Source organism: Hydractinia symbiolongicarpus, chromosome 3 (genome assembly GCF_029227915.1).
Source record: "Hydractinia symbiolongicarpus strain clone_291-10 chromosome 3, HSymV2.1, whole genome shotgun sequence".
NCBI lineage: Eukaryota > Metazoa > Cnidaria > Hydrozoa > Anthoathecata > Hydractiniidae > Hydractinia > Hydractinia symbiolongicarpus.
The window spans coordinates 14,835,501-14,907,589 of record NC_079877.1 but is presented as its reverse complement, the minus strand read 5'-3'; the positions used below and the strand labels follow the sequence as shown (position 1 = coordinate 14,907,589).

General features: G+C 33.1%; 2 protein-coding genes across 2 annotated transcripts; both read left to right on the top strand.

Moving 5' to 3' along the window:
• The first annotated feature begins 52,550 nt into the window (after positions 1–52,550).
• On the top strand, positions 52,551–62,681 carry LOC130635918 (uncharacterized). Its single transcript, XM_057445442.1, has 2 exons — positions 52,551–53,526; positions 61,757–62,681. Exons 1-2 carry the CDS (start codon positions 52,566–52,568, stop codon positions 62,392–62,394), a joined length of 1,599 nt encoding a protein of 532 aa, XP_057301425.1. The 5' UTR covers positions 52,551–52,565; the 3' UTR covers positions 62,395–62,681.
• Positions 62,682–68,618: 5,937 nt separating this feature from the next.
• LOC130636861 (shematrin-like protein 2) lies at positions 68,619–69,946 on the top strand. The gene is made up of 2 exons (XM_057446710.1): positions 68,619–68,736; positions 68,838–69,946. The coding sequence occupies exons 1-2, from the start codon at positions 68,619–68,621 to the stop codon at positions 69,944–69,946; spliced, it is 1,227 nt and encodes a 408-aa protein (XP_057302693.1).
• Positions 69,947–72,089: the final 2,143 nt, after the last annotated feature.

The window sequence follows — 72,089 nt, the reverse complement described above, 5'->3', positions numbered from 1 at the left end:
AAGTCCTTTGTTACATAACAATTATGACTCATTCACTTTCCAGCGTCCATGATTTATGTTTTGAAGTGTCTTTTAGCTTGCATCAAGATGAAGTTGCTTTTGATTGTATCAATTGTGTTGTGTTTGTTTGGCTCTGGTACAGGTACCACATACAAGTGGATTGGTGGTTGGAAAATTGGCTATGGGTGTCATTATCAACAATGTTGGAGTTATTGCGGAATGGCCTGGGTAGGTCAATCACCTGATATTTATTTACAAAAGTGCTTGGCGGATAAATTATGGAGTATACTTCTTTCCGTTTAGCTTTCCGGTGAATGGTGTTATATCAGAGCATACAAAGAGGGAATACATCGACCTGCTTGCTCATCTGATAAAGATTGTACGCAGTACATGATCTACAGTCACCCTCAATGTGCTTCGGCGTGTGCTTTATTCTGAAAAGTGAACAGGAAGTAGAGCATCGTTTCTGTCAACATTTTGTACTTTGAAAAGATAGAAGTGAAAGTGTTTTTCTATTTAGATTCATTTCGTCATAGTTCTGTTGTTTCGGCTGCCAATACCCTATACTCCATACACTCAGTCACTTATATTTCCATTTTCTTTTTTCCAGTCTTCTTTTGACTTGATATTAGCAACATCCGTGGTTAATTTACATTATCGTATGCTGATTATAGACAGCGCAAAAGGCTATCATATGGTTGAGTTTTTCTGGCATTTGATTTTTCTTCTTATCAAATTGGTTGTGCAAAACTATTGTTTTCTTAAAAAACAAGAACTAAACAGGAAATTTAATCAAAAATTTCTTCTGTATTAAATATATATTTTTTGAACGTAACATAACATAGCTTAGCGACCTCAAATGCCAGAGAAGCAAAAAAGGCAATTTTTACTTATTGCGCAAGTGTATTACAGCGAAAACCTATTTGGAATACCGGTTTGTTAATAAATTTGTTATGAGACTAAGCCGTTTCACGTTGTTTTTTATAAAAATGGTAAGAAGTATACTTATTCCTAAGAAATATATTTCTTAGATTTTACTTCACCTTTTGCATCTTGTACTGGTATGTTAGAAATATATTTTTAATCGGACAATTCAAAATTTCTGACCTGCCTATGCTGTGATGGAGTAAGAAAAAGACTACTCTTACTTATCTTAAAAAAGGCATGCACTTATTCGTAATATACATAAAATTCCTTTACATTACTATACGCGCTTTTACTTTCACTCCGCGTAAGGTCATACTTAAGGACAACGGATTCCGTTCTCTTGCCATTCTCCTTGTTAAGTAGTCGCCCTGTGACTTTATTCCCTGCTAAGTAAACAACCATGAACCATGACTGACATTGCACAACAACAAAATATATTAATTACAACTATTAATGTTTGGTTTATATGTTTATTAACAAACTACCATACTTCTTCTCGAAAAATATCGTCAAACTTTGTTTTGATTTTTAGGCGTCGCAGACTTATAAAGGAGAACATAAAAAACACAAAAAATATTTCTGATAATCTTCTTGGCATTAAGCGATAGCTACGACATGGCTATTGAAAATGCCGCGTGCTAAACGTACACAAAATGCGTAGTACGTACGTAATAACAACGCCAAAATATTTTTATTAATGAGCCAACTAGCAATTTTGCGGTCTTAGGATTTACACAGTCTATTTGCAGTGTAAAGACGATGCAAACATGCCATACGGTCAATGAATTTGTTGAGCTGACATTTGTTTATTTTCTATAACTTTACTATCTGCACTAATAAAGTTGTCCCTATCAGCTAGAAGAATAGCTGTCTTAAAAATTAAAATATTGTTTTTAGACAAATCCATATTTAAGTTAGACAATCTTTCGGTGGAAACAATCAACCATGATCGTGTCTATATGTACAAACGCCTACAATTCGGTTTAAATATAGCAAATATTTGATAACATTGTACATAAGTAACATTTAAAATACATTCATAATACCAGAAAAATTCTAAAGGCGTGGATTACACAGTTTTTTTTCAAATATATTTTTCAGGGCTAATTAACAAGCTCTCCTTAAACTTGACTCTATAATAGAGTAACGAACTAAAAAACATGAAAAGCGACGAAGGAAGGAAGACATCCGCAAAACAGCGCATGTTCAAGAATCGCATGGGCTGTCAGTCTGCATAGTTTTTTTCTTTCCAGTTAAGTGAGAGATTCTCAAATATTCACAAATCGAAACTTTAAAATGTCATTTAGTTTTTTCTATAATAAGTAGCATTGCAGCTAATACACGTAAAATGGGAAACTATGTTTCTTTATTTTTTAGCTGCAATTGCGAACGGGCAAGACCAATTCGAAGATATCATTACCAAAGAAAGGAAGTCATTCTTTAGGATAAATATATTTTGCATCATCGTGTCCTTCACGGTTATCTCATCAAATAATAGCTCACTAAGGATACGGTAATTCCTTTTAATCCTTTTCTTTATTTCAAAGCAAAATATCCTATAAAAAATCTCATTCAATAAAATGTTTGGTTTAACTTTAAAAATCTACAAACATATATCAGAAAGTAAAATCAAAAACAAGTACGTATTATTTCATCGTTGAACGTGTTTACACATTTTAAATTTTTCTTCTCGCGTCTCTGAAATTATATAACATATTTAGTACATACGCAGGCCAGAGAAAAAATCTTTTCAACTTTGTCTTATGAAATAATTTTTTTATCTTAATGTCTTAGGAAACATTTTTTTAACTCCCCTTCATTATGTCAAAACGTGATGACACAATAAACACTATTTTTTAATGGGGCGTTGTATGAAAAAAATGCAGCAAAGCGATATAGGCCTTGCTAAGGGCAATGTGACTACATGCTTTGGGTGAAAGAATCCTTTTTCTGAGTGGAGTTATTGCAGGTCGAAACTAAGTGTCATTTTCAGTTCAGAATTTTTTCCCTCGTATTAAATGAGAGACATTAACAACTAGGAAATTTATGTATTTTAGAACATATCTTCAAAAATATAATTTTCTCGTGATTCGAAGATATTTTAGATATACTGAGTGTGTGTCAAAAGAGGGTTACTGTATCCAGTTTGGATATGGACACTAAATTTTTAGATCAAAAGGAAAGGGTCATTCCGAATTGGTTCCTCTCGAAAATCATTATAGCCATGCCCCAGCTGTCTTGTAATGATGCTAAGTGGAGTGAAAATATGTGACAAGAATGTGTGAAATAAGGTAATAACGTAATGAGTACTCTTTAGCATTTGCAACTGCACCGAATACAATGCATATATTCTTGATTATCATGTGTTTTCATCGTGTCTATAATAAATTACCCGTATACGTCTGTATGTCTGTCACGTAAAATAGTAGCTTAGCTGCGTACCGTAATTATTCTAATTTAACGTGCCGGTAAAAATAATTATTTTAACCGCCCCGCGAAAATAATTAGAAGCGATAAATTAAAAATTTTTGAGCACGGTCAACCCGCGTTAATAATTAGAGGCAAATAAACTAATCCGCTCAAAATAAGAAACATTTTTTTGAAAATTTTCCTTACTTTTTTTTTCAAAATAATTTTTTTACAAAGCTATTTCTTCTTGTTCTTGTTTCCCTTCGTTGCACGTTCCCTTGCATCTTTGTACTCATTAAGAGCTTTCGCAACAAGGCCTGGTAATTTTTAATGCATCTCTGAATTCGTCGACTTGAATATGTACAAGGCTGGGAGCTCCATTCCTCCTTTAGGAAGGTCTTTTGAATTTATTACCACTATTCTTTATGTAAAAGTACCTAATTATCTTTAAAGGTAAAACTGAAAAAACTATCCGCGATTTAAAAATCCCTGCTGGATTTGTTTTCAAAACGCAGAGTAAAGCCTGGATGGATGATGAATTGATGAAGATCTGGATTGAAAAGCCATTTAAGTCCGTTGTGAGGAAGTGTTGGGTCAATTACGTTGCAACCGTCGTTAAAAGTTTAATAGCAGTAGCAGCAAAATACCCGTACCAACTCGCCAGCAGATGGTTGGGTGGATAAAGGAAGGATATGATTACCTTGCTCAGGACAATGAAATGGTGAAAGGATCATTTGAAGTGTGCGGTATTACTTCTTCAGATCCAGTGAAGATCCGCAATAGAGTATTTTACCAAAAATCTATGGGAAAAGCAAAGGACGAGTTTGACATGGACGAAGACGAAAATGATGATCCCTTTGCTTGATCTCAGTGTCATAATATATCGCAATATATATGTTCATTTAATCTAAACCACTGCTTGTTTTTTTTAAAAAAAATACAATCCGTGTTAAATTAGAGGAAAATAAAACACTCCAAAATTTTCGACCCGCGTTAATAATTAGAAGCGATAAATTACAAATTTTTGGCCATTTTTGTCCGTCCGCGTTAATTAGAAGCAGCGTTAAATTAGAATAATTACGGTAAGTAGCGAGACGCACGTAATGCGGTAAAAAAGGACGGGCGAACCCGTGGATTGTCCACGGGCGACCGACTAGTACTCTAAATAACGAGGAAGCAGTTAAAGGTTGTTTGCTATAGCATATTAATTTTAAGCCTTTTTTATGTCGAATTCATATTTTGTGTACAAATTCCTAATGCAAGCATTATTTGCATTTTTTGTTTTGGCCGATTCATAGGATTGGATTAAAGTTTGTAAGCACTGACTTCAAGTACATAAGAGAAACATTATATATAACAAATGTTTTATGTTTCTTATTTCGGCAAAATATTTTTCTTCTTTAAAATAATGCAGACTAATCAAATTCACTGGAAAATTTATTGATCTACAAAACTTTACACAAAAAGTTAGCATGGATAGATTGTGTTGTAATAGTTATCAAGAAACTAAAATAATGAGCGAAATAAATACAATGTTTCTATAAAAACCATTTTATTAGAACAGTGAGGCTGTGAATGGCTGGAATATAAAAAGAAATGTAAGACTGAAATTTTACTCACATTCTCTCTTTTCTAGAACAGAAAACAGAAAATGAATGTACCGTAAAATAAATTAGGAAATTCCAACCTACTTCACTAGGCTTGTTAGGTTTTTTGTATTGGGACAGAACTTGTTCTCTCCAAATATGAAAAAATCTAACAATCCCTGGAGAGGAGGTTAAAAGAATGCTTTAGATGTAAGAACATTTATTTAAGTGGGGCATTTGAAGGAAAAAGAACACTTTATAACAATGTTTAATTGCCTGCAATAGACTTAATTAAAAAAGTAATAAATTTATGTCGCTTGTTCATTAAAGTAGTTCTTTTTACAACTCTCAACAACTCCAAATTTCCGTACTGGTACATCAGCCGGATATTTCTCAGTACCATTTACAAGTCGCCATAGTACCAACAGTGATAAAAAAGAGTGAGACCATTTTAACCCTATTCAGGTTGGGTTCTGGCAGACCTGATCAATGGTTAAGGGGGGGGGGGGCAAAAATGTCCTACCTTTACCTTTTCTGATCTTGCTTATTTTGAAACATATTTGGCACAAATGTTAACTGACATAAAATAATTAAAACGGCGAAAAAATAAAGATAAATTGCTTACGTCAGCAAAATTTTAAACATCGCCTGTTTTCAATTTTTTTCAGATATAATATGCAAATATGCTCGAAAAGATCAAATTGCCCAATTTTTGCTCTTCTCAGCCTAAAATATTGGGTTTTTAGTCTTTTCTTTTTATTGCAGGTCTACCTATTTTTTATTGAGGCGCTAAAATTACTATATTCATTAGTATCTTCTTATTTTACGTTGACTATGGAAAATAGTTTCTATATAATACTTTTGTGTCTGTATATAGCATATTTGTGTCTCAATGTTAATTAGGGCAACACTTATGCAATAGGGTGCCTATTGTGCTAAAACTGTTAATTAAAACAAAAATGGGGTGCCAAACCGATAAAAAGTGATTTACCGCAAAATACGGGCGCAAATTACGTCCACACAGCGGAAAATAATATATGAGGGCGTAATAAATCTAATATATTGATCAAATATCGTAAAATGCGCTTAATATTTCAAATAATATTTCATTTTTAAATTTTGCATAAGGGAACTTAGAAATATGGGCATAACTAGCCACCTGTTGAGGGCGCAATGCACTTCATATAGATAGAAACACATCTACTATAAATATCAAGTAAAATACGACAGGCAAACAAAAGTAACAAGTAAAAAACAGAAGGGTATGGGATTTTATCCAACAGCTAGTGGAAGATACACTTTAATGTCACAAAAAAAACATTGGCAGCTGTATCTCTTTTGCTGAAATAATTGCTTTACGTTTCTTAGACAGTCAACAGTCAAAAATTGATAAGGCGTGGGAATTTCCAAGGATATTAACCAGCGTCAGTCGAAAAGGTAAAGAAAATCAAAACTCATTTAACTTTTGCCAAAATGTTATGGAGAATTAACTTTAATAGCATTAAAGAGCGATTGTATAAGCGCAAAATTTATCTCGAAAAATGCAGGACGAATTATCTCAGACTTTAGATATTTGGCCTTTAACAAGACTTTTTACAAGCCACATGTATCGCTTTATAGAATCTCGTTCAAATTGGCAGAAAGAAAGAAACGTTAGACGTATTGTTAGTGCCAGCTCTTTTTTTAGCACAGAAACCTCTTTCAACACAAACGGTTATCAAATAAAAAAGAACACCTTAAGAACCAAGGTTATTTACTCAGACGCTAGTGATAGTAGTTAATCGGGGTTATGTTGTGTAATGGTTGGGAGATATTATTGCGAGGGTAAATTTTAATGCGGAAGCAATACGTAAAAGTTCTACTTACCAAGAAATTTAGCTGTTAAACTTGTTCTGCTAGCAGTAGGTCCACGTGTATAAAAAGAAATCACTTCAATGGTTTTCCGATAATGTTAATGTTTCTCTAATAATAGAAGTAGGCAGCAGGAGACTGCGTTTACAAAAACTCTTTTTAATTGGCTATATTCCGCTATTTCGTGAGTGGGCGATGTTCTAAATCACCAAAACATTTGCAACAATAGAGGCGTACTATTAATCCCTATGTGGTAATCGTCATATTTCTGGCCATTGTTAACTCACAATGGAACGTATTTTTACAAAGTTGTAACAGATTACTTGTTATTATATCATTATTTATATAAATTTACAGATTGTAAATCCGTATTTGCTAAGTTTAAATCTTTAACTTTGTTAGTGGAATTTAGTACAAATCAACTTTTGTTATTTTCTCTGCAATGATTTTGACACAAGACAACTGCCGCACGGATGTTAAATCCTTTAACACGCGTATGAATATTACTTAACCGCCAAACAGGAGAATGTATAAAATCGCTGTGGACGTATTATTGCAGGTTTTTCATCCCAAACAGACCTCTCAATTTTTTTAATTACCTTTCGCAGGTGCAAAACGATTAGTCCGTAAAACGTTCAATAAGAAATAACCGTTTACAGTTGACGTAAATAAAGAGATAATTGCATATTACGGAGACTGTTCAAACTTAAGGCACATTAGGTCTATAGTGTTATGCCTGTTAGGATACGCAGGATTCTCTCACATTGACGAATTATTAGTCTTAAAAGTTAAGGACTTAGAAGATAAACAAGATTCGTTTGAAATTTGTGTTAAATAATCCAAAACGGATCAGCAAAGGGAAGGTCACATTATGTACAGAGGTCACACTGGTAATTCTAAATGTCTGGTAACCTGGTTACGAAAGTATTTGTGTATGACTAATTTGAAATTTCAACTGGATTCTTATTTTATTTGGCGTTTGGCGAAAACAAAGATAGGCCACAATGTGTCATTGCAAAACTTTAACTGTCATTAATATTAATTGATGTAATTTTCGTTTATGTACCTCACCACCGCAAAGAATCAGGAAAATGTGGAGAAGAACAGACGGACATCGACAACTCTAAAGTGACCAGCTTCTTTCTTGGAAAATACGGACAAATGATGCAATCCACATTTGGCTGTGGATACTGAGAAATTTTTTAATCCAGTTGCTCTACACAAGTCGGCAGTGTCAAATGTCAAAAGATTTGTGAATATGAAATATGTTTTATAAAATATGTCACGCGATGTACCACTCCCTCATCTCCGTATACCATACAAGTACAAAGATCCGTGATGAGTATGAAGTATGTTTTATAAAATATGTCATGCGATGTACCACCTACCAGTATCAATCACATACCAATCTCTTTAATATTAGTCGTCATCTGTCTGCCTGTGTGTCTGCGAAAGCTGCGTCCTGTTACGGAAACACGAAATGTGATATATAAAGGACGGGCGACCCCGTGGATTTTTTCCCAGGTTGACAACTTCTACATTATAATACCTGTAAACGTCTGTCTGTCTGTCACGCAAAATGGTAGCTTAGCTACGCAAGTAGAGAGATGCACTTAATGCAGTATAAAAAATACGGGATTTCTCCACGGGGCAAAGACTAGTATACCAAATTACTCCAATACTGTTGTTCTTTTCTGTTCTAATTTATTGTTAGGAAGCGAGAATTTTTTTATTGAACGGTTAAAGAAACAAGAAAAATAAGAAACAGAGATTAATATGATACCGTGTTACCACTGAAATTTAAATTTTACACTTTTTACCCCTGTTCGACTTCGATAAATAAGCAAATTAAATGCGCGCGAAAAATTTCTGACTCAGGCTTTAATTCACAGCGCCGGACACTTCTTTCAAAAAATTTTGTTGTGGTGACCAGAATCGAGTGGGTGTAGATTTCTTGAGCAGTTGAAATCAAAGTATCATAATACCTGGAAAATCAAATCAAAGCCAAAATGCACTTTCTCTGGCCTGTATGCGAACTTATTGAATGGCTTTATAGTGAAACGGAGAGCTTAAGGAACTCAAAACCAGCTGTCTGGGTTATGGCCACTTTTTGTGGATGTCGTGAAATATCAAAAATAAACCTTTTTGACGCTCAAAATGGATACCAATTATCGCACGTGCAAGGTAAACTCTAAGTTTCTTTGGCATATATTATTTCAGTGGGCGCATAGGTGTAGCAGCCTATTAATAGCTCAATTCCTCTTTCCCCAGACCCTCTTTTGTGGTTTCAAGCTGCAAACTTTAGAGAAAATCCAGCTGACGGTCCGACTCATTCTTGTGAGGACTTCAAGGCATAAACATGACATATTTTCATTGGTAACCCATTTAAGAATTGTTTTTAATGCAGTTGGGCAAAAATTTGAAGTTTTCCTAGGCTGCCCTTAAAACTATTTGTTTTCTGTAACTTAACTGTCTTTAAAGATCATTTCACCAACTTTGCAAATTTTTGCTTAAAAATTTTATTGATGTTGGATAAACTTGGCTCTGGTGAACCGATTTTTCAAGTTGCTGAAACAAACATGCAAAATAAAGTCCCAGATTGTTTTATTTTTGTTGCATAGCAAATGTTTAAATATACTTTCAGGAAAAAAATTCACATCTGGTGTATAGTTTTTTCTTTTTATTTACAGTGAAATACACAAAAAGGATGATGAAAATACACGAGTGAACATACAGAAAAGTGTTATCATAATTGGGTTCGATGTTTTTCTTTTCACTTTTGATGGACTTAACTTGATACTTGACGAGCATAAACATTCAGTTCTACATTATGTGATGCAGCTTACAGTTTACTTTGGCTGAAACGATGTATATATTAAGTAGACTTTTGAAGCATAATATATAAAAAAAAATCATGCCTGCAGTTTTTCAGTTGTTTAAACACTTTTCTTGTGACGTAGTTGTTTTGATTTCATTTTGAGAACATGATCACTCTTTTGTGTAGATAAAAAAGCAGGACTCGCACAGGGTAATATTTGTTATTAATGAAAATTAAAGATTTTTAAAGTAGCATAAGTTTTTGAGAAATTGGTATGAAAGTTTAACTATATTCTATTAATTCTTCTTAAAAAATTTCACTAATTTTGAGCGAATATTTCTCATTTGGATCATAGATAATAGATAAAACACTGGTTCGGAAGATCAAGAATAACGTATTCAATTATGTTATTATTACGCATATTTGAATTTAAAGGGACATGATAATGCACAACTCATTTGCCGCGCATAAAACTTCAGTTAAAAACACATGAATTTGTTAAAAGTTTTGTTGTTTTATTTTGAAAAATATCTAATCTATACAGTTTTAAAATAAATCTAAAAACCGTTAATAAAATAATATTTTACATAAAACATTAAAAATTAGTTAAGAACAAAAATATTTACGTATAAATAATGGTCTTCAAATAAATGTTTTACAGGTAGAAAGTTAGTGTTTAGTTAGAATAGGAAGCCACCATAAGAACGAAAGTTTCGATATAAAAAGGTAAAGTAATAAATTGTTTAAAACAATTCTGCAAAACTTAGCACACAAGATGCCAGGTGTAAATTGCAGTGTATTCGGGTGCAGTATGTGTAGAAGAACAAAAGGCATTGGTATTTTTAGAATTCCTGCAGAACATGTTTAGAAAGAGTGGCGTCAGCGGTGGCTGTCTGAAATAACCAAAACTAGAGTAGTAGATGAGAACTTTAAAAAACAAATAGCTAATAATAACGTTTATGCATGTGAAAAATATTTTCATAAAGAAGACATTAAAATATGTAGGTATCCTTTCTATACTGCATTAGGTTTTTTTAGATTTTTAGGCTAAAATGTTCTTAATTTGCTCTTAACAATTCTAAATAAATCTTTAAAAAAATGTCTCTTATAGTTTTTGGGGTAAAGATGAAGAAGAAGAAATTCAAACATGGTGGCATCCCAACATTAAACATGCTGGTAAGAAGTTTCAGTAAACAAGTTACCCCAAGACCACCAAGAAAGACTTTGAGTACTCCTACAACTATTAACCCCTATTACAAAAACCTCAAAGATTTAAACACACGCATTAAAAACTTAAATCCTTTAATGGTTGGGAGACATTTATAGCTGACAATACTACTACATTTAAAAGGTTTACACAACCCTGGAGTGAGCCATATATTTACCTTATTCTTAGTCTATTATAAATGATATATTATCATTTTATAAAGGTTTCTCAACGGATCTTTTTATTTCTTTACGTAATGCCTTTTTACTGCTTGTTTTTGCTACTCGGTCTTTTTGAACGATATCTCTGGCATAAGAAAATGACCGTACTCTTGTATACAACTAAATTATCGAAAACAGTGAGTTTTTTTCAACTTGTGTAGAAATAGGAATCTCTGCAGTAGAAACCACTTCTTTAAAAGAGACCTTAATATGACACAAATTTGGCAATTCTGATATGATTGATTTGATGTTAATTTTTCTTACTAACATCTTTAGTCGGAAGTATTTTTCACAAATTATTAATGTTTTTTGAATGGGAAGAGAAATTTGCCATAGTTAACCTCGATTTAAATGAGAAATCAAATTATTGATTTCTTCCCCCTTACTTCCATAAGTGCTATTGCTTGTTGTTATTCCAGACTCTTCCAATTTTTTGAACTTTTCAAATTTCTGTGAAGTTTGTGTAAAATATATCCCCCAATATACTGGAGTCCTCCTATTTCCTTTTCTGATATATTAATATTTTTGTCAGCAGTAGCACATGTAGTTTCATTAATCGTAGACCATTATAAGTCACCAAGCTTCATGAGAACTATTTTGAAGTATTTACTGTTTATCGATGGAGGTATAAAATTTATAGCATGTGTATAGCATGTGTAACAATATTTGTATAGTATGAAGAATAGAATTTTTCTGATGATTTGTTATGGCTACTTTTATGTTGGCGAAAGTGATGTACTATTTTTTGTGAGATAGCTCTGTCAAAACCATACTCTTCATATGCTTGAAATTCTTTTGAAATAAGTTCTAAAAAAACATTTTTACTAGTTACTACATTTTCCAATGCCTTTCTTAAAAGTTTAATTATAAATTCTTCGTCAACTAGTTCTTCCTTTTGTTCATCTTCCTTCTTAGCCTCAAGCTCATTATTATTGTGCTTCTTAATGCAATAAAGTTTTAATCCACCTTTACTTTTGCACACTTTGTCACATGCTTTACAGGGAAAGTTGCCAAGTTCGATCTTAAATAATAACAATGTGGTCATATTAACATTTTCTGTGACATACAAAAAGCTTTCCCTCTCCCCCGTCCCCCCTCCAGCAGCCTAGCTGTCCTACATTTTCAATCAAAACAGCACAAACAAAACAAAACATTACTTACGTCTTCGCATAGATCGTTTGGAGTTCATCATCTTCGTTTAAAATTTCAATAATAACTTCAAAGTCATCCTCAAAAGTATCTAAGGAAACCAAAACACTATCATTTCCTCCTACATTAGAAGCCATTTTGAAATGATTGTGCATTATCAAGGTCACGTGACGTACTTCTAAACACCGTTTGGGAATCCTTTGAAGTTTGCCGATCTTCCGAACCAGTGTTTTTTCTATTAACTATGTTTGGATGGATTTCTTTGATGTGGTCTGTTGTTTATATTATCTGCCTACAGAAATGTGCAAAAAAACCTAAAAACTTTTTAACCTTTGTAAACATTGACAAGTCATAATGTTATAGATTATATAGAAATGTTTGATGGCTTAGTTTGAGATTTGTCTATACGTAGTCACCAAACTTCTTCGAAAAAGATGTTACTGGAAATAAAATAATGTTGTTGTTGTTGCATAGATCATGTTGAAATCGCAATTTCCCTATTGTATATAACCGGTTAATTTTTTAGTGCTTTAGCATCCCGTCCCAATGCCAGCACAGATTTATAAAATTTTAAATATATTGGTCCGTGTTGACACAACCATTCATGTCAACCCATATTTGTGAAACATTTAATCTGTGGTTCAGAAATGTGCTTGTGTTTTGTGATGCAACAAAAAATTATCACTCGGTTCTAGGGCGAAAAGAGAACATATACAACGCAATATTGGAACCACAAGAATACAAGAAATTTACAGCTACAGATTTCGATTTCAAAATATAAATATTTTTCTATTTCCGTAAAGTCACTCAGGAAAAATTATTCTCCCAATGGTATGCTTAAAACAACAACGTTTTTAATTTTGTGAAAGTGCACCATCCAGATTCACCTTGCTTTTATAAAAAACTATCACAGTTCTTAACTTTTTTCATTTAAAGCCTTAAAATATTTTTAAATTGTTCAAAATTTTCCTTTCATTTCGCCATTTATATAGGAGATTCTTGGTATTTACGAAGTCTTAAATGTTTTTAGCATGTTCTACTGTTTTTTACCTCCAAAGCCATATGTTCCTATATGGTTTGTTCTTATAAAAAAAGTGTCAGCAGTCTAGATGTTAGAACATTTAGTTGCTTAATCAGGTCGGTTGTATTAGTTAACGTTTTTGTAATTGATTTCTTTCGTACGTTGTTGTGCTAGACTTAAGCCATTAATATTTTCAATTGCAGAAGCTGAATAGTATCAACTTCCAAAGAATAATAGGGAGATTTTCAAACACATACTAAACACTCGCATAGTATGGTGTTCCAACTTCGGGTAGTAGTAAAAGTAGTTTTTTAATAAATCGTCACTTAAAATTTAACTTGTAAAAGGGGTGCACATGCATTTGCTTTTCGCACATTCTGGTCTGGAAAACACTATATACCTACCTGACCTGAAAGCCTTCTTGAAACACTTTATATAGTTAATCAAGAGCTAAAATAGTCTTAAAGAATTTTTACCCGTCTAGCTGGCATATTTAACGTTATCTGCTTAGTCTAACAAGTTAAAACGTGCCATAACAGATTTACCATTGAAATAACTAAATTTTATCATAGAAAAAACATCACATTTTCTTCTATAAAAATCCTGTTGTAAAAATACACTTTAAAATTTATAAAATCTAAGATTTTTTTCTTTTGCTTGAATTTAAAATAAGAAACCTGTTTCAAATCAATTAAAAAATTAGGGAGTGTCTCGTCCGATGAAAATGAAAGATTGCGAGACATTAAATAACGTTGATGTAACCAATGTGATATAAATTGTCTTGAATATTTTTTACTATAAATTTTATGAAAAGCGTTGGATGTAAGGTATGTACTAATTGAATTTAATAATAGATTGTAAATGGTTTGGAAAAGCCCGAAGAGTATATATCTCGTGTTGTATTGGCTACTTAAATATGTGACTACCTCTAATTAAGCCTTTCTATATGTTTGCCTAAATGGGATTTAGAAGCAGAACAGAATAGCCAGTTTTTCGTAAAATTAAATCTTAACGTTTTTTAATAAAGAAACAGTTTTTGCTCTTATAATGGAAATAGGTTTGCGCTACAAGAACTATAAAAAAAGTTGTTTTTAAAAGATTCCAGTGAAGATCTATTTGCGGAGAGGAGGGGAGCCCCTTTTTCATTATATATCCAAACGTTCATTATATAGGCAAAGTTAAAATTAGCTACCGTGGACAGTACATAGGATTTCCACGCGTTTTATCCCTATCAAAAACATTGAAAATTGTTCAATTTTTTAAGTACAATTATCTACTCATTGGCTGGCATATTTTAGTAAAATTCTGATTAAGGAAGACAGCGTGTTTTTAGCGGTGATGGCGATGAAGTTTTTGTTGTTTTTTAAAGATAGTGATAAGCGTAACCAGCTAGAAACGGAATAAGAATTTTCAGAAAAGAAATGGAGGTCATATATATAGTATATTACTGTTTTTTAAATTTTATGAACCTCTTTCTTAGCCTAACTTACACCTAAGGCTAGTTAGAAAATCAGTAGCAGCTAAACTAACATGTTTGGTCTCAAAGAAGTTTCTTATTCTATCGCATCATAAAAAAATTCTTTGACACAAATCTTCGAGCTAGCTAGCTGCGAAAAATATTGTGCACTGAGTAAAATTATTCTACTCCAAATAGGAATGTCCATCACATAGCTCATAGCTCATCAACTTCAGTAAATAACCTAGCAATTTATGCAGCAGAACACAGCTACTTATTCCACTTCCTTTCCCCATCATGATCAATGTTTATATAAACCTTGACATTGACGCCAAAGACCATTTTTCATGATTAATGACACAGAGGAAACAGAGAGCCTTATTTTTGTGACTGATTGTAGGTAACTAGCTATATATCTTGTTCCCAAGAAATTAAGACACATCACTGACACCAGGGAAGTAGAAACTACCTACGGATTGCCATATCGGTGCTGCATGCTATGTTTGTTTGACACATGCTCACAATATGTGTGTTATCCTTTTGGTAATAGATCATGGCACTAACTAGGTTCACGTATATATATATATATATATATATGTAAATTGTCTCGCTTATCCAATATTCAGCATTTGGCTAACGGATTCTAAACAAATTGTAAACACATAGGTTATTGAGTCCCGGACATACTGCTCATTTGCTAATACAGCAACTCCGGATCAAGATTCTCTGCAATCGTCAAAACGTGCTGAAAATTTTCAAACAAATATATCAGATTCATTTTTCGGGTAAATCAAAACACCTTTCAGAAAAAACATCATGATCTGGAAAGTTGATAAATTTCTACATTGCAAAATGATTTCCCTATAAGGACATAATTTCTGAAAATAACAAGGAAATTTGTTGATACCATTCTTTTAACGTTTAACATTTTTTTTGTATTTTATGATACACCAGGTTCTAAACAAAGTACATATCATCGGCCCATGGAATATTGCGTCTGGAACAGATTGTGGTATTGCTAATGCAGAAGCCGCCGGTCATAGTTCACAAAGTTAAACCTTTTTTTGCTTAGGCGAAGATAAAACTGTTTGATGGGAAAAAATGGAGCACGTGAGAACTCGATTTGTATACGATTTGAGAAGAGAGTTTCTAATAAGGTCCCTCTGGCTTGCCGTTGCCATTGTTTTGCCTGCACTTGCTGTACGATCGCCTAGCCTTTTGTAAAATAAAAATAGCAACGTACAATGACATCATGAATCTACAAAGCGTAACGAAAATATTCTAGAATAGCTTGCCAGCTATGCATTGCTTTTTAAACTGTCAAGGTAACTATTTTGTTACTGTAAACCAACATAATGCAACTGGACGCATTGTCACAACCGGAAATTTCAACCTGTGCAATTTAAAAATATATATTTAAAAGAAGTTGAAAGATTAGACATGCAAAGACAAATTGCGAAGACTGCTGTGTTAGATAGTTATCAATCCAACAACTGACAATGCATTTCTTTTAAGTAATATTTTTTGTGCATAGACAAGATACAATTAGCAGCTATATCTACATATTGTTATTTTCCAAAACACTCAGATAATTCCACATAAATTTAGGATGAAGTTAGTACGACTTATGGGACTCCTATGTTATAACTATTGCTTTATAGAGACTATTCGTTACTTTAAGCTAAAACCCCAATGTTTTTATTTTTCATTTTTATGCATTGACTTAGAATTATCCAACTTGCTTAAAAGTATTGTCTGAGATACAGAGAGTAAAGCACTTATGTTATCCTAAACATACCCGTCTTTTGCCAGGTCTGACTTCCAACGTCCATGTCGTTTGAACAACCGATCATTAACTCCACTGTTAGCCGCTGCAGATGCAACGCCTGAACGAAGACTGTGTAATCCGAAATTTCTTGGATCTAATCCTCTTTATCACATCTTAAAACATTTCTCTTGCTCTCGTGTACGAGATAGGTTTGTTTCTTCTTCTCAGGGACTGTTTATTTCAAGTGGTTACAGCTCAAAATATAAAATCTTCCGAATTCTTAGCAATTTCTGCTTAAGATTTTTAACGGGATACAAGTCGGTATTATTCTGTGCAATAAACACCGTGGAACCTTTTCTATAAACGTTGGTTTTGCTTTTGCTAATAAAAAGTGTCATGTACGTGTCAAAGAAAATGATATGAGATCGACTTAAGTTCACAATTTCATTAGATCTTATAAAGCCACTAAATCCTATCAAGAAAATCAATAGTGTTCTTAAATTCTTCAAATCGGCATTTTCACCTCACAAATAATTTAAAATCGAATTAAAGTGGTCTACTGTTATAGGATCTTTCTTCTTCACTTGTTGCTTCTTTATTCTCTTTGCCGCCTCAAGCATGTTTTTAACGATAGGAGCATTGCAAGGATCACGACATGAAATGATGTTGTAGTGAAATTTTATAGCATAGAAACAGCATGAATTAAGCTCAACAGAAATAATGCCACCAGCAATTTGTCGACTGGGAAACATTTTAATGAGTACAGTAAGACACGACAAAGTCTAAATTCAAAGGATAACATATAATCCTAATACAGTCGTTTCAATACCCAGTAGACATCTGCAATCCTGCTGATTCTACCTTCCTTAAAATAATGGGTTAAGCAACCCAAAGTTTCAATCCAGTAGCTATCTGCACTCCTGCTAATGCTACCGTCCTCTTAAACTGGGGCTTGACTGACCGTCTTTTTACACTTTTCACGACTGTGTTTCCAAAGCAGTAAGGATCTGCAATCCTGCTGACCTACATATTTTGTAACAAATAATGATGTAGAATTTTGTATCTGTCATAAAATTTCTGTCTCGGTTTTACGAAAATGCTATTCGTAGTGCAATCATTGGGTTTTTAAAAGCAGCAGAGCCAATAAGCGCATCACGTTTATTTCCCAATCTAACATAATCTCTAGTGTTTTTAAATATACGGCATTCTTTGACAAACGTCTTAAATTACGAATCTGAATTTACTATTAACGCCCAAAAATTTGCAAATTCCCTGTATGGAACAACTAGCACACCTATGGCTTTCGACGCTTCCATGTGACTTAAAGTTCTTCTCATTAATGACGTAAGCGGGACTAAGTAATTGTTTTCATTTCCCCACGCGACAGTGAACGCATCGACGATCGCTGTTCTGGGACATTAAAATCGTGAATTAAATATTGCCGTTTTGGCATTCTCGTGGTGATATCGATAGTTTGCCTATTATAAAATATTTACTTTTTTTATCTGCCAAACGATTTTCTTTCCTAGGTATCCATAATATATATGCATCGATAGAATAATCAAAACCGATTTTGAAAATACGTTCTATTTCTTGTAGCTGGGATTTTGCACTACCTGTTTTTGTGGTTATAGTAGCTGCAAAATTGCCCGATTTCCAGTTAATAATTTTCCCTTTTAATATGGATTTGAATGTTCTTTAATGTGAACAGAATTGCATATAATTTCTGCCATGTGGAACTAAAATTCTTCCCGTGAACTTTAAAATTCTAAAAAAAGAGGTGTATATTTTGATGTCCGTTCTTACGTGCGCTCCTATAGCGTAATCACTAGCGTCCGAATAAACATCTATTTGTGGAATTCTGTAGGGAATAATTTCTCTTTTGTTAAACATTTTAATATTATCACGCCAAAATACAATTTCTCCGATAGCCTGATCTTTTTCTTTCAGATTAATCGAAAATCACGAGACATTTCTGCATCAATGATTTTGTATAAGGCTCTAGTTGTTAATTGAATTCATTTTTTCACAACGAATTTTGTAGAAACAATTTTGCCACACAGCCTTGCTAAATTTCTCCCTGTTGAATACGGTAAGTTTTGAATGACCTTATTAATACAACAAGATGGAGTTAACTCGTGTTTGAGGGATAGTGAAAACATTTCTACGCAAATTTGGTTTAATACCTAATCAGATTACTTCTTTTTGTGGATTCCAGACACTTTTATCGTTGTTAACAGCAAATCCCTTTTTAAATAAAGTCTCCTGAACAAATTCCGACTGTTTCAAACATGTTTCCTGAGCTTGTAACTCCTAGACCGTCGTCCAGGTACACAGAAATACAAATCGCTCCCTCCCTCCAATATTTAACCAGACAACGCATTACTTTTGTAAAAATAAATGGCGCAGAAGTTAAGCCAAAATGTAGAACAGTGAATACGAAATGTTATGTTATCCCTTCAAATTTCCAAGAAAATCCAAGATAAGGTTAATGTTCTTCGAATATATTAATGTGGTGATAACCTTGCGTCAGATCAAACTGAAACACGAAGCAATCTCTCCTTAAGTATTCTTCCATGACTCTCCAGTTATCAAATTTTACTTTGTCTTTGTAGATATGCTTATTTGCATGTCTTAAATCCAAGATAAGACGTTTTTTACCATTACCTGGAGTAGAAACGGATAACGGGTTTACAGCATGAGAAGTAATTTAGTTTTCCGAATCCTTCCACTCTCAATCAGTTCTTTTATTGCTAATAGATCAGCACAAGAGCTGATCGAGCTGATCTATTATTTTTAAAATGCGCTTTTTTCGGGGTAAAGAAAATGGAGTTTAATAGCCATGTTTTAGGATAACTATATTCGTTCTACTGGCTTTTATGGATTCCCAAAAGGGAATTTTGTTTTTTAAATTGCCGTTTACACTTTCAAATTTATTATTGCAGTTTGATTTACACGTTTTAGACGAAATAGAGGAAATATTAACTTACTAGTCGAAAAGGCCCGTGGGAAAATCCACTAAGGCAAAAGGCCAATGAAAAATAGGTTGTTTTAGATGTTTTGCTGACGCCAGCAGTGCATATACAAACAAAAATTTTACACCAAATGTCAAATGTCAAATCTCATTAAATCCTCCACACAAATCTTACACAAAATAATAAAGAACAACATGCAAGGTGCAAAATCTAGTTGATAAAAGTTACAACAACGACACACACAACATCGACACTCACAACACCAATACTCACAAAACCGACAGTAAGGACACCGACAGTTACAACACTGACAGTCACAACACGGATAATAACAATGTCAGAAATGTCTCAAATATGTACATCTTATAAATGATTATGTTGAAAAGCCTCAGTATTTTATTCTGAAATGTCAAAAAGTTGGCCTGCAAGATTTACAAATTTTAAATATTGTCTTTCCCTTAAAAGCTCATACAAAAATATGAAAAAGCCATAGTTTGAAAAACATCAAATTAATCAGTTATTTCAGTTGCATACTCTCCTCCCCCACAAAAAATTTACACAAAATGTAAAAACCAACCAGTTAAGAAGACAAATTTTTATTCTTTTTTAGTATCATGATCCGTACTGCCCTTTACCAACAATTTTGAACCTAAATGTCAAAAAATCAATAAGCAAAGAATAAACTTGAATAAAAAAAGCTCATTATTTTGGAAACATTGTATACGGGTCGTAAACAAAAGTTTACACAAAATGTAAAACAGATTGGTTTTTGAGAAACACATCTAAATCAACAAAAATAATTTCATTCAGCAAATCGTATATGGCCAATACCCATTAATCTATCACAAAAAGGTTATAAAACACATCAAAATTTAGAAAAATCAGTCATTTCAGTGTATACAGTCCTCGCCCGTTAGATTACAAAATATAAAAAACAAAAATAGTTTCAGTCAAAACATTAAGTAGTTTTTTATAATCAGCAAACATTTATATATCCCTACAAAATTTTGTAAAATTCTCAAGAAAAACAAAACCGTGAAACCATGGAAATTTCTTCCACCAAAAATGACATCACATACAGTTAGTTCTCCCCAACAATAGGTATATTACGAAATATAAAGACATCAGCTTATACAACAGCTTACAGTGAAGTCTGATTCTGCAAAAATTTGTTCTTTCAGTATATATTGCATGTGGTTTATTTCCACAAAAATTTACATAAAATTTTAAAAAACAGCATTTTGCAAAACAAACAATTATAAACTGACTTAATCATACCATCCTCTCATCATTTTTTTTAACCCAAAGTCATCATAAACACACGTAAATTTCCAATCAAATGTAAAAAAAACCTGTAAAAAACCTGGCATATTACATGTAGGCTGACAAAAGTTTAACGGGATGTCAGAAACAAAACAATAAAAATAACTTAACACACACACTTTAAAATCTATAAAATTCGTTCCACTTGTCATATTGTGGTCCCCTCTGTAAAGTTCACAGGTAATGTGAAAAAATTATACTCTATGGGCATAACAATGAGTCATACCATCCTAAAAGTTCAAGAAAGATTTTGTAGCTAGCTTGTTTCATCATAATTCGTGTTCAAAAAAAAAGAGATAGGTTAGAGCCAGCTAAAATTGGGATGGGAGCCTTAAAGCTAACATTAGCTATCAGATAACAGTAGCTAAGATACCCAGTTAAATATACTTAAACTGGGGAGTCTTAACCCTATTCGGTCCGGGGTTTTTCGAACATACTATGACCGGGAAGGGGGCGGATTCCGCCCCCCCTCAATAACTCTTCATAGGGTTGTTTAAATTGAATCAAACTTGGCACACTTATATTACGTCATAAAAGGAACAAAATGGCGCCAATAAACTTTTGCTTGCGTCAGCACATTTTCTGGGACGTCATAAGAAGCTTGAAAATTGTTAAAAATGCCACTATCTGCTTGAAATATAATTACTTTTGTTCTAGAGCGAATTTTTACATTCTGTTTGAAGTTTCTGAAATCTAAATAAAAGTTATTTAACATATCTTCCGGTTTTTACATGGATCAGATAAAAAAGTGCCATAAATTGCCCGAAAATCCGTTTTTTTCCGATTTTCGGGTAAAATCCGACAAAATCGGGAAATCGGATTAGTCACGTGTTTAAATTGTTGCAAATGATTCTTCTTGATAAAACAAAGTTGTGTTGCAAGTTTCAAGTTCTAAGGATAATCCTAACAGGAGTTATTATATTTTCCCCATTATAAGGATTTCATAGAGATTTTCAGGGGTAGTTTCGAGTAATGGCCAATATCAAAGCCTCTGAAAGGTATGGGACCTAAAAAATTACCATGCAGGTGTCTAATAGATAAATGTTGAAACTCAGTAAGTATCATAGCCATATAACAAAGCAATCAGGAGTTATTAGAAAAAAACCGTAAGGGGGGGCGGAATCCGCCCCCCCCCCCCCCCCCCCCGGACCGAATAGGGTTAACTGGGTCTATAGCTAGTATTCATGCTTAGTAAAAGACATTATAAAGAGAAACAATAGTAATGTAAAACAAACCAAAGTTTTCTGTTTGTCCAGCAAATTAGTTTGTTAGCCAGCTAACAGCTTTATCTAGCATTTTGAATGTTAGTTCAAATACATTAGTTACGCACCACAACATTAATTATGCAAAAAAATTGTAAACAAATATGGCTAGTTTTTTTTATTTTTAAAAAAACGCGGTAAAAACTTTAAGAATTTGGAGCTTTAATGGATTTTTTTTTGAGAATGCGATTCTGCTTAACAATTTTAAGTGTACTACATAAAAAAAGTAACACGTAGCTTCAGCGACATAAAAACGGAACGTCTAAATATATCAAAGTTCTTACTTTTTCTGAATTCCAATCCACTTGAAACTCTAGCATGCATTTTCTACTTCTAACTTTACATTACTACTTTCTAGCTCCACTCTTCACTTCCGAAGTAACTTCTTGTGGCTCTTAACTTTATTTTTCTACTTCTACTTCTTTACTTAGAGTTTTTTGTTCTCTGAATCACTTTTCGCACTTTTTTAAAGACGAAAGGACCTTTGTTTTGTGTTCTTTTCGGTGTGGAGGGACACCATTTTTGGAAAGTTAGCCGTTAAATTTATTTCAGCAAATCAAATTGAGTCGTTTTCATCACGTGACGTAAACAAAGTAAACCCGCTAACAAAATAGACATATTTTTTTCGGTAACATCAAAGATTGTTACGGCAACATCAAAGGAAAATAACGATATCAACTTTGCCGGTCACAGACACACGGACCTGGCGTATTATTATACAGATCTTTAAATGTACTTTTATCTTTTAGCTTCGGGCAGTATTTTCGCGTCCGTTTTTCCGCAGCTGAAGCAAGTTCCTGTTGGCTTGAAGCTACTCGCACTGGGGTGAACAACTCGTCTGAAATCTGATTTAGCATTCTGAAACTGGATTATATCTGGAGCTTTGGAGATCGTTGACGATACATCCAAACATTTATTTTACCTGGTGCGATTAAATGTGTTTTGCTTTTTTCTGATGGCACGATTTTCAGCAGCTTTGATTTTTCGCTCTCTGCGGAGTCGCTAGCCAGGTTATCTGAGATGTACTCATCGACGGTACTCCACCCTACAATAGATCTCTCAACAATTTTAATTAGTTTGTTCCTTATTTCAATATTAGAAACTATCACCTGTAACATTTTTGTAGATCTGTGCTTTAAGCTTTGCTTTATCAGATCTCCCAACGTCTCAAGGTCACGTCGAATAGATTCATTAAACTCGTATTGCTTTTTGTTCCCCTAAACTTAAAAGAAAGTTCTGGTTCCTTTTGAATTTCTTTGCTAGTATGTGATTATGCTTTTCAAACTTTGCTTGGATATCTTCAATATTAGAAAGAGAAAGATTTTCCTGAGCAGATCTGTCCTCTCTCCGTCTTTTATGGCCTCTTGATACACTTTCGCCACTAGACGTGATTTCTTCTTTGTGAATTGTCTAACCAGTACAAATAGAATTGACTTGTGAGTAAAAATGGGTGGGGAAAGTCCTAATCAAGCATGCGCTATATCTAAGGAAAGAAAACGGGTTTTTCATGTCTCAACCGTTTCACGGTCTCCATTAGGGGGGAATAAAGTTCGGGTGTAAGTTTCAAATTTTAATCAAAATTAATACAACTTACCGATTATGACGATTTTTAAACATGATGGAAATGGTAGTTTTGAGTTCAAAGTAAATATTTAAGATACTGAAAGGCATGGAGAGAAAAGATTTAGTTGCGAGGTGTCCAATCCAATAGATAATTATGTTAAGCGCAACTTCACCTCAAACCGGCACAGAAGGTGTGTGTGGGGGGCGGGAGAGGTACAGTTTGGGAGTCCAAGTGATGCTATGGATCTAACTTTTTGTTGTTTCTAACCCTCAGTATTTTGCTTACCAGTAAGCACAACAGAATACCTTTTTAGTGAAAATAAATAGGCTGGTTTTGTGCCATTTTAGCACAGCGAATTAGCGGTGATAAGAAAAACATTTATTTTCTATCCATTTATTATTTCCCTTTCAAGGTACAAAATGTTGCAAAAATTATACTTTAAAATCCGTTTTTACTATCAAAACAATGTACATCTGCTAGCACAACGAGGATAATTCCACTGCATATGAGCAGTACAATCTCGTGGTAAACTGCACTTCACCCTGTATGGCCAAAAGCGATGGTTGACTTTTTCGCCAATGTAGCACCATTCGCCAGCAGTCTAAAGGAAACAAAATAACTGACCGTAAGATGTCTACGAAGTTATAGTTTCAAATATTCTTATTGCATGTTCTTTCAAAGGTTTTCACTGTGTTGTTTATTATAAGAAAGCTCCCAATAAAATCAAGAAATTCCTTAAAAGACATTTTGTTGTTAAAAAGGAAGAAAAGGGCTTAAAAATATATTTTCTTCTTCGATTCCATCCTATCATTTAAAAAGTTTAAACTTAGTAATAAGAGAGAGACCTTTTTTGGTTAAACTAAGTGAATCTCAACGCAAAAAACGAAACCCTCATAAAAAGGTTTTTTATGAATGACATTCCAACATTTGGTCAATCTTTTTTATAATGGTGACAATGGATCTGGAAGTTTACTTTTTTGATTACCAAACTTTCTAACACTTTCACACGGAAACTGCTGGATTACTTTTAATTCCGGAAAAAATTACGGGTAGGTAACGCATCTTTTAATGTTCTCTCTTTCAGAAAATACAGTTAGTTAAATAAAATTTTTGTCATTCAATGTTGTTTCGTGATATAAGGATTCTAATTTTTTACGAGATTATAAATTACAAAAAGCGAAAACATGTTTACATAAGAATTAGAAAAAAGGAAAAACACATGCAAAAATTATTTCACGATATTTTAAAATCAAAATCAAAATTAAAAGATTATGTAGATAATCAAACATCGACTTGCCCATACTACTCCACAATAACTCCAACACCATCCATTGCACCCATATGTGATTTTTTGACCATTTCGAAACACAGACCTTGAATCCACCATTTCAGAAGCACCAAACAGACACAATAAGGTGAAGGAAAACAACAACAACCTCATCTTAAGGCTTGCTAAAACAGAACTTTGAATAATAAATTCAGGAATCACAAAATTTGTTTTCATTGGATGAAAAGGTATGAAGAACTTATACCTACCAGTTCACAAAACTTTGCTGAAGTGATCCACGTTTAAAAAACGTTCTACCTGAATCGGTGCCGTTAGATTAACGCCTTAAATAAGCTTCTTTAGACTTTCCAATTATATTATCAAAGGATCCTTAATCGGCAAAATTTGTATTGACTTATGTGTTGTCTGATCGCATCAATGATAACGTATCAACAAGAATAACAACAATTTTTGAAGTCTCTTCAAGTAAAACAACCTTAGTCTGAGTATTTCAAATTTCTGAGGCAAGATTTACAAAACGTATATAAAATCGTAACCACGGAGCAGGCTGTCGCTGTCTAAAAACTCAGCGCAAATACCTTATACTTTCTTTCCTTTTTCAATTCGACATCAACTTTAATTTCTTTTACTCTTTGATGAAAATACTATTATACACGGGACTGAAATTAACATGCCTATTTCCAGTCTAGGATTGTGCGGTTTTGGGGTACCAACGTCCCGCGAGCTTTTCCCAGTTTTTTATTAACTCTCTTCATATAGAATAAGTAAATTCGACCCTGCAGAATATACGGCAAGTCATTCTCAAGAATCCTTCACCAAAATTCAAAATCTCAAAAATCATGTCTTTCACTGTTATTGTTAATTTTGTTCGATTTGTTCATGTTCTTAGGTCTGGTGTCGTTCGATTTGCGTTTTGCAAGCATAGCTCTTTCAATACATTTGCTCAGCCGATGAGGCAAAACATTTATGTTCACACGGAATAACTCTGGTCCAATATATATATATATATATATATATATATATATATATATATATATATATATATATATATATATATATATATATATATATATATATATATATATATATATATATATATATATATATATATATATATATATATATATATATATATATATATATATATATATATATATATATATATATATATATATATATATATATATATATATATATATATATATATATATATATATATATATATATATATATATATATATATATATATATATATATATATATATATATATATATATATATATATATATATATATATATATATATATATATATATATATATATATATATATATATATATATATATATATATATATATATATATATATATATATATATATATATATATATATATATATATATATATATGTATATATAACATTCTTTTGTTCACACCCTAACATCATCATACATTATACCCCTTACACACACACACACACACGTATATGGAGTTGCTGTATAAAATTCAATATCAATTATTATTATATTTATTTCGATTTTTTAGCGAACAATAGTCCCTTCAGTCCTTTTGGTACTTCTATTATGGTGGTTCTGCGAAGGTGGTCTGTGAATGGGATCTTAAAGCGGTATGATATACAACGATTTGGACAAACAAAATCGACAGTTTCTTTATGACAAAATGACCTGCAGGTAACTTTTCTCTGTTACTATGTATGTTGCGAAATCACTTTTCTTAAACTTATTAAAAAACATTTATATACATATATGCTAGCCAAATACTTAAACAGATCGGATAAAACCTCTAATTGACATTCTAAACTTGATTAAGACTTTGATTGAAAATTCATTAAATGTTATTTTAAAAATTCTACCTATTCAAACAGTATCCTATTGCATCGAGTTGTATTTCTTTTCCAGACGTGACCTAGAACAGATAACCTAATAAAACTTGTCATTGACGTAAGAGCTATCAATATATATACTTCCTTTTTTCTCGCTTGACAGCCACATTATAGAAATTCACTCTTTTGTTGAAATCTAATTAAATATTCTAAGTTCATGGCAAACATTAAAAGTTCAAATTGCATAAAAGCTAATGCAAAAATAATCAATATAACTATTTGTAGAAACAAACATTAAAATTTGCCGAATATTCAAAATTCGATTTTTGTCAGATGTCAGATGTATACAAGAGTATAAATAAAGAACCACCTGGATATCACCAAGGCTTACTTAATGTATTTGTAATTAGTTTAAATTGTTGTAAATGAACTGCAATTACCCAAACAGATTACCTTGATCCCTGAATAAACGGCTTGGTTATGGTTGGTTATCATGAAATTCAGAATTTAAGATTTTTATTCTCTGTATTAATTTCATTGGCGCTTAGACTGTGACCGTCATAATTGTGTTTACAAAATCTTTCAATTAAACTAATTAAAGACCTTATTGACAAGAAATCTATACTGTCTCGCTGCTTTTTATTCTCTACGCCAGCGCATGTAAATGCCTGAAAGTTCAATAAGCGCCCGTATTCCAACAAACGACCATATGCCACTAACTGCTCCTTTACTCAATAAAGAGGGTACTTAATATAAATTCATTTGTTTATTCAATATCTTTTTACGCAAAGGGTGTATAAAAGGCACGCACAGGTCTACAAACATCTTTCGTTTTAAACTCAAATGTTAAAATGCTTGATCAACTATGGTTCAATAATTGTTACTTTTCGGAAATGGCTGGCAGTTTTTATATAGCCTTAGAACCATTGCAAATTCAAAACTGATTTGCAGCTTAAAATAATAACTGCCGAGGCACCACCATTGTGAAACTGATGAAGATCTCTAGATTGTGATTTAATGTCTTTTTCGTCGCATAATTGATTACGCCGGTTAGTATCCACATCACGGATACTACGAAATGCAAAACAATGGTTGACACAAGGTACGATGTTAGGTAATACGTTGTTGCCATGTTAGATGCTTTTTTTTCTTTTCGTCGTAAGTTGACGTTATCGGACCATTTATTTGGTTCGATCAGCAGTCATTTCTAATATAAATAGAAATTAATATTCAGATGTGGGTTCAAATTGGGAGACTTTAAATAATTCGTTAACATATGCTCAACACCTAGATTAATATGAACGTAACCTAGTTTGAGGTTAGGTCAAATCTCGTTATTATTCTGGGAATTTAGGACAGTTCGCAGCATAATTTTAGCACCCTATATGTTTATAAACGTCTTACACAATATTAGAAAAGAGATAACTTAGAATAGAGATTTACATGTCAACGCATTCCCAGAGTTTTTTTGGTTTTAAAAATACAGAAGGGATCTTGCGTAATTCAAAAGCGGAAGGAGAAATGACGAAGCTGCTTTATCACAAACATGAAATTTTCCCAAAAAAATTTTAAACAATTCGTCTTTCTCGCAATACAGGTTTTTAAAATCTATGCAGCAAGTTTTATTGTCATACTTCTGTTAAATATGCAAGTTACTGACACGCATTGCCTTGATCAAACATTTATAAATTCACAAATTTTTTTAAAATTTACGCTCAGGTATGAAAAGTTGTAACCCTTACACTCTTAGTGACACGAATCGGCATCGAACAGGGGCAAAATACCAACATTCCATCTATTATCCACAACTCACGATCAATTAACTTTGAAGTACTAAGATACAGACCAAAAGGTATTAGATTTTCCATCAGACTGTGCCCACTAATCAGGTGGCCAAAAACGGGTTTAGAAACGAAAGATTTCCGGTGAAAACCAATGGAAATTTCGAATTCTTTCGAAAAACAACTGATGGTTAATTTCAGTTATGCTGTTCAAAAAGCATATAAGCGGCCTCTAAATTGTTCACCCTTAGCTCTGTTTGGAATCCTATTCGTTCTTTCTCACTCTCGAATAAAAATTTCTCCGCAGGTATTTATATTGCAAATTGCCGAGAGTCGCAAAAATAATTCTACGCTATTACAATTTACAGTAAACTCTCGTTATATCGAACTATGCGCTATCTATAACACAAAACTTGTGCTGTCAGCATTAACAGCCCACTATGTCCAACTATCACGAATTATTCTTTATTTCAAACAAATCTTTCGTCCGTTGCCAGAAATTATAGTCGTTATCTATGAATAAAAAATGTCGCATAGAGGCAAGTTCACCATGAACATCTTCAACTCCTATTTCAGTTTAAGAATTTCCAAATGTTTTTTTAATGTTATACATATTTCGGAGGAAGGTAAAGTTGCATTCCTTTATCTTTTTATTGCGTAATAATTCTATGAATATACTGAATATGTGCTTCAACCATCACGGCATGTAAGGGCTTTCTTTCGACTGTTTCGAAACAGTCTTGCCGCAGCGTCATGTGGCAAACCTAAAGTCAGTATACATCATTTAGCGGCTACTCTATGGTGAAAACGCGCTGCGACGCATTATATTCTTTATTATGACATCGCAACTTGTCAAAAAAATTGTAACCATGCCATCTCGATTTTTTCCCTAGTGTAATCTCGTTATTTGAAAGTCACGAATTTTATGCCAGCCCTATTAACAGTCCGGAGTAGCGAGACTGGACTGTATTTTACACTTTGTCAAAAAATCTATTTTGCAGTTATTTATGTCACCGCTTTTGTTTTTGTCTTCCAATTCTGTTATGATCAAGCAGTGATTTACGTATGTAAAGCGTCAATTTTAATTTCAAGTTCGTTTCAAACCCTTTAACTAAATTTACGTGAAACGATGAATTAAATACCACCTAGATACCTTTCGATCTATTGCAAGATCAATGTCTATGATTAAATTTAAAATAAATTTTTATAATACGGTCAGAGTAATATAATTCAATCAAATTAATGAAATCTGCATATCTACTTCAGCAAGGTCAGTTAACATTTCGCATTTTTTACGACTTTGAAGGGTAAAAATATTAATAATAATTTTGAAATGTTGATTTCGTTATAGAATGGCCTAAAAACTTTATAGAATATGGCTTAAAATAAGACTGTGTTAGAAAAAAAAAATAATAAAAAGTAAGATGAAAAATAATGATAATGTATAATATATGTGTCACAGAGACGGAAACTGCACTAAATGCACGGAATGTTGTTCAGTCCGTCTGAAAAGAGACAACGAAAAAGTAATTGTAGTCTTTATGAAATATTAGTATTTAGAAAGTAAAGTCCTATTATTTTTATCTGAACTGTTATTAAATATTAAATTATTAAATAATGTCAGCAATATGAACTTCTTTCAAATCAAAAAAACCTGTTTTAAACCCGTTACATGGAAAATTAAAAAGTGTCTCGTCCGATGAAATTGAAAGATTTTAGACATTAGATAACGTATGCTTTTAATTGGCTTGAATGTATTTATTGGATTCTTCTAATAAGCGGGGGATGCAAGGTACGCTCTGATTAAACTTAAAAATAGAAATTGTGAAGGTTTCGGAAAATTCGAAAGAGTATAATATGTCCATGTTGTGTTGGTGATAGGAGGTAAACAACTTTTGGAATGAAAAGTCTTTTTTGTTTTCGTTGTGAAAGGTTTAGAAATACACAAAATAAGAAATGTTTGAAACAGAAAACATTCTATTTCAAGAAAGGACGAAGCCAATTTTAAGAATGAAATTAAAAAGTATAAAAAACAAGGAGGCTAAGATTGGGTAAAGCAATAAAATAGAAGCTATGGCAAGGCTGTTACTGGTTTTTCACTTTTTTCTAGTAAAAACACAAAAAATTGGAAAAATAATTCCTTGAAGCTGAAAATAAGGACACAAACTAATATGATTTCACGTGAACTGTTTATTTCATACATAATTTTTATAGGAGCCACACCTGTCTAAAGTGAGTCTTAGATACTTTCCAAAACAGAAATGAAAACCAAAAAAATTAATTCATCCGACATAATGACCATAATTCAGTAGCATTATATTGCTGGCAGTATTTAGGTGTTATGTCAAATCGTCTTAAATCATGATTTTGGAGGTCATAGAAACTTACGAAATGATTTAATGAATTAAGAGAGGGATTATTGTTATTAGTAAGCTGTTATAGATTGATGTGGAAATTATATATTAAGAAGCACATCCTGCTTCTTTTCAAGCTAGAATTTAAACTTGCTTAAGTCGGCTAGATATCCTGATAGAGCTATTTGTAGTGACTTGACGTCATTACCTGTTTTGACAACGTTTTCCATCTGTTTTACAGTCTGTTAAACAATTTAATGTTGTAATTGCTAGTCAAAAGGGAGGTCAATTAATAGGGCTTTTCTGACAAAGGTTGTTTTAATGACACAATGCAATATTTTGCAAGATTAGATATAGACAGGTTGAAAAAAGAGTATAAATATGGGTACAGATTTATGTTTTGATTATAACATAAACAGGGAGAGAAACGAAACGGTTGTGATTTCGTATGTATATCTTTTTTTTCGGTTTTATTTAAATGTTAAGGCTTAAATATTGTCATCTTTATTCTTTCTTTAGGCAGAATAAAGATGAAGTCTCTCTTAATTGTGGCAACTTTGTTGTGCTTGATTGGTACCGCCTACACGGGTGTCGCATGGATTAATAAACGAAAGGTTGTATATGGGTGCTACAAAAATCAATGTTGGAGTTACTGCGGATTCAACTGGGTAGGTAATTTCCATAATAATAGTAGCTGTAGCCTGTCTATCGGTCATCGCCGGAACATATTTAACCACACAGGGTATCTTTAAAGCATAACGAACGTTCAAGTTTCTCTGAATTTGTCATGAGCTAGCGAATACTTGTTTAATACTTATTTCCAGGAATATCCTTTTTAAAATCTGATGAAGTACTTCATTTAATTTAGACTGCGGGCGGATGGTGCTACAACAAGCCACACCCACAGTTTAACCATCGAATCAGCTGTGTAACTGATGTCACGTGTTCAAAGTTTATTGACAAGTACGACCGTCCTCTATGTCAGGGTGATTGTGGCATAGTCTAACAATAAAGAGGAAACAAATGCATCATTTTTGTTAACGTTGAAAAGTCAAAAATGAAATCACCATTACTTTTTTTCATAGCACTTTCAATCTCCTGCACCCCATGCTGCATTTAGCCTGTTAGTTATCTTTGTGTGAGAAAAAAATATAACAAATTACGAGTTTACTTGTTTGCGGACCAGAAGTTAAATAGAGGAACTTCATGTACTCTTTTATGATTAAAAAAATGATAATTTACGTCAAACATTTAAAATGAAAAACAATCAAATTCGCTAGGTGCTTTGACATCAATCTATAATTCCCGAAGGCGAGAAAGCATTGAGTATCTTTAATGAAAGTCGTAAAAATAGAAAATCATACCATTTTTACCTAACTTTTTTATTATTATTTAAATGATATCAACATTTCTTCATAAGACATCCTTATATTGGAACAGAATTGTTTTTACTGTCTATCTTATTGTAACTTTGTAATAAAAATGTTAAAAGGGTCCTTCGTATTTTAAGCTTTTATTTCGGTATAAGTGTTTACCTAGATCAATAGAGTCATAAAGTGATTTTGAATCCTGAGGCTGTTATCAGCATCATGGACGGTCTTCGTTTTTTTTAGATTGCTAGATGCCACTTTTATGCCTCGTGTTTTAGTACAGATTTTACAAGGGCCTCTTTAAAGTAAACTCAATTAGTAACTTTCACCTTAAGGCGAAATTCCACTTTGATCGCACTGTGCAACGTGTATAGCTCTACTCAGATAACCTCAAAATGACCGCTAATTTATCAATATTATTGCCTGGAATCATGGAATTGTAATATAAAATATTAAAACAGTTATAAAAAGTTTCTATTACCGTTCTATGCGTACGTCTTGATCCTATAGCTATAATTGGAGTTTCGCCGTTAAAACTAAAGATAATATGAAATCGCAAGGTTGACGCGTCTTGAAGCAGTCAATTGAAAGGGTAAACCACAATTCAGTTTAATTTTATTGGTTAAAGGACTTCACACTCTTTTGTAAACAGATGTTGTTTTCACATACTTAAATTGCTTGCGTGCTACTTAAATATATAACTGCCTCCATTTACGTCTTTTTTTATATTGGCCTAAATCTAATTTGGAACTTTTATGAGGAAAAAATAATTATAGCCAAAAAAGTGTTTTCCCCTTTACACGGAGATAAGTTGTTGCTACAAGAACTATAAAAAATAGTTATTTATCAAGAATTCGAGTGGAGATTTATTTATTTGCACGGTATTCTTGCAATAATACTCTAAGAACATTTGGGTTCGCTAATAGCTATGAACCTTCTGCTGTTTCAATCATGTTGTTGTATATCAAACCATACCGTCTAATTACTATGTCTTTTCGAATGTACGTCCTACTTTCCAATAAAAGTATACCCTATAAACGACGCATTTTAAAGTATTTTTCAGAACTCCAAGTATTTCCCAGTATTTTTACAGCATCTACCTGAAATGAGCGCTTCGTCCATTTTCTAATACACGCTTAGTCGGGCGTTTTTCTTTGGAAATTAACCAATATAGCCACTGACTAATAGAATCAAATTAGTAAGTAGGATTTAACTTCGCCCCTAAGAATCTCGGACTGCAAGCCCTGGCAACTAATTTGTGAATCCATTGCAGTTAATATAACATCGGCGTGTTTAACCAGACTGCATTAACATTGGTGAGAAATAGAACGTATTTTCCCAATCCATTTAAAGTAACATCACCCAATAACTACATGCACATAAAGCTATCGTTTCTGATGACTCACCCAATTGGCCCAGTTAAAACCTGTTGGTTCAAAGCCTTTATATAGTCATAAATATAGTTTTTTACTTGGTACTGTGATAGTTATCTTAGGAGATTTTAGGATTCAGAATTCTATATATATTTCTCTCTCGCCTAAAATTCATTTTCTGGCTGCCACATAATAGTTTCTTGTTCTATTCTCCTTTAATATAATGATCATGTACCTAGCAATATAGTTTTATTGTGCATTGTGGATTATTCTCTACAAAACACTCAGATATTTCCGCATAATTGTAAGCTGTCGTTAGTAGGAACTCAATTTCTCATAAACATCACTTGCACAGCCTTTTGTTTACTCAAAGCGAATAATCCAAGTGTTTGATTATTCAATTTTATGCATTGACTTAGAAGTATATAAGGATGGATAACGTATATGTCGACTTTTATTACAATTATAGCTGTAATTTCTTCCAAAAAGAACATCTCTCTAAATGACGTTCTAGCGATTGTACACAATCTAATGTAGCAGTTGTCATTTTGTTTTTTTGTTTCCAAAATGCACTGTGATTGATTTTTATACGTTTTTAAGTCTTAAGATAAATATACTGTCATGTTTTCTAGGCTAACCAGTTTGAAGACATTGACTACATTATCAATCGGATTTGTCAAAGATGACAGACAAAGAAGACATTTTTTGCAAGATTCTAAATTTTCCTGTCAAAATCTGAAGGTTCGGAATGCCTTTCAGTATATTTTGCAATGATGTGTATACTTAAAACAGATATTTATTATGTTGGTAAGAATTTTTGTTTCCATGTTTTCAGTGACATTTTTAGTTTTACATAAGTCATGAAAGTAATTGCTTGTGTCAGCAATTTTTATGTGACTTAATCAAATGCCTTAAATTTGTCAATAACACCGAGTTACTTAAAAATTTCCTTACGGTAGTTCTCAAACTTTAATATTTTATCGCTGTCATCATCCGGGATAAAATAAGTTTCTTGGGTAAATGGAAATTCTAATCGAAATTATTTTTAGTAACCGATTATGGCGATTTAAAAAAACTGAAATTGTAGTTCAGGGGCGGATCCAACATTTTTAACATGTCAGTCACATTTTTTGCGAAGAAAAAAAAGGCGCAGCAATTTGATGCGTCAAGAACAGCTGGGGTCCGGGGTAGCCTAGCCCCGGAAACTTTCGCTATTTTAAGCCTGTGCATTATAAACGGCCTAATAATGACCAAATTATTACCTTTGTTAGAGACGTTTTTTGCTCTAAAGTTTTGAATAGACAAAAAAATAACAAACCATCATCTTTTAAAGATTGCAAAAAAAAAGACTGTTTTTCCCAATATCAGGTCTCGTTAGTATGTCTAGGAAAGGCCTATTAAGGTATTGTTAGCTATTCCAGGCATGGACAGTGCTAGTAGGCTTAACTAGGGGAAGCAAAAAATGAAATAAAATAGATTGACATAACATAGAAAAAGAAAAAAGACAATTATGCGCGTTAAGCTTATTCAAAAAAGGTGTTTTGCTTTTACGTTTTTAAATTGTTTTATGTTTTAGCCAGAATTACAAAAATGGTTGGCTTTAAAATTATCATCACACCCTTTATCAACACCTTGCAGACAAAACAGAATATGAGCCTGAGCATAAGTAAATGCAGGTTCAATTTTGCTCCCCACAAATTCTATTGTGTTACACCAGGGTGATTGTACAAAGCGGCGTCATCATATGTAAGATGGAATAAATAAATGACTTACCTTGATTTTCTTCTTAGCAACAGAAAGTAAAACAAAATTTTTACTATATATATATACCAAAGGGTAAAGGAAAAACCCTAATGTTGGAATGTTGCAGCACGTCAACCAGTGTATTTTCACAAACATTTAGCAAGGAAATGTAGCTGCACAAACAAATCTCCAGTGACTTTAAAAACTAAAAATAATTATCCCAGGAAATAAGTAAATTGTCGAAACAAACTCCTGTATTATACAACATGTTCGATGTAGCCCTACAGAATAAAACATATATGCAACCTTATGGTTGGTAACTCTCTACTCTACAAAATGTGTTTGCTCAAATACTATTCAATTGATAACATAATAAATAAAAGACAAAAAAAAATTTATCACTTAAACCGTAGTCGTAACCATCATTAAGCCTTTGTACCAACATAATTTAAGTTGAACATTCCAGTACTTTACAAATTCTTTGGACTGGTTAAAAAATTTGGACTTAAACTAGTTTCATTAATTCCTATCTGACTTATTTCAACCAGAAAAATTGCTTTTAATGTTTTTTACACTTGTATCTGTGTTAAAACAGATATGCTGTAAGAAATGCCTTATTGGCGTCCCCGAAAATGCCTAAATTAAAAAACTTAAGAACTACAATAATAGATCAATGTATATTGGGCTCTCTTTCATCGACCTAGTCTGAAACTAGACCATATCACGTTTTAAGCCACCGTTTTAATTTTTGCACAAGTTATTGGCCTTTTACCATTAGCAAAAAGTATGCTTTTTTATACTAACCACATGAAATTGCCACTTTGACTAATTTTTTAGGAATTATTATTTTTTTTAAAAAAGAAAATACAGAATTGTAGTAATATCAAAATTCTTACGATGATATATCCTAGTACTAAGCTATTAACATCTGCAGGAAGCTCTTATCAGTCCACGTGTGCTCTGGGCCTCTTTCGTGAAAATTAAGAATTAAGTATAAAAAGGATTTTTCATATGAAAGTTAGGTGGTGCATGCTTTTATTAGTGTTTAAGATATTATAAGTGATATTATTATAAGTGTTTAAGATAACAAGAATAATAAAGCATCATCTTCTTAACGTAAAGCAATTGCAGAAATCTTTACGTTTTTGGTCAACAACAACAACTTTAAAAATAACCCACTCTGCATTGAAAGTTATAGCTGGCTACATATGTTCCAATATCTATAGCAAAGCAACTCTTATTACATTTTTAACATAAGGACTTGATTTAATGTAATAACTTTACGTATTTTTCTTGCACATTTACAAAATTATTTCATCTCATTGCAGCACACATGTCATGAGTCACCATGGCTGGTTACTTATTAGTCTTGCATGCTTTTGTTTGGTACGAAAAGCCCTTGATTGCTTTTGTCCGAAATTCAAATTACACGGCGTCAGTTACAAAAATATTCGACGATTGTTAAAAAATACATTTTGTATCACATTTTAAATGCCGTAAATATGTTTCAAAGTCGTCCGTTTTTTGTAAACAAATCAGAATAAGTTATTTCGGCCAGCAAGACATTCACATTGCATGAAATTTCTTCGGAGGTCAGTCGCTTTTTGCCGTATCCATCAACTCAGTCACACAATAGAAAGGTGCGTAAAAAAAATTTCAAGGGTAGCAGGGACATCAGGATCACAGTACCTTTTTACTTTATACGATTCTTAGTGAAAGTTGTGTTAGTCGCGTGACGACACTAACGTACACTGGATCCACCCTTGTAGTCCCACGTTAAAAGTCATTATTTAAGATTCTGGAATGTATGGAAACGAAAGTGCCTAATGGATTATTGTGTTAACCCTATTTGGTATGGGAGAGGGGGCATAAAGTGCCCGCGGCATTTTCAAAGTCTAATAACTTATAGGTAATTCCTGAAATTTTGCGACTTTTCCTTACTTTTACTGGAATTACGGAAAATAAAAAAAAAATATTTTCAAAGAGTGTTCTGTCAATGTCACTTTGTCCTTTTTGACAGGTGGTCATTTCAACTTTTTTATTGTAGTGCTAAAAATAAATGCTTTCTAAAAAAAACAGTTGTATGAAGATGGAATTATGTATGTGATAGTGACCAAAAGTCATCATACAATATTGAAATACATACTGAGTAATTTGCGGACCGGATTATTGGTAATTTACAAAACAGAATGTTTCCTAATTCTCTATTGCTATTGTCATATGACAACGTGATAGATCATTTTGTCCCTTGTCAATCCAAATTGTTTTTATTGAGTAGCTACGGATGTAAGTGCTAATAGATATACCAAGTTTTATTCCATGACGGCTACTAACACTAAGGTTCTCAAATATAGATTTTTCAAAAAAAAATCTTGAAGATTCGAATTCTGATCGATTTCCATTTTCTCATTAGAGAAATCCTTTGTCTTTATACCACCTGTTAATGTTTCTAATAATATCTTACTTTCTTATATTACTATTTTAATGACTAGTACTGTAAATAGTTCTTAAAAAGTTAAAAAAACAAGAATTTCCAAAAAGGCATATTTTCTCCACTTCCTGTAATGACATGTCAACCTAAATATGTCTGTCTGTCTGTCTGTCTGTCTGTCTGTCTGTCTGTCTGTCTGTCTGTCTGTCTGTCTGTCTGTCTGTCTGTCTGTCTGTCTGTCTGTCTGTCTGTCTGTCTGTCTGTCTGTCTGTCTGTCTGTCTGTCTGTCTGTCTGTCTGTCTGTCTGTCTGTCTGTCTGTCTGTCTGTCTGTCTGTCTGTCTGTCTGTCTGTCTGTCTGTCTGTCTGTCTGTCTGTCTGTCTGTCTGTCTGTCTGTCTGTCTGTCTGTCTGTCTGTCTGTCTGTCTGTCTGTCTGTCTGTCTGTCTGTCTGTCTGTCTGTCTGTCTGTCTGTCTGTCTGTCTGTCTGTCTGTCTGTCTGTCTGTCTGTCTGTCTGTCTGTCTGTCTGTCTGTCTGTCTGTCTGTCTGTCTGTCTGTCTGTCTGTCTGTCTGTCTGTCTGTCTGTCTGTCTGTATGTCTGTCTGTCTGTCTGTCTGTCTGTCTGTCTGTCTGTCTGTCTGTCTGTCTGTCTGTCTGTCTGTCTGTCTGTCTGTCTGTCTGTCTGTCTGTCTGTCTGTCTGTCTGTCTGTCTGTCTGTCTGTCTGTCTGTCTGTCTGTCTGTCTGTCTGTCTGTCTGTCTGTCTGTCTGTCTGTCTGTCTGTCTGTCTGTCTGTCTGTCTGTCTGTCTGTCTGTCTGTCTGTCTGTCTGTCTGTCTGTCTGTCTGTCTGTCTGTCTGTCTGTCTGTCTGTCTGTCTGTCTGTCTGTCTGTCTGTCTGTCTGTCTGTCTGTCTGTCTGTCTGTCTGTCTGTCTGTCTGTCTGTCTGTCTGTCTGTCTGTCTGTCTGTCTGTCTGTCTGTCTGTCTGTCTGTCTGTCTGTCTGTCTGTCTGTCTGTCTGTCTGTCTGTCTGTCTGTCTGTCTGTCTGTCTGTCTGTCTGTCTGTCTGTCTGTCTGTCTGTCTGTCTGTCTGTCTGTCTGTCTGTCTGTCTGTCTGTCTGTCTGTCTGTCTGTCTGTCTGTCTGTCTGTCTGTCTGTCTGTCTGTCTGTCTGTCTGTCTGTCTGTCTGTCTGTCTGTCTGTCTGTCTGTCTGTCTGTCTGTCTGTCTGTCTGTCTGTCTGTCTGTCTGTCTGTCTGTCTGTCTGTCTGTCTGTCTGTCTGTCTGTCTGTCTGTCTGTCTGTCTGTCTGTCTGTCTGTCTGTCTGTCTGTCTGTCTGTCTGTCTGTCTGTCTGTCTGTCTGTCTGTCTGTCTGTCTGTCTGTCTGTCTGTCTGTCTGTCTGTCTGTCTGTCTGTCTGTCTGTCGGTCGCGCAAAATGGTAGCTGGGCTGCGCAATGGCAAGAAGCACACAATGCGGTATAAAAAGGACGGGCGATTTTCCACGGGCTAACGACTAGCTTTTTTTTTAATTTAGGAATTACGAAATAAAATAATGTCAAAAGGCGTTGTCATTTTTCTGTGTATGTTTTTCTCAAAATAAAAGCATTCAATTGGTTTTTATGTAAAATTGTAAGTTTTTGTATAAAACTTTTTATACTTTGCGAATCACATAATAAACTGATAAAGATAAAATGCGTTTCCTATCATTGTTAATAAGCTGTACTAAAGTGGTACACAAATTTCCCCGACATTTTTCAGTAGTAAGTTTAGTGCTGAGTTGCAACCGAAACGTAATATTGACCGTAAAGAAATAAAAGAGGTTAGAAGGAAACTACAAACCTGGGTGTATTATTCGTATAAATAGTATTTTTTAGGTATATCTCAGAATTTCTGAACAGCAGTACTTTGTTATTACTCTGCCGCCGATAGTCTGCAAAGCTCTTTGGCAGGTGTATACATGAAGTAAGCCACGTCGACAGTTACACTTTTTACAATAACTGCATTCTGAAGTGCGCCTTAGATATTGGCAAGTGGAATTTGTGTTTGTAGCAGGCAGTGCTCTGAAATAAGCGAGCAGAAATTAATGGATAAAACAGAGAGACTTTATAATTTCACGCTACTTCCGTGGGTTTTCATCTTAAAAGTTACAAGATGACTATGTCATCATTGGCCTTCTGCTGTAACGTCATGTATGTTGCTATATTTCACAGCTTTATCACAAAAATAAAGATATCTCTATTGCCTGTCACAGAGAAGAAGTACACAGTTATAATTATAGGCCACGGATAAAAGTTGACGTGAAATGTTTAAAAGCACTTAACAGCAAAATGACCAAAATGATTTATAACCAAATCTACCTTAGTAAAACCGTTACAAAAACACGCCACTAAGGGCATGTCTTAAGTAATTAATGAAACTTCAAATATTTAAAACTTTAAAGACAGATTACTGTATTTATTTGGATTAAATAAAAGTGTTTAAGAGTCATTTTAGATGAACTATCTTTTAAAATCGTTCGATTTAAAGCTGTCCTACGAAAAAGGCTACTTTTTTCTGCTTGTTTTTATATGAGTAATCATTTTTAATAATGGTGCTGGCAACGGTGCTGCATAAAACAATAGTTTTGTAATGGTGGTATGAAGTATATAATTGTTGTATAAGCCAATAAACATTCACATGTTTGTTTTCTCTCAGTCGGGTAAGAAATTATAAGAAAGCTGATTACAACATATGAAGTTGTTACATCATGTAGTTTCCACTTAACATGTGTTTGCAACTTAATTACCACGTTACTTATAGTTACTGCGATTTCGAATATACTGTAATGGTTATAACAAAGAGTAAAGCAGTCGTAACTATGAGAATCTTTAACATGAAAGTCAGAATTAAAAAACAGATTTATTTCATTTTATTGTTTAGCTAGTAATCGGACATATAATTAGTTTATTCGTCCGTAATGAAAAATAAAAAACTTAGTAGAAATGTTTTCTCCAGATTTTCCTTTCATAAAATCTGCTTTTCTTCACACAACTAGCCAACTATCAGTTAACTGGATTGAAAGAAAAGACGCATGAAAGAAATGTATAAAAAGTTGTTTCGCCATACTGTTGACAATATGCGTGTGGCACTAAGTATTTTTCCGTAATGACTGATGTAGATGTAGTAGGAACATTGCACCTTTGCAATATCCACTTCTCCTTTATAGGGAACTGCCAAATCTCAGTTTATACGTTCGGTGACATAGAACAACCTAATTCAGTGCTAATCGAAAAAGGTCCTGCAAAAGTCTTCATTTAAAAATCTTTACAACCAAACTGATCTATTTACTCGTTACTAAGAAAAAGCAAGTGCAGAAATTTTTGGTAAAATTAATTTTATTTTAATTCTAATCTAACACCACTTCTACCCCTGTTCTGCCTGTATGTGCATGGAAATAAGTCCTGTCACAGATAAATTGTATTTCGTATCCATCTGTTTCGACTTGCGACACCTTTCAAACCGTATAGCATAAAATACAACGACTGGTGTGGATCATTTTTAGTTACACCAGTAACTTTCAACTTTATTTCAACGTTATTATTTTTATATGATCACGTGTTTTTAATACTGATAATAATTAGTCGATGAAATTAGTTTGGGTGTGAGTTTGTTTTGCAAAATGGTAGCTGGGCTGCGCAATGGCAAGAAGCACACAATGCGGTATAAAAAGGACGGGCGATTTTCCACGGGCTAACGACTAGCTTTTTTTTTAATTTAGGAATTACGAAATAAAATAATGTCAAAAGGCGTTGTCATTTTTCTGTGTATGTTTTTCTCAAAATAAAAGCATTCAATTGGTTTTTATGTAAAATTGTAAGTTTTTGTATAAAACTTTTTATACTTTGCGAATCACATAATAAACTGATAAAGATAAAATGCGTTTCCTATCATTGTTAATAAGCTGTACTAAAGTGGTACACAAATTTCCCCGACATTTTTCAGTAGTAAGTTTAGTGCTGAGTTGCAACCGAAACGTAATATTGACCGTAAAGAAATAAAAGAGGTTAGAAGGAAACTACAAACCTGGGTGTATTATTCGTATAAATAGTATTTTTTAGGTATATCTCAGAATTTCTGAACAGCAGTACTTTGTTATTACTCTGCCGCCGATAGTCTGCAAAGCTCTTTGGCAGGTGTATACATGAAGTAAGCCACGTCGACAGTTACACTTTTTACAATAACTGCATTCTGAAGTGCGCCTTAGATATTGGCAAGTGGAATTTGTGTTTGTAGCAGGCAGTGCTCTGAAATAAGCGAGCAGAAATTAATGGATAAAACAGAGAGACTTTATAATTTCACGCTACTTCCGTGGGTTTTCATCTTAAAAGTTACAAGATGACTATGTCATCATTGGCCTTCTGCTGTAACGTCATGTATGTTGCTATATTTCACAGCTTTATCACAAAAATAAAGATATCTCTATTGCCTGTCACAGAGAAGAAGTACACAGTTATAATTATAGGCCACGGATAAAAGTTGACGTGAAATGTTTAAAAGCACTTAACAGCAAAATGACCAAAATGATTTATAACCAAATCTACCTTAGTAAAACCGTTACAAAAACACGCCACTAAGGGCATGTCTTAAGTAATTAATGAAACTTCAAATATTTAAAACTTTAAAGACAGATTACTGTATTTATTTGGATTAAATAAAAGTGTTTAAGAGTCATTTTAGATGAACTATCTTTTAAAATCGTTCGATTTAAAGCTGTCCTACGAAAAAGGCTACTTTTTTCTGCTTGTTTTTATATGAGTAATCATTTTTAATAATGGTGCTGGCAACGGTGCTGCATAAAACAATAGTTTTGTAATGGTGGTATGAAGTATATAATTGTTGTATAAGCCAATAAACATTCACATGTTTGTTTTCTCTCAGTCGGGTAAGAAATTATAAGAAAGCTGATTACAACATATGAAGTTGTTACATCATGTAGTTTCCACTTAACATGTGTTTGCAACTTAATTACCACGTTACTTATAGTTACTGCGATTTCGAATATACTGTAATGGTTATAACAAAGAGTAAAGCAGTCGTAACTATGAGAATCTTTAACATGAAAGTCAGAATTAAAAAACAGATTTATTTCATTTTATTGTTTAGCTAGTAATCGGACATATAATTAGTTTATTCGTCCGTAATGAAAAATAAAAAACTTAGTAGAAATGTTTTCTCCAGATTTTCCTTTCATAAAATCTGCTTTTCTTCACACAACTAGCCAACTATCAGTTAACTGGATTGAAAGAAAAGACGCATGAAAGAAATGTATAAAAAGTTGTTTCGCCATACTGTTGACAATATGCGTGTGGCACTAAGTATTTTTCCGTAATGACTGATGTAGATGTAGTAGGAACATTGCACCTTTGCAATATCCACTTCTCCTTTATAGGGAACTGCCAAATCTCAGTTTATACGTTCGGTGACATAGAACAACCTAATTCAGTGCTAATCGAAAAAGGTCCTGCAAAAGTCTTCATTTAAAAATCTTTACAACCAAACTGATCTATTTACTCGTTACTAAGAAAAAGCAAGTGCAGAAATTTTTGGTAAAATTAATTTTATTTTAATTCTAATCTAACACCACTTCTACCCCTGTTCTGCCTGTATGTGCATGGAAATAAGTCCTGTCACAGATAAATTGTATTTCGTATCCATCTGTTTCGACTTGCGACACCTTTCAAACCGTATAGCATAAAATACAACGACTGGTGTGGATCATTTTTAGTTACACCAGTAACTTTCAACTTTATTTCAACGTTATTATTTTTATATGATCACGTGTTTTTAATACTGATAATAATTAGTCGATGAAATTAGTTTGGGTGTGAGTTTGTTTTAAATAATTCTCACGTAATTATCCTTGCTCTAACAGCTTCCTCAACTGAGATGTCAAGTAAAAACCCCAAATATAATTAAGGTTAATCCTTCAAACTTTTTTATTGATTATAGAGTGTTTAACAGGTGTGCTTAAAATCTATAATGATTGACACGTTTAGAAAGGTTGTTTCAAAATTAGAGAAATCTACGGAGCCTAATTAGGGTTATGTCTACATATTTTATTGATCAATATTGTATCTCGAGATCGCAGTTTCCATCTTGAGATTGAAGCTTTTATCTGAAGATCGAATTTCCTTCAATCTTGATCTCGAGAGCGAAGTTCGATCTTAAGATGAAAGCTTTGATCTCAAGATTAAAAGAAGCTACGATCTTTAAATGGAAGGTCTGATATACGAAATCAAAAAATATTTTTTGGTCTCGAGATGGAGACTTGCGGTATTTTTGAAAATTTTACGAAAAAAGAGATCCAATGAGTGTCATGGTTTTCAAATATTACGTTGTTAAATTAAAAAACATCATGTGGTTTAACCACCAGTCATGGTAAAAAATGTGGATAGGATGTTGGCTGTTAATTAGCAACGTACAGCACTATTTTGTGGGAACTAATTAACAAATAAACGCGGGACATATGAACCACGTTGTTTGCCTCTTACCACAAAGCTTTCGCAAGTAAATAACGTTGGTTCAGTAAGGTATTTTGCATAAAGAAGTTAAATAGATTCCTTTAAAGTGATTCCTTTAAAATTAGGAAGGGTATAATATTTTGGGGTAATTTTGCATTTTGTTAGTTAACTTAATAGCAATGTCCCGTTAGAAATAATTCGATTATTACAACTGACAAGAATATGTGCCTGAAAATTTCTAAAGGACATTTTATTAACCGTTCCATGGTTGTAAAAAAAGCACGGACCCTTTTTTGTCATTTTATATAAGGTCTTCAACAATTAAATCTACTTCTCTACAGTAAGCTCATATATATAGTTAACCAGCCAGTTAACCATTTGCCATTACAATCAGAAGTTCCTGCTTAATAATTCAAATTAGAATCTGGTTTTAATTAAAATCAGGCTATTATGTCAAAAGTGATATAAAAGGTTACTTGGGAGATATAAAAAATACTAAATGTAGCTACCAAAAAGTTATTGACAGATACAATGATGTAATTTTTTTTTCTCACTGGATGCAACTACATTCGTTGTTTGGTTTAACAATGCTAAAAAGTGGAAAAATCTTAACCTTTACATATTTTAGACCCTTGGTGGTTGTAAAAAAATGCTGGAGATTGCTTCCTTGATTATTGAAGTTTGTGTTGACGGAATTACTTTTTAATTCAGTGGCAGCTGTTAAGGCCGGAAACATTAGAAAAAATATTGGAAAAATGTAAATATATGTGTTTATAGAGAAAAAAAGTATCTACTGTAAACAGTACACAATGTGGTAGAAAAAATACAAGAAAAAATTATATCCTCCTAGTTGATAAAACCCGCGAAAAAAACCACTTAAGAAAAGAACATTGACAACGGTTCGTTCTTTTAAAATTTTAATGACGTCAGCAATGACCCGTTCATATAGATAAAAAACAATTTTAAAAAATTTGCAACTCGTAACATCTATTGTAAAGGGCTTATAACTCTGATCAAGATGATGTGTAGCATCGTGTGCTTTGAACAAACGTTAAGGAGATATAACCGTGTGACAAATGTTGCCGACGTAAGAAAAAATCAACCAATGTGTCTATTTTATAGAGCAGAAAAAAAATATATAAAAGATATAAAAGTTTCAGTCTTAGCTGACTTTAGCAGAAACAAACCCATCTACAAAAAAGTTTCTTTATAAAATTTAATTATCCGTTGCCTCTAATGTGGTTTCAATGCGATGGCCAAAAAAATGTTTAGGATAAGGTACTTTTGACGAATGTTTGCAGATATATTCGGATTTAAAAGTTTCCTGATGTTGTATAAAAACGTCTGTTCCGAAACGGGTGGCTTGATCCAGCTTCAAGAAATTGCTCCTATTTTACTTCCGAGGTGATCCTTAGTTACCTACGCAGGAGATGACGTGAATTTTTTTCGCCTGTTTCCAAGTTGTTTGGCCTGAAAATTATAACTGCAATGCGACAGCTTCGCTAATAAAAACATTGACGTCAACCAAATATATGAAGGTTGTGATGCTACGTCAAAATAAGTTTTGTGTCGTCAATAGCACATAATTATATATATTTGTAGAGGATTATGTGTTTATAGTCTGTTTGTTTGTCTTTGTGTAATTCGTCGTGGTCGGTTTTCGTTAATTGATTTGATGGTTAAAGAGGCAGATAAGAGTGTAAATACAATACTAGTATAAAAATAGATATTCCTAAAGTTCAATTAATTTAAAAGTAAATCAACGAGGCATGGTTAGTGAAGTTAATTAGTCATTAATTTCATTCTCAATTACTTGCAGCATTTTTTTTATATATGATAAGCTCGTCGATTTCTTGACCTCACAAGAAATAAGAAAGACTGTCTTACAGGGACCTTAATTGCAAATTGAACTGAGACAAATTTTTAATTCAGAAAGTGTTTCTCGCTTCTCTCCTAATAACATCAATTTAAACAGTTTTCGAATTCAGTAGATCTAGAAAGAAAGAAAAGGGGCTGGAATAAAACGAACAACATATTGTTGCAACTCAGTTGTGTCCTGGCTTGCACCGAATAGCTGGTGAACAACGGAGATTATCGTACAAGACACAACTATTTTCTTTATTCCCACAGGAAAAGTGTAAGCCAATGTCTCACCATTTTAATAATCCAAGTACTATTTTAACACTAGCATTCTCTGAAAGATTAAGTGTTATGTCAGGTTTTTGTGGTTCTTATCAGAAAAGAAGATTGTTCTGATAGAAATGACTTCCTATTGTTCTATAATTTTTGTGGAGTTTGTATGCATATCTACTCACAAATCTGGACAAATGTATGCTATTAGTCCTAGGAGGATAGTTAGAAAACACTGACAGATAAGTTTGAAATATATTTAATGAATTATTGGATACTTTAATAAGAGGTTGATTTTGAATATTTTACGAGCATAATAATTAATAAAGCCAATTTAATATCTACCATGTGTCTAAACGAATTATTTTTGGCTATGTAAGCAATTCAAGTTTAAACCCGAGACTATGTAGATGTTTTTTTTCCTTGGGAAAAATACAGAAAATAAATTTTAGATAAGCACATAGTGGGTAGACAGAAGAAAAAAAAACTTAAAACAGGAGACGCACGATAAAATATCCTTGACAAAGATTCTTGAGTAATTGATTGTGGAAAGAAATGCACGAACAAAAGAGGTGTCGAAGGGCTAGGGCTATCACTACAGTTGAACTTAGACCATATCTTCATAAAATTTTCAGATTTTAACTCATTAATACAAAATTAAATGTCAGAAAAGTACTTTAATATTCGGTGAGAGACTTTCGCAAATGTTCAACCAAATCAACTTTTATCTCAGTTTTTTATTTTTTTGATGTTACTTTAAGTCTAACAAATCTCTTTTACTTTTTTCGTTCCTATATGTTTTCTTATGTATTATTATTTCTATGAAATTTTGTATATTAGTTCCTAATTTGCTTGTGACTAGTGTATTTTATTTTAGTTAGCCGGTACATCTTCTTCAGACACCGGGAAAAATATTTCTTCTTTAAACACGTGCCATATTTCATACAACCTTACCCTGCTTACTTATTCCGTTAACAGAATTTTTCATCAGGAAAGAAAATTGTTTCCTCAGATAATTAATTTTTGTTTGCGTAATCCGATATAATCGTTCGTGTTTTTTAAAATCCTCAAATAATTATTTTTTCACCCTGTAATCTAAAAAAATCTTTCTAAGAATATTATATAATCGTCCGTCAAAACGACGAGATTATCTACGCACAATGTTATCTTATATTATCGGGGCTACTATCATATTATCTGAATAATCAAACAGGATTATTTCGTATTATCCACGAGGAAATTCGGATTATGTCATTTTTAATATAATCTGCTTTTTCGGATCAGATTATATCATATTCTCTTAAACAAAATTTGTTAAAAATCTAGCTATTCATGCAGTGAGTTTCACCTCAATATAAAATCAACTAAGAGGCTGAAAAAGACAACCAATTACTACAGTGCCTGGGGATAAGATGTATGTATAGCTGTATTCTAATTTAATTTGTTAAAGTTAGCTAGTTGCAAATACATTAAATCCGTGTAATTTTCTTGACTTGGTGTTACCGGCAGATTTCCGTTATTCCCCCGCAAATAAGTACAGAGTCAATTTTAAAAGTCAAATTGATGGCCTCCCGGTATGATACGGTATATACATTCTCATTTTTTATTAAATGGAATTTATCACATTCCTTTTTTTTGATATTTTACAAGATATAAAAACAATAATATCCACCGAAGCATTTAGAATGATGCAGTTGATCCCGTGGAGGTGAATTTCTTTGAATTGATCTAAGATTAAGAAGTATATCTTCAATGATTTTAGGGCAATCCGAAATTAGTCAAATGTTTGGTCCTTTAAGATTCCCTAAATCCTAAAAAACAGATGGGCATAATGCATGAAAAAGCGATGCAAGAAATATATTCGAAGAACGTTTCCACCTTTTTAAAACGCGTTTGTTTTTCTAATATATTTCGAGTTTTAATACTTTTGTTTTCAATTTTTTCGCCTAAATGCTTGGAAAATAACTAGAAAATACATCAAAACGAGAAAAATATCTGCTATGTGGCTTCAGTGCCAGAACTAGTTTATCATTAGTGCGAAAAATGTTAAAAGATACCAAATAGATCGTGAACTTCTTTATAAAACTTTTTTGTAAATTTCTACGAAAGACCGGTGTAATTAAAACTTTTTGTTAATGAATGAAACAAAAATTGAGTAAAATTAAAAAGTCAAAAGAAACAAACAATAGAAGTTCATACACCGTGACTATCACATGACAAGTTAAGTTACTGCAGGTTCTATTTTCCAAATAAATTAGTTTTACGGAACATTTCTATAGAGATACTAGTTGATAAAGCCCGTGAAAAACCCACTTAGGCAGAATAACAATGGAAAAGAACCTCATTTGAATTTTCTTGACGTCAGTAGTGACCTATTCATTTGCCATAAAAGTGTTTTAAAAAGCTGTTAACGCGTTGCCACTATTGTGTAAAGTGCAGAGCGCAAAACAAGAAAATATACATAATCATATTCTTTCAACGAATGCCTCAGCATGTGCAAAGGTTCAAAAATTGTGCTAACATCAGCAAAACCTGCTAATTTGCACAAAATCTTTATCCAGAAATTTTTTAACTATTGCAACCATTGTGTATGCCTAAAAAGCTGATCCAGAAAATGTATAGGGTCTTGTGCTGTTGACAAATGGTTAGGGTGATATAGGTGTTTCAAAATTTTGAACACGTCAGGAAACGACTTGCACGTAACGTCAGAAAATTTAACCTTTGAGACACAACTTTTTAGCAATATAAAAGAAAAATGAAAATACCTTCTTTTCCTGTTACCTACACAGATTTATTAGCCGCCATTGTAGAAAATTGTGGACAAAAAAATCATATTTGCATGTAGCAGACACACGAGTAAGTAGAAAATCTTGTTTATACATTTTTTAATGCGTAATATTTCTCAATTACTTCAGAATTACCATACCATTACAGTGTCCAGAAACATTTGTTTTTTTTCTCTCACTACACATAAATTTTGCGCGGTTATTTTTCACATGTGATCTATGCGATATTGTATTTATGTTTATCCACATAGCCAATCACGCTGGATTTATTTTTAGTCCTGCTGATAAAATGCATATACTTGTCTTATTTTTCTATAAATATTTTTAATCCCTAGGGGATAACCATACCTCCTTTCTCAAAACACTTTTGCTTCTTAGTGATCTGTTTTCTCGTAAAAAACGAGACCCAGACATGTTGTTCCTATCCATGAAATCTTGCTATAGCACATGTACTCTGGGTTTACCAAACATAATTACATTAAATTTAACTAAGTAGTTATGGTCAACTCGGGTTAGTTGGGGTAAAAATATCCATATTGGAATATCATTAACTATGCATTAAAAATCACGTTAACCGTGCACACTTTCCGGGTTTTCAGCCAATCCGTTCCTTTGAAAATGTTTTGTAATAATTCCTAACTATATTGGTCTTGTCAAAATAATTATAGCCGACGATTGCACACTAGCGAAAAATTTAGAGCAAGTTGGACAAATAAAGTAATAGGAATGAAGTTCTTTAGTTATTAAATGTTTTTAAATATGCCAATTTTACAAATATTTAAGATGGCGAATCAAGGTAATTCGTCAGCGGCAACAAATTATCCACGAGTCAATAAAACAGCAAGTTTACACGTGTTTTTCGCGTTGCTAATAACAGTGAAATCTATACGTAGGGTGGTTTTCATACAAAGAAAGCTATGCATGCGGTCACAATCAAATGACATTAAAAGTCCCCGTTTTTCCTTTTTAAGACAAAGTTACATCAAAAAATTTATTTGTTTGTTGGTCCTAAATATTAAACCTGCATTCATCTGCATCTGCACAGTGATGAAAATGTTTAGTAAAGAAAGATGTATATATACAAACTTTAATTGTCTCTTAAGAGCACTTTAGCACATTTCTAAGAATACTTTATACACGCAGAATGACTGTAGAATCGAGATATATCGATTGAAATGAACGAATCCACGATATAGATACAGCTCTGTCTTGTTGTCATTTACAACCACAAATATAGCCCAAAAAAGAATTCAGCATGTTTTTGTTTTTTTTCTCTGGTGATCATTTATTAATGATATTGACCTATTTATTGTTGTCTAGAAACCCACCCACTACGCTGATTAATTACTACAATATGATGCAAGATGAAAGAAGTATCAACAGTACACTTATTTATATTTAAAAGTGTTTATCAAGCTGAAATATATCTAGTTGTTATTTACGCTTCTTTATTTCCATATTTGTTTTTTTGTTAAGAATTGAATAGTTAGGGTATAATGTCCTAAATCATTGCCTCTGTGGAGCATAGAAGTACGATTAAATATGGCTTAATCGATAATTTCCAGTTTCAAACACAATGAAATGAATAGAATCAATAAATATAAAATAAATATATATATATCTATTAGCTGCCATATCTTGCGAAGATATTTTAACGTGTAATTAATAAAAAAAATCTTCTTAGCGATGCCTACTTTTTTGTATTTCTGAATTTATTTTGATATTTTGATGACAGAAATTGGTAGTACAATACGTTTGCATTCCTAGTGTGATACCGACATGTAGCTTAAAATGTCTAAATCAATAGACGACTTTTCGTGTTGTATTTAATTTTGTGCTGAAACAAAGGACATTAGCAGATGTTCTTGTATATAAAAAGCATATAAAGGAGCCTCAGATGAAACAACTCCATTTTTTAAAGAAAATAATTCCTTATAATCGATAGAGCTTCATTCTCAAAGAGGAAAGAGTGAAAGTTAATACTAGTACATGTTGGTGTTTCTGTTTCTAACAAATTTATGAGTTTACTTAATACCCTTTTTATTTTATATATAGTCCTGGTTTTATACATAAAACAAAAAGCGCGCGTGTACGAATTTTTTTGTAATTTTTGTAAACAATGACAAATCATACACTAACACATCCATGTGTATGTAGCAAATAAATGTTAAATGTTTACTTAAAAGAAAAACGTAAGAATATATTGAAAATAATCAATTAAAATGATGAAATGCAAAGTATAATTTACAAAGACACTTTTAACTCCGTGACCAATATTCTTAGTAACGGTCAAAAGGCATGAATACTTTAGTTGACCAAACACGCCTTACTCACCAGACACATAGTAACAATTTCCGTCATCACTATTCTTTGTTTCATCACCTTAAAAGCTGAGCACGCTTTGTGGTTGGTTGAAAACAGTTTAAAAGGAACGAAGTTACAACGTTTTACACAAATCCAGTTCGCTTTAACTGTGCGGGGAAGAAAGAAAAGCTGATTCGGATATTCTTCAAAACAGGTAGGTAGCTAGTATTCCATATATTTCGATCTATAAGATTGAGTTGTATATTTCTATTCAAAGTAGTGTCCATCAATATTTTGCTTTTGAAACAAAATGATAGTTATCATAGCTAAAGCTAATTTTTAGTTCCATTAAAAAAAATCCACTTGTAGAGACTAAAACATAAAATAAGACAATGCAATAAACCGTAAAATTCATCGCTCTGATCGAAAAAAACTGATTGTCAATTTCAATAAAGGGGAGAGAATAAATTATAAATGCTAGCAACAGCACCTTAAAATTGAGAATTAATTAATCAAAAATACAGACAGATAGACGCAGTTAGCGCATCTCAACAAAAAAACTCCCGAGGATAATAGAGGAGCTCGTACTGTTCTATTATATAATTAAAATATTTATTTTAGGAGATCCAAAATGAAGATTGTAATTTTACTGTTATGTTTCTTGCTGGGAACAACATTTGGTAGGCTGCTTTTAATCTTATTATTTTTCCATTGTATTGCAGTCATGATAATTTAAGTTTTTCAATTATCCGTAAATACAAAAAGAAAAGAATGTTGGTTTATAACCCAATTCCATAGTCTAAAATTTCTTGCTATAAAGTTCGAAAAGTGTAACTCGTTAAAACGCATAATTCGCAACTTGGAAAAAAACTTGTCCTAAGACCTTATCTTCAAAACACAATCAATTTGCTTCTACTTTTATAATGATGAATTATTTATAATTTTTCTTTATCACATTAGCAAATAGAGAGGAAGAAACAAAAGACATTGCCGATGCAGGTGCGTTTTTAGGCTTACATCAAAGATTTAAAACGTAAAACGCCTTGATGGAAGTAAAATGTTAAGAGACAACATTTGCATAAAGAGTTTTTAATTTTAGTGGACGATTTAATCGATCAAAACGAGGATCCAGAAATGGATGAAAGCGAAATGACAGAGGATGAGGACGAAGAAGATGACGACCAAGAAAATGACCCTAGCGTATACACACCATATCGCCGCAGTGGTTACAGATATTCTGGTTACGGAAACTCTCGTTATGGAATCAGACGAGGCAGTGGAATTGTCGGAAGACGTGTCTTAGGAAGTCGTAACAGAATCAATGTTGGTTCCGGTATTGGTAAATTAGGAAGTGTTGGAATCATTGGAGAACGACGATTAGGAGGACGCCAAATCCTTGTTGGATCAGGTCTTGCAGGTATAGGATTAGCTGGACGTGGTTTAGTTGGAGGTAAAGGATACGGAGGATACGGACTGGCTGGACGCGGAGGAATCATTGGATCAGGTCTTGTTGGGCGAGGTTTAGTTGGAAAAAGGGGGCATCTTGGAGCCGGCCTTAGAGGACACGGTTTAGTTGGAGGTCGATCTGCTCTTGGAGTACGCGGATCTATTGGAACTGGAAAAGGAGTTTCTGTTGGATATGGGTCATATTGGGATGAAAGCAACGAAATGACAGAGGATGAAGACGAAGAGGATGAAGAAAGTGATCCAAGCGTATACGGATCTTACGGACGCAGTGGTTACGGATATTCTGGTTACGGAAACGCTCGGTATGGAATCAGACGAGGCAGTGGAATCGTCGGAGGACGTGTCTTGGGAGGCTTAGGCGGACTAGCTAAGGTTGGTATCCGAGGTGGTAACAGATTTACTGTTGGTTCCGGTATTGGTAAATTAGGAAGGGCTGGAATCAATGGAGGACAGCGATTAGGAGGACGCAAACTCCTTGTTGGATCAGGTCTTAGAGGTATAGAATTAGCCGGACGTGGTTTAGTTGTAGGTAAAGGATACGGAGGATATGGGTTAGCTGGAGGCAGAGGAATCATTGGATCAGGTCTTGGTGGGCGAGGCTTGGTTGGCAAAAATACTCTTGTTGGAGGTGGTCTTGGAAGACACGGATTAGTAAGAATCCGATCAGGTCTTGGAATACGTGGATCTATTGCAAATGGAATTTCTAGAGGATATGGACCTTATGGAGATGAATCTGATGATTAAACAAAATAAATATAATAATATTTTTGGGGTGAAAATCAATATATAATTTATATTTTCCTTGTATAATATGAGTTGATTATTTCGGGGTAGGGAATAGTATTTGAAATGAAGCTTAGTTGTTTTGATTCTAGTACATCTCGTATTCATATGATAAGTATTGACAAAATAAAAAAAAATGTTCTTAAAAGTATTAAAAAAGAGAACGTAAAAAATGTGGGTGTGAATTTATTTTTACCGCTGCTAAATTTTGTTCGTAGATTAATGAAACAAATTTTAGCAAATAAGAAGTCGCCAGCAGAATACTACTCTGTATTTTTTTTTTTTTTATCTTATTAATGCGTAAAATATTTTACCCAATCCCCATTCAACTCTCTTTCTATGGACAAATCACCAACCACATTTTAGGTCTATGCAATTCACATATGTCAGAAAAACAAAACTTAAAGCGCGGTTACATCATGATTAATAAAGTTTTACACATCAGCAAACAGTTAAGTTCTCAAAGTTAACTGGCTTTTATTTTGCCAAGCAAAAAAATTTCTAAGTGTTATTGTTACAACCAGAATTTTTCAGTTTAGTTTTTGGCATGTGAAAAGTTCTGATATGTTGCATTCGATTATTTTTTTTATATGCAATTCTTGGAAATATGAAGAAAACATTCAATCCATAAACTTTTAGAGTTTAAATCATTCTTGCAGAAATAAAGTTTATTGCTTATTGGTTCTATTTTATCTTTCAGGATTTTTACTAGTAAGAGTAGTATTTTTTTATAGTAGCATTTTATTTGCTGCGCGGAGAAACTTTATTTTAGCTCAATAGAAATTGAAATTCAGAATCCTTCTTTTCATTAATACAATACTAGCTGTTTCCCGTGGTAGAATCCACTGTATTCCATTTAATTTATGTAGCAGATATATGTCCATCAAAAAACAAACAATACAGCAGTGCGCATCTTACATCTGCATTATTATATAAATGACCAAAAAAATTAAAGGTTTTCAACAACTGCAGTATTTATGTGACATTTAAAATCTAAATCTACTAAAATTACTTGCTCTGACCATATGACAAATGCGAAAATTATTCGGAAAGAAGTTTCCAAAAGCATTTCAACATACATCTCACCCATAAAATTTAAATCACTCAAAACGCCACATATATACAAAAAAGCTGATCAATGTCAAACACAAATCTCTCTCATTGTATATGTTAAAATCAGTTAGTTTATTGCAAACCTTGCCAAAGGTTGACACACAATGTGAGAAATAAACAATAAATTGTGCCTCTGACAGAATTTTTTATCTAAGGTGTAAAAAAAGGGATTTGCAAGGACAAATTATAATGCAATAAAAAATTATTTGATATATTGCATACAGTCCTTCCTCACCAAACTTTAGACAAAATGCCAACAAAATAACGGTGTTTAAATCTAAAATTAATAAAGTCCTTTTAGCAATTTGCATGCTGTTTTACCATCAATAAAGTAAACAAAATTTCAAATCTCACATAGTATTCTGTCACAAATTTTCATAAAATATATATATAAGTCATAATGAGACATGTTAAACAACAGCAATCAATCTGTATATAAGTTCATTTTATGTCAATTTTTGCACCAATTTTGCAACACAAAATACAAATTCTAAATAATACTAAAATCTCTTAATTTGGTCCTTCGCATACCGACGGTCTCCCACAAAAGTTTAATCAAAATGTAAAAAATGAGAGGTAACGACAAAATCAAAGTTTGCAAAATTTAACTATTTCAGTACATATATCTACTGCATATGCCCTCTAAAACAATATTTTAATCCAAAATGCCAAAGAAAAACAGTTTGCAACAAAAATCAGTTATTTCGATAATATTGCATACACTCTTTCCTCACAAAAGCTTCACAAACTGTAAAAAAAAGAATGGTTGTAGGGAGTGCTTCTGATTCAACAAAAAAAGGTTTTTTGACATATTGCATCTAGCCCTCACCCATTAAATCTTACACAAAATTTCCAAAACTATATACGATTTAGAACACATCAAATTTAAATCGAGAAGGATCAGTCATTTCGATATATTGCATGAAGTTCTCCCCAGTAAGAATTTATACAAAATATAGAAAAACAAAGCTTGCAAGGTGTAAAATTGAATTCTTCTTCTGTGTATATATATATGGTCCTTCCTCGCAAAATTAACATAAAATGTCAAAAAGGTTCAGATATAACATCTAACACAACAAAAATCAGTTCTATCAGTATATGTCATGCCATTGTCTTCCACCAAATGTTCCCCTTAAAGTTTTACAGACACAGCCTGTAAATTAAAAACAACTAAGATCAGGTATTTTGGTCTATTTCATACCATTCTGCTCCAAATAACTTATAAAATGTAAAAATTGAGTGGTAAAACAGAGATGTCAAAAAGAAGAAAAAAATAGCTTACAAAAAGTATAAAATTGAAATCAACAAAGTAGCTCTTTTGGTGTATTAAATATAAGCCATAAGCACAAAAGATTACACTAAATGTAAGAAAATGGTTGTGTTTAGTAATTTTAAATTAAGAAAAGTCAGTTCTTTTAGCATGCTGATTAAGGTTTTTGCCCACAATTTGAAACAAATTAAATTTACATTTTAAAAATAAGTAATTTCTGAACTTTATTTTCAGAATATTTGGAGGAAAAGAACTTCGCAAACCAAAAAAAACCCAGGAAAATGTTTAAAATTTTCAGGGTTAATATAGTTTGATGTGTTTTGTGGGAATATATATACTGGGAATCTTTAGTTTAAAGCTAGCATTAGCTAGCTACAGCAGCTAATAGCTAGTCACTTAAATAAAAACTGGAGACTTAGCTAGGTATAAAGAACATGGCTACATATATATATATATATTCCTGGCTAGCTGGCTAGTTGTTGGTGGTGGTTGGCTTTTTATAATGCTACCTATAAAACATGTCTGGCAACAATAATATAATCAAAACTGAAAATAAAACATGAAAAAACCTTACAGAACCTTATGATTAATTTATAAAACCATGCTCTTCTTCAAATGTTTTTTTAAAGATTTATTTTGAATGAAAGAGTAGAGAATACTCAAAAAGAACAGCCATCTTTTTCGTAAACACAATTTCCGTTTTATGCTAGGAACTTCATTTAACAGTCCGTATGCTTTGTGAATATCTAATACCGTTTCATATGTAGCGATACCTATATATATATGCTAACATAGAGTTTTTTGGCATAAGGGTATATATATTTATATCGTTATTAGCAGCGGGTTATATATTTACACCTTATTTGCGATTTCTATGAAGTACATCCCTAATCTTTTTAGTTACAATTTAGCGTACAGCCACGTCATAAGAAAGTGACCCGTGATTTCCGTGTCGTGGACTCACGAAATTAGTCAAATGTTTGGTCCTTTAAGATTCCCTAAATCCTAAGAAACAGATGGGCATAATGCATGAAAAAGCGATGCAAGAAATATATTCGAAGAACGTTTCCACCTTTTTAAAACGCGTTTGTTTTTCTATTATATTTCGGGTTTTGATACTTTTGTTTTCAATTTTTTCGCCTAAATGTTTGGAAAATAACTAGAAAATACATCAAAACGAGAAAAATATCTGCTATATGGCTTCAGTGCCAGAACTAGTTTATCATTAGTGCGAAAAATGTTAAAAGATACGAAATAAATCGTGAACTTCCTTATAAAACTTTTTGTAAATTTCTACGAAAGACCGGTGTAATTAAAACTTTTGTTAATGAATGAAACAAAAATTGAGTAAAATTAAAAATTCAAAAGAAACAAACAATAGAAGTTCATACACCGCGACTATCACATGACAAGTTAAGTTACTGCAGGTTCTATTTTCCAAATAAATTAGTTTTACGGAACATTTCTATAGAGATACTAGTTGATAAAGCCCGTGAAAAACCCACTTAGGCAGAATAACAATGGAAAAGAACCTCATTTGAATTTTCTTGACGTCAGTAGTGACCTATTCATTTGCCATAAAAGTGTTTTAAAAAGCTGTTAACGCGTTGCCACTATTGTGTAAAGTGCAGAGCGCAAAACAAGAAAATATACATAATCATATTCTTTCAACGAATGCCTCAGCATGTGCAAAGGTTCAAAAATTGTGCTAACATCAGCAAAACCTTCTAATTTGCACGAAATCTTTATCCAGAAATTTTTTAACTATTGCAACCATTGTGTATGCCTAAAAAGCTGATCCAGAAAATGTATAGGGCCATGTGCTGTTGACAAATGTTTAGGGTGATATAAGTGTTTCAAAATTTTGAACACGTCAGGAATTTAACCTTTGAGACACAATTTTTAACAATATAAAAGAAAAATGAAAATACCTTCTTTTCCTGTTACCTACACAGATTTATTAGCCGCCATTGTAGAAAATTGTGGACAAAAAAATCATATTTACATGTAGCAGACACACGAGTAAGTAGAAAATCTTGTTTATACATTTTTTAATGCGTAATATTTCTCAATCACTTTAGGATTACCATACCATTACAGTGTCCAGAAACATTTGTTTTTTTTCTCTCACTACACATAAATTTTGCGCGGTTATTTTTCACATGTGATCTGCCAATCACGCTGGATTTATTTTTAGCTGATAAAATGCATATACTTGTCTTATTTTTCTATAAATATTTTTAATCCCTAGGGGATAACCATACCTCCTTTCTCAAAACACTTTTGCTTCTTAGTGATCTGTTTTCTCGTAAAAAACTCAGACATGTTGTTCCTATCCATGAAATCTTGCTATAGCACATGTACTCTGGGTTTACCAAACATAATTACATTAAATTTAACTAAGTAGTTATGGTTAACTGGGGTTGGTTGGGGTAAAAATATCCATATTGGAATATCATTAACTATCCATTAAAAATCACGTTAACCGTGCACACTTTCCAGTTTATGTTTTTCAGCCAATCCGTTCCTTTAAGAATGTTTTGTAATAATTCCTAACTATATTTGTCTTGACGAAATAACTATAGCCGACGATTGCACACTAGCGCAAAATTTAGAGCAAGTTAGACAAATAAAGTAATGGGAATGATGTTTTTTAGTTATTAAATGTTCTTAAATATGCCAGTTTTACAAATATTTAAGATGGCGAATCAAGGTAATTCGTCAGCGGCAACAAATTATCCACAAGTCAATAAAACAGCGAGTTTACACGTGTTTTTTGCCTTGCTAATAACAGTGAAATCTATACGTAGGCTGGTTTTCATACAAAGCTATGCCTGCGGTCACAATCAAATGACATTAAAAGTCCCCGTTTTTTCTTTTTAAGACAAAGTTACATGAAAAAATTTATTTGTTTGTTGGTCCTAAATATTAAGCCAGCATTCATCTGCATCTGCACAATGATGAAAATGTTTAGTAAAGAAAGATGTATATATACAAACTTTAATTGTCTCTTAAGAGCACTTTAGCACATTTCTAAGAGTACTTTATACACGCAGAATGACTGTCGAATCGAGATATATCGATTGAAATGGACGAATCCACGATATAGATACATCTCTGTCTTGTTGTCATTTACAACCACAAATTTAGTCCAAAAAAGAATTCAGCATGTTTTTGTTTTTTTCTTTGGTGATCATTTATTAATGATATTGAGCTATTTATTGTTGTCTAGAAACCTACCCGCTAAAGTGATTAATTACTACAACATGATGCAAGATGAAAGAAGTATCAACAGTACACTTATTTATATTTAAAAGTGTTTATCAAGCTAAAATATATCTAGGTGTTATTTACGCTTTTTTATTTCCATGTTTTTTGTTGTTTTTTTTGTTAAGAGTTGAGTAGTTAGGGTATAATACCCTAAATCATTGCCTCTGTAGAACATAGAAGTACGATTTAATATGGTTTAATCGATAATTTCCAGTTTTAAGCGCAATGAAATGAATAGAATCAATAAATATAAAATAAATATATATACCAATTAGCTGCCATATCTTGCGAAGATATTTTACCGTGTAATTAATAAAAAAATCTTCTTAGCGATGCCTACTTTTTTTTTCTGAATTTATTTTGATATTTTGATGACAGAAATTGGTACTGCCATACGTTTGTATTCCTATTGTGATACTGACATGTAGGTTAAAATCTCTAAATCAATGGACGACTTTTCGTGTGATATTTAATTTTGTGCTGAAACAAAAGACATTAGTAGATACTCTTGTATATAGAAAGTATCCTTATAATCGATAGAGCTTCATTCTCAAAGAGGGAAGAGTGAAATTTAATACTAGTTCATGTTGGTCTTTCTGTTTCTAACAAATTTATAAGTTTACTTAATGCGCGTGTACGAGAATGTTTTGTAATTTTTGTAAACAATGACAAATCATACACTAAAATATGTGTGCAGCAAATAAATGTTAAATGTTTACTTAAAAGAATAACTTAAGAATGTATTGAAAATAATCATTTAAAGTGATCACATGCAAAGTATAATTTACAAAGACACTTTTAACTCCGTGACCAATATTCTTAGTAACGGTCAAAAGGCATGAATACTTTAGTTGACCGACCACGCTTTACTCACCAGACACATAGTAACAATTTCTGTCATCACTATTCTTTGTTTCATCACCTTAAAAGATGAGCACGCTTTGTGGTTGGTTGAAAACAGTTTAAAAGGAACGAAGTTACAACGTTTTACACAAATCCAGTTCGATTTAACTGTGCGGGGAAGAAAGAAAAGCTGATTCAAATATTCTTCAAAACAGGTAGGTAGCTAGTATTCCATATATTTCGATCTATAAGATTGAGTTGTATAATTCTATTCAAAGTAGTGTCCATCAATATTTTGCTTTTGAAACAAAGTGACAGTAATCATAGCTAAAGCTAATTTTTAGTTCTGTGAAAAAAAAATCCACTTGTAGAGACTAACAACCAAAATAAGACAATGCAATAAACCGTAAAATTCATCGCTCTGATCGAAAAAATTGATTGTCAATTTCAATAAAGGGGAGAGAATATATTATAAATGCTAGCAACAGCACCTGAAAATTGAGAATTTTTTAATCAAAAATACAGACAGATAGACGCAGTTAGCGCATTTCAACAAAAAAACTCCCGAGGATAATAGAGGAGCTCGTACTGTTCTATTATATAAGTAAAATATTTATTTTAGGAGATCCAAAATGAAGATTGTCATTTTACTGTTATGTTTCTTGCTGGGAACAACATTTGGTAGGCTGCTTTTAATCTTATTATTTTTCCATTGTATTGCAGTCATGAGAATTTAAGTATTTCAATTATCCGTAAATAAAAAAAGAAATGAATGTTGGTTTATAAACCAATTCCATAGTCTACAATTTCTTGCTATAAAGTTCGAAAACTGTAACTCGTTAAAACGCATAATTCACAATTTGGAAAAAAAATTGTCCTAAGACCTTATCTTCAAAACACAATCAATTTGCTTCTACTTTTATAATGATGAATTATTTATCATTATTCTTTATCACATTAGCAAATAGAGAGGAAGAAACAAAAGACATTGCCGATGCAGGTACGTTTTAAGCTTACATCAAACATTTAAAACGTAAAACCCCTTGATGGAAGTAAAATGTTAAGAGACAACATTTGCATAAAGAGTTTTTAATTTTAGTGGACGATTTAATCGATCAAAACGAGGATCCAGAAATGGATGAAAGCGAAATGACAGAGGATGAGGACGAAGAAGATGACGACCAAGAAAATGACCCTAGCGTATACACACCATATCGCCGCAGTGGTTACAGATATTCTGGTTACGGAAACTCTCGTTATGGAATCAGACGAGGCAGTGGAATTGTCGGAAGTCGTGTCATAGGAAGTCGTAACAGAATCAATGTTGGTTCCGGTATTGGTAAATTAGGAAGTGTTGGAATCATTGGAGAACGACGATTAGGAGGACGCCAAATCCTTGTTGGATCAGGTCTTGCAGGTATAGGATTAGCCGGACGTGGTTTAGTTGGAGGTAAAGGATACGGAGGATACGGACTGGCTAGACGCGGAGGAATCATTGGATCAGGTCTTGTTGGGCGAGGTTTAGTTGGAAAAAGAGGGCATCTTGGAGCCGGCCTTGGAGGACACGGTTTAGTTGGAGGTCGATCTGCTCTTGGAGTACGCGGATCTATTGGAACTGGAAAAGGAGTTTCTGTTGGATATGGGTCATATTGGGATGAAAGCAACGAAATGACAGAGGATGAAGACGAAGAGGATGAAGAAAGTGATCCAAGCGTATACGGATCTTACGGACGCAGTGTTTACGGATATTCTGGTTACGGAAACGCTCGGTATGGAATCAGACGAGGCAGTGGAATCGTCGGAGGACGTGTCTTGGGAGGCTTAGGCGGACTAGCTAAGGTTGGTATCCGAGGTGGTAGCAGATTCACTGTTGGTTCCGGTATTGGTAAATTAGGAAGGGCTGGAATCATTGGGGGACAGCGATTAGGAGGACGCAAACTCCTTGTTGGATCAGGTCTTGGAGGTATAGGATTAGCCGGACGTGGTTTAGTTGTAGGTAAAGGATACGGAGGATATGGGTTAGCTGGAGGCAGAGGAATCATTGGATCAGGTCTTGGTGGGCGAGGCTTGCTTGGCAAAAATACTCTTGTTGGAGGTGGTCTCGGAAGACACGGATTAGTAGGAATCCGATCAGGTCTTGGAATACGTGGATCTATTGCAAATGGAAAAGGAATTTCTAGAGGATATGGACCATATGGAGATGAATCTGATGATTAAACAAAATAAATATAATAATATTTTTTGGGGTGAAAATCAATATATAATTTATATTTTCCTTGTATAATATGAGTTGATTATTTCGGTGTATGGAATAGTATTTGAAATGAAGCTTAGTTGTTTTGATTCTAGTACATCTCGTATTCATATGATAAGTATTGACAAAATAAAAAAAAATGTTCTTAAAAGTATTAAAAAAGAGAACGTAAAAAATGTGGGTGTGAATTTATTTTTACCGCTGCTAAATTTTGTTCGTAGATTAATGAAACAAATTTTAGCAAATAAGAAGTCGCCAGCAGAATACTACTCTGTATTTTTTTTTTTTTTTATCTTATTAATGCGTAAAATATTTTACCCAATCCCCATTCAACTCTCTTTCTATGGACAAATCACCAACCACATTTTAGGTCTATGCAATTCACATATGTCAGAAAAACAAAACTTAAAGCGCGGTTACATCATGATTAATAAAGTGAGATTTAAGTTTTACGCTTCAGCATACAGTTAAGTTCTCAACGTTAACTGGCTTTTAGTTTGCCAAGCAAAAAGATTTCTAAGTGTTATTGTTACAACCAGAATTTTTCAGTTTAGTTTTTGGCATGTGAAAAGTTTTGATATGTTGCATTCGATTATTTTTTATATGCAATTCTTGGAAATATGAAGAAAACATTCAATCCATAAACTTTTAGAGTTTAAATCATTCTTGCAGAAATAAAGTTTATTGCTTATTGGTTCTATTTTCTTTTTCAGGATTTTTACTAGTAAGAGTAGTATTTTTTTATAGTAGCGTTTTATTTGCTGTGCGGAGAAACTTTATTTTAGCTCAATAGAAATTGAAATTCAGAATCCTTCTTTTCATTAATACAATATAAGAACTGTTCAGGTGTTTTTATAATGACAACATGTTAAATTTCTATCTGTCGAGGTGGTACTTATTTTATCCGTTTTCAGCCTATTAAAAGTCTTTTAATTCCCTTCCGTTAAGAAAGAAATTCTTTAACTTAGAAGCAATGGGATAGGATATGTTTTAATTTCAGCCTGATACTTTAATTGCAACATTTGTACAAACAATTTGTGAAAGACAAATTAACATTTTTGTGTTTTACCAGCACGTTACCACACGCGTTATGATGCACGTTACTGCACTGGTTACCGCAAGCGTTATCACAAAAGTTACCAGATACATCATTTTTGTCTTATCTTAATCCCACATCCAGATAAACAATTGTATAACAACGCTATAGTCATTTTTCAGTCCTCTTGATGCACAAGGAAAATATCAACTTCTACATAAAAGTCATTGATATAATATTTGTATATTTAGTTGTATTTTAGTTTAAGAAGTAATCACGTTAGAAAACTGTCAGTTGTGACAAACAGAAATGCCTTTTCATGCAACAAATTAAAACTTCAGCACTTAAACTAACTAAACTTAATTAAGTCTTAAAAGACATAAAATAAAAAGTATTTCCCGCCTTGCATTAACTTTACCAACTGTGGGGAGGAACACACATTTTAATACTTGTTGCCTAATGTATGTAGCTACAGATTGTAGATTGTGTGTAACGGCTATTTAGCTCTTAAAAAGCAAACCAAATTGTTTACAATTGTGAGGTTCTACGCTGGCATCGCTAAATATCATAAGATGTCATCGGTTAAAAATTAGCGAAATACAAAGACATATGATTTGAAATAACGTGAAAAATCCTGGGCGTTTTAACATGTTTCTACTTTTGTAGACCTCTTTCGCAAAGTGCATTTTATAGCTATGGTACAAAACAAAATATTGATTCAAAATTTGCAATAAAGGTGTTTTTAGAGGTTTCAGAAATTAATTATTTTAAAAGGAAATAATAACTTGTTTTGACAAAACCTGCGGACGAATTTTATGCGAAACACTTTATTCCCAGAACCAAATTTTGCTGGTTTGGTCAAAAGTTTCAAAATTACGATTTACAAAACTCGAAATCGTTTATCCCGCACTACTCAAAAATATATTAAAAATCAACCAAAATTCTTTTTCCGTAGGAATTTAATTTCGTGGATAAGATTAGTAGCAATTTCTCCTCGCAAACATTCCACACTTTAAAGTAGTTACATAGACAAATCATCTCTGTGACTCTAGTGCGTGCAGGCACGAGATGCACCTTGTATTGGCAAGAAAACTTAGGATCTAGCTCTGGCTCTGGGTCTGGCTTAATTATTTTTTTTAAATAAATATTATGGAGCAAAGGTGATACGCGGACTTTTTTTATTTCATGCTTTGACGTTTAGATTACATCATTATTGCTTGAGTTTTCAGGCAGAGGATATAATTCTCGGATGGAACTGACGGTGCCGTATGTCAAACAAGGCATATTTATTTTTAGCAGATTTTGCGTTAAACATTTAAGTAACTAAGTTATTTTGTAAATGCATGTAGTAGCCTTGGAAATTTTTCAGACAGGCCGAAACAGGTGTTCCATCTTCCAGAGTTACACTTGTGCATGTTATACATACATATACTGGTGTATGCGCGAAATCGATTGTTTCTAAACAAACTATTCATAGCTTACTATCATAGAGCTGAATTTAAGTCAAGCTGACTAACTATCACCAAAGTGTTTGATATGACCAACTATTAAGAACTTTTTCCGCTTAATTTTCTACTAATTATTAAATATCATAGTGACCGGTCAGAAACAAGAAGCCTAGATCGCTACCTATAATTGCATTGGGTATTTTTTATCTAGATAAACTTTGTTTTCAAAGAAAGTACTCGATTTTTCAATATTATGGTGTAGCCATTAAAGAACATGTTCGCACAGTCATGGTTAGAGCTATTTAATTAATGACTGACAGGACGTCGGTGGTTATTTAACAACATGCTGCATTATTTTGTGAAAACGCATTAGGAAATAAACAAGGGCGATATGAACCACGATGGTTATTTATTACCACAAGCACTATCAATTGAAAAACATGGCATAAGGTAGCAATGTTACGCAAAAGTTTTGAAATATCAAAAAATATATATTTATAGAGAGTATGCGTTGCATTGCATCAGCACAATATTTGAGTAACCAAAATGATGAAATCCACCATGTCTCTTTTGTTGTAAATTAAACCACAAATACACTCCTACAAAAAATGCATTTGTTTCTTTTTGATAATTTGTAAACTTTTATTCTCTGGAAGACTACGAGCTTAACTAGCTAGTTAGCTACTTAAATATGAAGCAACAAGAGAAATGTATTTGTACTAACAAACAAAATACAAAGTATTTCTCTTTCATAGTACAAATTTGAATAAAAATAATGCTCCTTAATGAAATTAGCGCCTTTTAACGTAACAGAATTATGAATCAATTATTTAATTCAACATGGAATGAAATAGAACGGAAAAATCACGAAAAGTGCAGACTGTGAAAGCCACAAGAATAATCATTTTTTCAAACCCTTATCAGGAGGTACCTTTTCTTTCTTGTCTCTGTTAAACATGGTTCACCTGCCCGACAGAGAAGTGTCCGAATAAATTCCTTGCAATTACAGAAGACTTGTGATAGAACGAAATTGACAATGAGCCGTCGCGCGTTGCTTATTTGTAAATGCTTAATTACTTCCCTAAGCTTTAAGTAGGTTTTTCTATTTCCCTAGTTGTCGTTGAATATGCAAGTGGGAAATCACTATCCTTGTTTTGTTGCTTGATGGATTAGGCTAAACGTTTTAGAAAGGCATGATATATTTCCAAATATTTTTTGTAGCACTATAAGTTACCAATGGTTTAGGGATGCTAGGGTGGTGGGTTTTAGGTGATACAGGAGTGTTCACATTGGATTAGTGACGCAAATATATTTTAAAGTTACAGTCGTTTCGTTGTTCCACTGTTCGGTAAGAAAGTAATTGGCATAATTCTCTGTTTTTATTGAGATTACTGTAATTCTTTTATTGTTGTCAGTGCCTGGATAATTGTGGAATTGACAAAGAAGCATAAACCTGGAATTTTGAATTATTATCCTTTATTCGATTTTGTGTTGAAACAATGGACATGAGCACACATTCTTGTAGATAAAAAGCAGACCTTATATAAAAGGAACATATTTAAAAACAAAAGCGCCTAGAATTGATCAAAAATTATTCTCAAAAGATGAAAAATATAAAAGTTAATTTCAGTGCCTTTTGGAACTTGTGATTCTAACAAATCTATAAAAAAAGTTCCTAAACCGACCCATATACGCTTAAAGATGTGCGTAGCAAAAAAACCTTAAAAATCCATTAAAGTTTAACCATATAATAGAAGTAGCAGAAAAAATTAAAAATCAGAGGAGAATGTCAAAAAGCTATACAAGGGACCAAAAATCGTGCTTTATTTATGTTTTTATTTGGATACTACACTATGTTTTCATAACTGTTTTAGGAATTTTTGCTAAATTTAGTTAACTGATTTTACTAAGTAGAATGAAAATAAAAAGAAAGACAAGGACCACAATAACAACAACAACAACAACAGTAATAAAAGTAAAAACAAAAATGAACAAATGCAAAGTATTATTATTAACAAATAATTACAACTCCATCATGTCCAACATTCTTAGTAACGCTTAAAAGGCATGGTTTTTAAATGACCAACCACGCTCTACTCACAAGACACATAGTAACAATTCCTGTCATTACCATTCTTTGTTGCATCACCTTTAAAACTGAACACGCTTTGTGGTTGGTTGGAAAAGGTTAAAAGGAACGAAGTGGCAACATCTTACACAAATCGAGTACGATTTAATTGCGAGAAGAAGAAAGAAAAGCTAATTTAAATATTCTTTAAAAAAGGTAGGCAAAGAGTATTACTTATATCGCGATCTATAACTTGAAAAATATGTTTTTCATTCTGAGAAGTGTCCATTTTATTTTGCTTTTTAAACAAAGTAATAGTAATCACTAGTCGATAAGGCCCGTGGAGAAATCCACTTAAGCAGGAGGGGCAATGTAAAAATTGGTTATTTTAGACCTTTTGCTGATGTCAGCAGTGCATATGCAAAAACAAATTGACGAAATTAAGTTTATCCGTTGTCTCTATTGTGTAGAGCTCGACACGCTCATGAAGATGTGATCATGTGATTTTCATGAACGGTTAATGATATAGAAGGGTTTAAAAATTATGCTGACGTCAGCAAAGACCCGCGAAAACACACAAAATTATTTCATGGAAATTTGTATACCTGTTGCCTTTAACGTATACTTCTTTAAACGCTGATCAAGAAAATGTATATGATGATGTGCTTTTCACAAACGGTTACGAAGATATGGGGGTTTAAATGATTTTTGATGACCTCATCAACCCGTCCATTCCAAAACGGATTCAGGAATCCAGGTTTGGGAAAATTACCCAAATTGGTCCTATTTGGTCCCTATTTACCAACGCGGTGAAAAATTATTGACGTCACCACCTCGTTTTCAAGTTATTTGGCCTCAAATATTTAAGTGCACTGTAATGGCTTCATTAATTTAATATAGGATATTGACGTTAGTAGTAGTGTTATTGACGTCGCGCCCTAACGTCATAAAATTTAACATTTGAGACTTTTTTCGGCGACTTCAGGGAAAATTTCGGCGACATCAAAGGAAAATGGCGATATTCACTATGACCGTCACATACACTCCGCATTATTATAAGAGATAGCAAAAGCTAGTTTTTAGTCTCTTGAACAAATCCAATTGTAGACACCAAAAAATGAAAAAAGACAATTCGATGAACGGTAAAATTCATCGCTCTTAATGAAATAAGTAATATTATCAATTTCAATAGTTTGCACGGATAAGTTATAAATGCTAACAACAACGCCAGAACAATGGAAATTAATTAGCGTAAAATACAGCCAGATAGACGCAGTTAGCGCACTTTAACAAGATATGGTCTCAAGGAAACTCTCAAGGTAAATAGAGTAGCTCGTAATGTCCTATTACATAATTGAAATATTCATTTTAGAACATCCAAAATGAAAATTGTCGTTTTGCTGATATGTTTCTTGTTGGGAACAACATTTGGTAGGCTGCTTTTAATCTTATTTTACTTTCTATTGTATATTGCAGTCATGAGAATTCAGGCATTTCAGTTAACCGTAAATAAAAAAAGAAATAAATGTTGGTTAATAAACCAATTCCATAGACAACAAATTCTTGCTAAAAAATTCGAAAACTTTAACTCGTTAAAACGCATCATTCACAACTTGGAAACAAAATTGTCCTAAGATGTTACGTTTAAAACACTATCAATTTGCTTCTACATTTATAATGATGAATTATTTATCATTTTTATTTACCACATTAGCAAATGGAGTGGAAGAAACAGAAGACATTGCCGATGCAGGTACGGTTTCAAGCTTACATCAAATTTTTAAAACGTAAGGTACCTTGGTCGAAATAAAATGTTAAGAGACAACATTTGCATGAAGAGTTTTTTTATTTTAGTGGACGATTTTATCAATCAAGAAGAGGATCCAGAAATGGATGAAAGCGAAACGACAGAAGATGAGGACGAAGAATATGACGATCAAGAAAATGACCCAAGCGTATACACACCATATCGCCGCAGTGGTTACAGATATTCTGGTTACGGAAACGCTCGTTATGGAATCAGACGAGGCAGTGAAATCGTCGGAAGCCGTGTCTTAGGAAGTGGTAACAGAATCAATGTTGGTTCCGGTATTGGTAAATTAGGACGGGCTGGAATCATTGGAGGACGACGACTAGGAGGACGCCAAATCCTTGTTGGATCAGGTCTTGCAGGTATAGGATTAGCTAGACGTGGTTTAGTTGGAGGTAAAGGATACGGAGGATACGGATTAGCTGGACGCGGAGGAATCATTGGATCAGGTCTTGGTGGGCGAGGTTTAGTTGAAAAAAGTGGGCATCTTGGAGCCGGCTTTGGAGGACACGGTTTAGTTGGAGGTCGATCTGCTCTTGGAGTACGAGGATCTATTACAACTGGAAAAGGAGTTTCTGTTGGATATGGTCCATATGGAGATGAAAGGGACGAAATGACAGAAGATGAAGACGAAAATGCAGAAAGGGATCCAAGCTTATACGGATCATATGGACGCAGTAGTTACGGATATTCTGGTTACGGACACGCTCGGTATGCTATCAGACGAGGCAGTGGAATCGTCGGAGAACGTGTCTCGGGAGGTTTAGGCGGACTAGGTAAGGTTGGTATCCGAAGTGGTAGCAGAATCAATGTTGTTTCCGGTATTGGTAAATTAGGAAGGGCTGGAATCATTGGAGGACAAGGAGGACGGAAAGTCCTTATTGGATCAGGTCTTGCAGGTATAGGATTAGCTGGACGTGGTTTAGTTGGAGGTAAAGGATACGGAGGATATGGGTTGGCTGGAAGCAGAGGAATCATTGGATCAGGTCTTGGTGGGCGAGGCTTGGTTGGCAAAAATATTCTTGTTGGAGGTGGTCTTAGAAGACACGGATTAGTCGGAATCCGATCAGGTCTTGGAATTCGTGGATCAGTTCCAACTGCAAAGGGAATTTCTACAGGATATGGACCATATGGAGATGAATCTGATGAATAAACAAATTAAATAAAATAACAGTTTTTTAGGGTGAAAAGCAATATATAATTTATATTTACCTTGTGTAATATGGTTTGATTATTTTGGTGTAGGCAATAGTATTTAAAATAAAGTTTAGTTGTTTTGATTCTCGTACTCCTCTTACGCCTCGTGTTCATGTCATAACTAGCATCTGTAAAGTATTGATAAAATAACACACAAAGTTAAAGTAGATAATGCAGGAAACATAAATAAATAGGAATTATAGGTGTGAATATACTTCTACTGCTGATGAATTTTTATGCATAAATTAATGAAACAAATTTTGGTAAATTAAAAGTTTTGATATGTCGCATCTGATATGTTTTCGCAGGCAATGCATGGAAATAGAGAGAAAAATTTCAATCCAAAAACTCCTAGAGTAAGAAATAACAACATCAGCCTGAAAAAAATATCCATTAGTTGCTTCTGTGTGTAAGCAACACACGGAGTAAGCATTGCATTCTCCTTAGAGGTACCTAACATACCGATAATTAGTTTGCATCTAGTACTTTGCGACTGCTGCTTTGGGTTACATTAAATAAAAGAAAAATTATTTTGAGTTCTGTGTTGTAACGTTAGTTTTATGTTGCTTATAGTACTTGTGGTGTGGTTTGTAAAAAGTGATTTAGTAAATTTGCGTATATTGTTCCTCTTGTGTTTTTATTCTACTCAGTCGTTTTTTTAAGTCTCTGTCTGTGTTCTTAGTGCTTGTTTTCATAATTGTCTACGTTTTTATAGCCTGTTTTTTTTACTTATCCTATGTTTTAGTTACGCAGCGATTATATCGAGTGTGTGGTTGTTTCTGTCTCTTGTTTTTTATGTCCCAGCCATACCACCGTCATATTGCACTTTATATAGTGCAAAGACTTGTGGTTGGTAGCAGGCCTTAATTTTTGTACAGTGAACTTCGAGTAAATGGAGTGTGTGGTTATTTCTATTTCTCATTTGTATGTCCCAGCCATCTCTATAATAATAAGAGAGTACGTGTGTCTGTGAAAGGCAAATTGGATGAGCTTATATTTCTTTGATGTAGGCGAAGTGATATAATAACATTAACATAACGTCAATATCTTAATAAGCTCTTTTCCATATCACATGTTCACAATTAACCGTGGCGGCTTAAAATGAAAGCGCAGCATGAAAACAAGGTTTATTATGAACTATTTAAATTTGTAGCGGGAAAGTGCACAAATTACTTAACAAATTTATACATTTTTGTTATTTTTGGCTACACTTGAGTGCAGTATGGATCAGTTTCAAGAATTATTACCTCACACCAAAACAGGTAATGGTTTGAAAGACTTATGATCGTTGCGTGTTCCTAAACTAAAGTAGATTTTGTTTGTTTACAAGTAAAAAACATCTGGCACACATGCTGACCTCATCCTTCGAGTTTATACTGTATATATAAATGATAGGACCACTATTAATATACCTACATGTCCCGACGAAGGTCGCAATACTTATGGTATTAGGGAGAGTGTCATCAGGTCGCCTAGGTTTGCAAGTCGTGTTCTGAAAAGATGATTTGAGACATGTCAAGACAAACAAGTACTTATAGCTAGCTGCCTTTTCTTGACAAGGCAATGTTGTGCCCTATCTATGAATGAAAGTGATGAATGTATTTAACACTACCCCCTACAATTCGATGAATACCAATTGTCCTCACAATTAGCTATATACATAGCTATCATATACTCATTATTACCTGGTTGTGGTAGATACAAGATAATTATGTTTTTCCTAACCCTATCCAGGATTTGAAGTGTCATAGTCATTAGACCAACAGGGCATAAATATACATGAAAAACTTTACAGGAGCATATTACATATGCTTATGGATTTACAGCACACATAAACTACTTAACTTCTTTTGTGGATATTAAAATTATTTTTTTATTAACTAACTAGACGGGTGTTGACGTTGAAATGTCTGGTTAAGTCACAAGTAACTGTGTTACCCGCTGTTAAACGTCACGTAACCAGCCCATAACTTTGATATGAATGTGATACTTTCATTGGAGGATAACCCCTGCAAAGCTTTCGAAGTGTTGTGATGTTTATACTGTTTAAAGAAAATGCTTTGCTCTGGTATGAATTGATTTTCTGTTAAGATCCATAA

Excerpts from the sequence above, each read along its gene's own strand:
- LOC130635918 (XM_057445442.1), top strand. The coding sequence starts at position 52,566 with ATGGATGAAAGCGAAATGACAGAGGATGAGGACGAAGAAGATGACGAC. Across the intron at positions 53,527-61,756 it reads CAAAAATACTCTTGTTGGAG|GTCGATCTGCTCTTGGAGTA; the intron begins GTGGTCTTGGAA and ends GTTTAGTTGGAG.
- LOC130636861 (XM_057446710.1), top strand. The coding sequence starts at position 68,619 with ATGTTACGTTTAAAACACTATCAATTTGCTTCTACATTTATAATGATG. Across the intron at positions 68,737-68,837 it reads AGAAGACATTGCCGATGCAG|TGGACGATTTTATCAATCAA; the intron begins GTACGGTTTCAA and ends TTTTTATTTTAG.